We start from the raw sequence: 72,089 nt of genomic DNA, 5'->3' as shown, positions 1-72,089 counted from the left end.
ACTCGAGTGAGGTTGGTGCGAGGCCTGCCGGGGGCTCCAGGGTCATGGAGTGCTCCCGGGCTCCACGTGTCATGTCACACAAAAGTGTGAATATGCGCTGCCAGTGGTCACAAGTGTCTCTTGTCAACCGTACTCACTCACCACATCCCGTCCTGACCCAGTGTCCCCAGAGACCCTGGCCAGGCAGGATGGAATTCCTGGAGTCAGCAGAAAGCGGGCGCCCTCTAGACCTGACATCCCCTTATCCCATTGGGAATTTCCGACCTGCCTTCCTTTGGTTCTAACATCTGATTCATTTCATGGGCGACCCAACTGAACTTTTCTCTTTCCCATGTTTCCTTCCTCCCTGCCGTGGGTCTTTCTATTACCCTGGAATCCAAACCCTAACACTCTCCCAAATGCCGCCTCCTCCACACAACCGTCCGTAGCTTTCCCAGCTGGGAGGGATGGCGCCTGTTTCAGTAGCTACATCTCTTTGCTCTTGCTCTGCATGTAGTTTGAATCATAAATTGTGTCATTTGGGTGGACTCCTCTCACCAGTGGACAGACAACTTCCCAAGAGCAAAGTAGTTTCTTTGCACAATGCCTAAGAGAAAATTGTCCCTGACTGTGTGTTCAGGGTACAATGATCTTTTTTCCTCCCTTAAAACATTTTATGCTTGTTGTTCTCTATAGGGCTCCTTTTGTGGATTTTCACAGCTGACTTTAACTCGCCATGTTTTTGTGACCTCCAGGGCTCAGAGGAATGAAGGAGATGAAAGGAAGGAGCTTATACTAAATATCTGCTTTGAGCTAGGTTCCAATGTGATCTCAGTGTCTCAATCACTTTCCAAGAGAAGCCTAAGCAATCTTACCATTTTGTATATTCATATTCCATAGAACCTATTTTTTATATTGACAGTCTTTGCAACCTTTTAAGCATCCAATTTTATACATTATCTGATGAACAAACATTTGTAGCTATCATGTTGAGGTCACAGCCATCAGCCAAAGGTCCTTGAGCTGAGAGTAGGCAGCTTTAAGGGTCTGGAAGTTGCCTCCCTTCCCTTGGGTTCTACCTTAGTTACCACATGGCCTCCACAGGGCAGGACCCTTCCAGAATAAGAGATAGCTCCAGACATCCCATAGGACCCAGATGCTCTGACAAGAAAGGAGTCCTGGAGAAAAAGAAGCCAATGAAAGGAAGGCAAACAGTCAAACCCAAGAGAATATGACGGGAGGCTGGACATTTTCAAGCTCACTGGATTTACAAGGAAAGGCCCATAACCAGTTGTGACCTGGGCTCTGATTGTCATCAGCTCGCTCCTTCTTCCCCAAGATTAGCAGGTGGGGGAGGCAGGTAGCTTTGAAGGGTGCTACCAAGACAACATGGCTCACGAAGGCCTTGAAAATCCCTGTCTCTTCCCCTCCCGCATCCTGTTTATTCCCCTAGAACTCTCTTATCCCTTCGCTCTTGTCTTGGCTGTTCTTCTTTCTAGAAAGTTCTTCCCCTTTCCACTCCCCCACTTGCCGTCACCTTTGCCAGGTTAACTTGCCCCTGTGCGTCCCTGCTCAGCTGAGATCCCATTTCTCCAGAGAGCCCATTGTTCTTCTCCCCATGTTGACAGCAGGGAGAGCCTTTGCACGTTCCATGAGCCTGCCTCCTTACTTCTGTCTCTGAATCTGCTCCTCCAGCTCGTTGGGAGTGGCTGCTGTCTCATGTACCACTTACCTGTAACCTGGCACGCTGTTTGTATACAGAAGGCCCTCAAGTAGTCATTGAATGAATGGAGTGAATGAACAAATGAATTCCTGAGTCCTCTTGCGTACTCTAGGGGGATGGTTTGCCGTTATTTGGAACATTATTTGGAGATCGGCATGAACACACTTTAACATCTTGATGGCGCTCACAACATGAAAAAGAGTTAAATTTCCCCAAGTTTACTGGCAAAATTCCTAGGACCTCAGGACTTAGGGTGAACGGACTTTTTGTTTTCCAATGAGATTCTGCAAAGCGTCACTAGGTGGGACCCTGACTGACAGATATGTGGCCCTCCTTGGGCATGTTGATTACAAATAGGGTTATTGCTCTCTGCATGCAAGTGTGTCCTGAGCCCCAAATATGTGGGCACTCGTGGTCACATGAAGTTGGTATGTATATAGCTGATGGTATATATAGAGTTGGTATGTGTGTAGCCCATATAGCTGATGGGTGCAAAGTTGTACTAGACAACACCTATGGGAGTGAGGCTGACAGGGACTGGATTCTAGTTTACAGGTTTGGTGACCCCCTCCTGGATGTTGGTTTACAGGATTCTGCTTTACAGGCATTGTTACCTCCCTTGAGGTCCTAAGAGGTAGGGCATGAGCCTCCGCTGGCTTCTCACCCAAATGAGGAGAGCAGTATGCTCCCAGCTACATTGCCCCCTTGTGGGAGGCCAGGCTCAGGCATGGGGTGGCCGAGTGAGGCCGGAATCTGTCCTCCAAGTTCTTCAATGGGAGAAAAAGTGTCAAGAGCAAGCTGTTGTTTCATTTCAAGATGGATCCCCCAAATTTCAGGAGCTTCTTTGAGAAGCCTCCTGGGCCTATGAATGGCAAAGGTGCTGACACTTTCATTTTCTCATATTTTGCATTCGTTTCATTTGAAAACCCCACTGAATACATTTGGCAATTAGAGAATCCCCCACTCCCCTCCCCCAGTGCTCTAAATCCTCATAAAAGCAACACTGCTAATGCATTGACTTCTATTTTTAACAAGTAGATATTTTAGCATAACTGTAATTAGGGAATAATAATTTCTTATCTCCCTTTTTACTCCTAATGTTATCAGCATTAAAATAGCATAATTTTAAAAGCCATAATTTTAAAAATGCTTCATTTTTTCATGATAAACTTAGTGTACACTTATATTAAACAGTGATTAAGGGGAAAAGGGCAAAATTTAAGAGCCCTGCAAACACAAAATGCCTACATTTTGTGGTGTTTTTTTCAGGTGTTTCTAGGGCATCAAATTTTAAAAATACAGAGTAATTAAGTTCTAGATGCAATACTGTGTCATTGTTTTCTCTTTTAGCCTCGAAAATGTTTGTTGCCGTAATGCAATAATTATCACTTGGTATTCCAAGACATAATTTGTAATGGCTATGTAATGTTCTACCGACTAAACTCTGGGCAGTTGTGGACAATCTGTCATCGTCTACATAACTACAATGAATATCTCATATTAGGATGATTCCATTCTATTGTATACAATTTAAAAGTTATGATGATGACTATTATACTTTACATTTATTCCCCTAATTCTGAGGCATCAGCTCTTTCTCGGGAGATGGGATAACTGTCCTTTGAAATAAACCTGGGCTGGAGTCAGCGGGTGTTACAGCCTTCTTAAATCTGAGGGCATTTACTCTGAAGGGCTATGGCTGTGGGATCTAATCTGCCAGGCATATATGATTATGTGCCCAGTGGAGACAGCTGCTTCTCTGTAAAGGACAGAGCCTAGCTTATGGTTCCACCGGTGACAAAGGGCAACAGTGGAGACTCAGTGCTGTACTTCCCGCGCTTATAGAGACTTAATATTCCCCAGCTCAACACCGTGAGGTTAATAAAGCCATGATCCATTTTCAAAATATTTTCAAAACTTTTAGGAGCACACTGGAACATAAATAAACAGAAAATGGTGAGTATATGGACATATCCACCTTGCTAAATCTGAGGATATCTAGCCTTTAATATGCTCACTCACTTGGTCATCTATGCCTGTATTTTTAGGCATTGCACTCTCCTGTGTTTCTTAAACTCCCCCTTTCCATTCAAATCAACGTGCTTATCTCTAAAAGCCAGTAGTCACTTTGTGTAACTGGAAAAGGTCAGTGGCTTAGAAGAGCTGCTGCTTCTGGAAAGCAGCCTAGGAAGAAAGGGGTGGCTTTAAGGGGAGTAATCTTTTATTGTCAATTAAATCTGGCAAATAGAGAAATCCCCAAATTCCTCTTTTAGTATCGACTCATTAGGGCTTCCCAGGTGGTGCTAGTGGTAAAGAACCTGCCTGCTGTTGCTGGTAGATGCGGGTTTGGTCCTTGGGTCAGGAAGATCCCCTAGAGGAGGGCATGGCAACCCACTGCAGTACTCTTGCTGGAGAATCCCATGGACAGAGGAGCCTGGTGGGCCGCAGTCCATGGGGTTGCAAAGAGTCAGATGTGACTGAAGCAACTGAGCATGCACACACGATTCCTTTAAGCAATCTCTGTTATACATTTTAGATTTTAACATGTACATCCTTCAAGCAATCTCTATTGTATGTTGTATGTTTTAACATGTACATTATAATTAAAAATCATGCTGGACTAACATCCTGTTTCCCTGTTCTTATGATATTTAATCTTTGATTTTCCACTTAAGTCTGGAGACCAATAATACTCAAAATGTGATCCCTGGACAGCAGCATCAGTATCACCTGGGGACTTGTTCAAAAGGCAAATTATGGGAGCTACCCAGATCTACTGACTCAGAAGCTCTGCAGGAGGGGCCTATTCATTTGTGGTTTAACAACCCTCCAGGTGATCCTGAGGCACCCAGTTTCAGAACGGGTGCTCTAGGCTGTTTTACTAGGTATCTCCAATGTGGTAGACATTCTTTAGACCAGTGGTCCCCAACCTCTTTGGCAACAGGGACTGGTTTTATGGAAGACAGTTTTTCCACGGACCAGGTTAGGGGGATGGTTTTAGAATAAGATAAGGGCATTACATTTATTGTGCATTTTATTTCTATTATTACATCAGCTCTACTTCAGATCATCAATCATTAGATTCTGGAAGTTGGGGACCCCTGCTTTAGACCCTTGCTAACCAAACTGTGGCCCTTAGATCAGTGGTATAGGCATAACCTAGGAGCTTACTAGGAAGGGCAGAGCCTCAGATTCTACCCCAGATATGCTGCATGCAAATTAGCATTTTAAGAGCAATATGAATCACCTGACTCCTGTTAAAACGTGTATTCCAATGAGGTAGGTACGAAGTGATGGGTGAGAGCCTATCTTACTAGTAAGCTTTAGGTCTTGAGGGTGCTATTGGTTTGTGGACCAGACTGAAAAGGCCCTACTGGGCATTTTTAAATACCTTTGAAAAGTACCTAATGAGCTTTTTAAAAAATACATATACCAGGTGCTTTATATAAGGATAAGTTATTCACTAGCAATAGCTTCCTTTTGTAGATGAGAAAAAATGAGGTCAAGAGAGGTGACTACACATGGACATCACTAGATGGCCAACACCGAAATCACATTGATTATATTCTTTGCAGCCAAAGATGGAGAAGCTCTACAGAGTCAGCAAAAACAAGACCAGGAGCTGACTGTGGCTCAGATCATAAACTCCTTATTGCTAAATTCAGACTTAAATTGAAGAAAGTGGGGAAAACCACTAGACCATTCAGGTATGACCTAAATGAAATCCCTTAAGATTATACAGAGGAAGTGAGAAATAGATTCAAGGGATTAGATCTGATAGAGTGCCTGAAGAACTATAGATGGAGGTTCATGACATTGTACAGGAGGCAGGGATCAAGGCCATCCCCAAGAAAAAGAAAAAATGCAAAAAGGCAAAATGGTTGTCTGAGGAGGCCTTACAAATAGCTGTGAAAAGAAGAGAAGTGAAAGGCAAAGGAGAAAAGGAAATATATACCCATCTGAATGCAGAGTTCCAAAGAATAGCAAGGAGAGATAAGAAAGCCTTTCTCAGTAATCAGTGCAAAGAAATAGAGGAAAACAACAGAATGGGAGAGGCTAGAGATCTCTTCAAGAAATTAGAGATACCAAGGGAACATTTCATGCAAAGATGGGCTCAATAAAAGACAGAAATCACATGGATCTAACAGAATCAGAAGATATTAAGAGGTGGCAAGAATACACAGAACTATACAAGAAAGATCTTAATGACCCAGATAATCATGATGGTATGATCACTTACCTAGAGCCAGAAGTCCTAGAATGTGAAATCAAGTGGGCCTTAGGAAGTATCACTACGAACAAAGCTAGTGGAGGTGATGGAATTCCAGTTGAGCTATTTCAAATCCTGAAAGATGATGCTGTGAAAGTGCTGCACTCAATATACCAGCAAATTTGGAAAACTCGTCGGTGGCCACAGGACTGGAAAAGGTTAATTTTCATTCCAATCCCAAAGAAAGGCAATGCCAAAGAATACTCAAACTACTGCACAATTGCCCTCATCTTACATGCTAGCAAAATAATGCTCAAAATTCTCCAAACCAGGCTTCAACAGTATGTGAACTGTGAACTTCCAGATGTTCAAGCTGGTTTTAGAAAAGGCAGAGGAACCAGAGATCAAATTGCCATCTGTTGGATCATCAAAAAAGCAAGAGAGTTCCAGAAAAAATCTACTTCTGCTTTATTGATTATGCCAAAGCCTTTGACTCTGTGGACTGCAGCAAACTGGAAAATTCTGATTCATCAAAATCTCTTGATGGGAATACCAGACCACCTGACCTGCCTCCTGAGAAATCTGTATGCAGGTCAGGAGGCAACAGTTAGAACTAGACATGAAACAACAGACTAGTTCCAAATAGGGAAAGGAGTATGTCAAGGCTGTATATAGTCACTCTGCATATTTTAACTTATATGCAGAGTACATCATGAGAAACACTGGGCTGGAAGAAGCACAAGCTGGAATCAAGATTGTCAGGAGAAATATCAATAACCTCAAATATGCAGATGACACCACCCTTATGGAAGAAAGTAAAGAAGAACTAAAGAGCCTCTTGATGAAAGTGAGAGAGGAGAGTGAAAAAATTGGCTTAAAACTCAACATCCAGAAAACTAAGATCATGGCATCTGGTCCATCACTTCATGGCAAATAGATGGGGAAAAGGTGGAAACAGTGACAGACTTTGTTGTTTTCGGCTCCAAAATCACTGCAGATGGTGACTGCAGCCAGAGACATTACTTTGCCAACAAAGGTCCGTCTAGTCAAAGCTATGGTTTTTCCAGTGGTCATGTATGGATGTGAGAGTTGGACCATAAACAAGGCTGAGCACCATAGAATTGATGCTTTTGAACTGTGGTGTTGGAGAAGACTCTTGAGAATCCCTTGGACTGCAAGGAGATCCAACCAGTCCATTCTAAAGGAAATCAGTCCTGAATATTCATTGGAAGGACTAATGGTGAAACGGAAACTCCGATACTTTGGCCACCTGATGCAAAGAACTGACTCACTGGGAAAGACCCTGATGCTGGTAAAGATTGTAGGCAGGAGGAGATGGGGACAGCAGAGAATGAGATGTTTGGATGGCATCACCAACTCAATGGACATGAATTTGAGTAAACTCCAGGAGTTGGTGAAGGACAGGGAGGCCTGGCGTGCTGCAGTCCATGGGGTCGCAAAGAGTCGGATACGACTGAGTAACTGAACTCCTAACTACTACTAAGAGAGGTGAAGTGACTTGCTCAAGGTTGCATGGCTAGTTCCTGCAGAAGCCAATTAAAAAGATACGTGACTCTTCACCTGCCTCTACTTCATAGTTTTCAGGGTTGGATAACTCTAAACACACTCAGAAGTAGTAATAATAATGAAGCAAGCACAAATCCAATTTTCTGGTGCTGTCACCTTCTAGTCAGCTAACATAACTAGCATTTGTATCTCTACATCTCTTTTTTGACCGTACCGATTTTTATACTGATCATATTCTTAAATTATGGTAACACAGGACGTTGTTATTGATGCCTACAGGTAACACTGGTAACAAATCTCACATCTCATATCATTCCTCCCAAAGACTGAGATGTTTTAGCTCTGTTTTTTGAGCTTCGGTAACATCTTATCATACAATTACCACTTTTCTTCTTAAACATGTGAATCTTAAAACTATTAGCTGCCTTATGGGACTTCACCTTGACTGTGAAATTTTTCCAGAAGACTACATTTCCAGCCTCACCCAGTGCTAATAATTTCCCATGTTACACCCCTCGAGGGGTAACAAATACACTTGAGACTGCTAATGGGCCTGGCATCTTTTGATCTGAGTCAGCTGCTCTGTTTTTATATCCTGGAAGGACAGAGTATCATTTTCTAAAGCAGGTGAGTGGAGGAAAAGGGAAGGGAAGGTGGTTTGAGCTGTTTCTTGGCGTCTCACTTTGGAGGTAGCTTAATGTGCATGTTTTTGAAGTCTTCTCTTCACTGTGAACCAGGCTTTGTGTGGAGCCCAGAGTCAGGACTCGTGAACGAGTTGGGAGATGAGCTGGAGGCAGAGGCAAAGTCTTCAAAGACCCACCTCATGGCTGCTTTCTGTCCTGCTCTCTCAGCGGACACTCATTTTCTGAAAGGAATAGGTTTCATTCCGCCCTTGTTACTGATGTGTCAGTCAAGCTGCACAAGAATCTGAAGCTATTACCAAGGGAGGGGAAAAGAAAAAAAGCCCCATTGCACTTTTAAATTACATTTCACATTAAACGATCTCATTACTTCCAAAGTAAGATGAAGTACAATATAATTCTAGCAGATGTCTCGGTAGACTCTTTCTTTCCAATAGGGTGTGTTGGCGCTTAGGGGATGATGGATAGGTGGAGGGGAAGAAACCCAGCTTGCTCCATGTCGTCAAGACCTCAGTCAGTACACAGTGATAAACAGATCACCTTACCAACCTCCGAGGCAGGTTGCTGCATTTATCCAGACTGATAGATTCACAAAACAACTAATTTAAAGATCAGGCTGAAGGGATGCAAAAGAGATTCTGTCTGGCACACTTAGCATCAAAAGGCCTGCGGCCTGTCTGTGAGAGAAGCCCCTTTCTTGGAGCCTACTGCCCAGGGAAGGCAAGTCCTCCTCCAATGGGCACTGCACACCATGTGGCTGTTCAGATTCCTGTAGTCTGTGCTTTAAAAAGAGGGTCCGTGCGACTTGTGAACATGGAATCCTGTGGTTATTCCTACAGGAATGTGCCTTTCCTAAGAATGGGTAATGACCTCTGTCCTAGCATTATACCATTTAATTACCACTTAACTCAATTTAAAATGGGCTGAGCAAGGCAGAAATTAACTATTTGCTTTTGTACATTAATTTAGACAATTTTGGTTAGTCACATTGATTTCAACCAGATGAGGAAGCCACACACTAAAGACCCATTTCAAGGAAGCTGGAAAACTGTCGTGTTTCTTTACCCCTTTGATTTATAGTCTTCAAATTCAGCTGGATTATGAGTCACTAGGGCAGTGGTCTTACGTCTTTTGGTTTCTCTGCAGTCCCGCCACACACCCACACATACACCCCACACACCCCCCAACACACACACCCCACACACTGCCTTATCCCTAGTAAGTTCTCAAGATTATTTGCTTGTTTATTTTAATTATTTTTAGCCGTGCTGGGTCTTTGTTGCTGAGCGTGCACTTTCTCTAATTGGGGAATCAGGGGGCTACTGTCCAGTTGCGTGGCTTATTGCAGAGCATGGGGTTTAGGGCATGCGGGCGCCAGTAGGTGTGGTGCATGGGCTTAGCTGCCCAGGAGCATTTGGAATCTTCCTGGACAAGGGATTGAACCCATGTTCCCTGCACTGGCAGGTAGACTCTTAACCACCAGATCACCAGGGAAGTTCAAGATTAATTATTTAAATCTTCATAGAGAGTTCTGGCCATGTTAAACATTTATTCAACAATCCTCAGTGGCCTCTCATGGTCTAAAGAACAAAGACTTGTCTCCTTAACACACCATCCTAACTCTCTGCTGTTACCTCAATCCAGTTTTTGTCACCTACTCTCTTCCTGTGTGAATGAGTCAAACCAAAGGATCAAAGTCCAAAATCCCTGTAATGTTCTTGCATGATCAGTTCAGTTTAGTTGCTCAGTGTTTTCCAGCTCTTTGCGACCCCATGGACTGCAGGACGTCGGGCCTCCCTATTCATCACCAACTCCCGGAGCTTGCTCAAACTCTTGTCCAACAAGTTGGTGATGCCATCCAACCATCTCATTACATTTCTAAAGAGAATGTTCATTCATCTATCAAAATCCTACTCGCTTTTCAAGGCCCCTTCTGATTGCTGCCTTCTGCCTGAAGCCTTTCCATAACCCCCAAACCGGAGTTCCTGTCCCCTTTACTTGTTTCCTCTGCCCCATGCAGAAGTCAGACTGTGCTGATTTAGCTGTTCTAAAGGTATCAGAGAACCACTTCAGAGTACCTGCTCTGAAGGTATCAAGAACAAATTTGTGAAAGGAAAGCAGACAAACTAAGTAGGGACTACTTTCCTGAGTGGAGATGTGAGAGTGGGAGGGCTTGATGAGTTCCCAGCCCACTATGCAAAATAGAGGAGGTCTAGAGAGTAGTACAGAGAAGGCAATGGCACCCCACTCCAGTACTCTTGCCTGGAAAATCCCATGGACGGAGGAGCCTGGAGGGCTGCAGTCCATGGGGTCATGAAGAGTCGGACACGACTGAGCGACTTCCCTTTCACTTTTCCCTTTCGTGCATTGGAGAAGGAAATGGCAACCCACTCCAGTGTTCTTGCCGGGAGAATCCTAGAGACAGGGGAGCCTGGTGGGCTGCCATCTCTGGGGTCACACAGAGTCAGACACGACTGAAGTGACTTAGCAGCAGCAGAGAGAAGTAATCTGGGCCAGGACGGAAACACAGGTCTTATCTGAGGCAGAGAGGATTTCTTCAGGGCCTTGTGTGAAGGGCTCCCGGAAGTTGCAGAGTACTCAAGAAAATAACGATAGTTTATTTTGCTTGTTTTTCAGTTTTTATGAAGTTTATTATGCAAAAGTATAAGTTATGAAACATAATCAAGTAGGCATTCATTAGTCTACTTCCCAACTTAAGAAATAGAGCATTGCAAAATGTGTTCTGACTCTCCAATATTCTCCAGTTCCATGTCCCCAGCTGCCCCTACGGCCTCCTCACCCACCCTGTCCCACCCATGAGCGTAATCACTAGTATTCTAAAGTTTTTATCCTTCCACTGCTTTCATTATAATTTTGTCAAAATGGATGTGTTTAAATAGTATCTTTATTTCATTTTTCTTGTCTTATACTTTTATAAATGGTATCCTACTATTTGCATTCTTCTCTAAATTTTCACTCAAATTATATTTCAAAGATTCATCCAAGTTTATAGTGCAGTTTTTTCCCCAAAGATTTCTTTCTTTTTTAGAAATTTTATATAGAGAATATTCGATTTATAATGTGTTAGTTTCAGGGGTACAGCAAAGTGACTTAGTTATGTATTTCCATTGCATACATATTTTCATGTTATTTTCCCATATAGGTCATTAGAGTATTGAGTGGAGTTCCTCTGTTTATATAGTAGGTCCTTATTAGTTATCTGTTTTATATAGAGTAGTATGTATGTATCAATCCCAGTATTCCAGTTTATCCCTCCTACCCCTACCCTTTTGGTGACCATAAATTTGTTTTTGAAGTCTGTCTTTTTCTTTTTGTGAATAAGTTCACTTGTAGAATTATTTTTTTTCAGATTCCACATATAAGTGATATCCTATACTTGTCTTTGTCTGATTTCGTTTAGTATGATAATCTCTAGATTCATCCATGCTGGTGGAAATGGCATTATTTCATTCACTTTTATGGCGATAACAATAAAAACTATCCAAACACTATTTCTAGCGATAGAAACTATCCAAAATGAAGAGAGAAGAATATGAAAAATAATGAAGCATCGGTGAGCTGTGGGACACTGTCAAATGGTCTAAGTACATGTAGCTAAAATACCAGAAAAGAAGAGAGAGAAAAATATTTGAAGCCATGTGAAGTTTTTTTTCCAAAATTAACAAAGACTAGAAACAGACCAAATAAAGTCCAAGGAGGTTGGGAAAGCATGTACACCCGTGGTGGATTCATGTCAATGTATGGCAAAACCAATACAGAATTGTAAAGTAAAATAAAAAATAAATTAATTAATTAAAAAAAAAAAGTCCAAGGAGGCAAAACAGAGAAAATACAAAGGAAACCGCACAGCATATCACAATCAGATGTAAAAATGTCAAATATTAGTCATAATATCTTAAAAGGAGCCCAGGTAAAAAGCCATTATACACAAATTAACAAATAAGAATAATGACAGCAACAAGGAAAGCCACAATATAGTGGAGTAACAGTATTTTAAAATATTAAAGAAAAAATACACAAAGAACTCTATAGCATTTCTTTTCAGACATAAAAACTGAAACTATTCATTGTCAGTAGACCAGCACTCCAAAAATATTAAATAAAATTCTCTGGGCATAAGGAAAATGTTACCAGATGGATATTTGTAACTACACAAGTAAGTGCAGAGGACTGAAAATGGTAAATACACAGAAAAATGCAAAATACTTTTTTCCTAATCTTAAAATTTCTAAAAATTGACTCTGAAAAAAAAATAGGGCTTTCCAAATGGTGCAGTGGTAAAGAATCTGCGTGCCAACGCAGGAGACACGAGATATGTGTTCCATCCCTGAGTTGGGAAGATCCCCTTGGAGAAGGAAACAGCAACCCACTTCAGTATCCTTGCCTGGACAACCCCATGGACAGAGGAGGCTGGCAGGCTCTATAGTCCACGGAGTGGTGAAGAGTCGGACATGACTGAGCACATACACGCTGATCAGTAGATGAAATTCAGAATATTTCAACAGCGATCTTTCACGCCCAGCCGGGGTGGTATTATTGTCCAGATATTCGGTTTCATCTTGTTAGCATTTTAAACTCCATCAGTGTTTGTTTAGATATCATGTTAACTATTTTCTTTACATTTCCAACTTTTCATTATGAAAGTACTTAAAATGCAGTGGTTGAAAGTACAGCACAAAAAGTAGTATATATATACTTTGTAATAAATTTTGTTTTCTTGCTGAACCATCTGAAAGTAAGCCACACACATCATGACAGACTTTATTCTATATAACCACAGTATCATTAGCACACTTGAACAACAACAAAAATACCAGTAACTATAATCCCATAATATCTAATATTTGGTACATATTCAAAATTCCTCAATTGCTCCCCAAATATCTTAATAGCTTATATTTCCCCCTGACTTTGTTGTTGTTCAGTCACTCTGACTCTTTGTGACCCCATGAACTGCAACATGCCAGGCTTCCTGTTCTTCATTGTCTCCTGCAGTTTGTTCAAACTCACCCCTGAGTTTAATGTCTTATTAATATAATCAGGTTCACATTATACTTGGTTGTTAAATCTCATTAGCTTAACTTGAAGCTGTCCTTTTGCTTTTATGAATCGACTTTTTAAAATCTACTTGTCTTATAAAATGTCTCATTTTCTGGATTTGCCTGGTGTCTTTTTCTTGGTGTCAGAGATGCTAAATGTAATTATATGATCAAGGTTCAGCCTCATTCTTGAAAGATTTTCTTTTCTTTAGCAGTTACACAATGGAAGATATAATCCCCCTCGCCCGTCTGCACACTTTGAAAACAGCATTCGAATGCTTGCTTGCTCCTTTTGTAGCTGTTGAGGTCTGGCATGTCTCTCTTTTTACCTTCTGCCTTTTAAAGATTCTGCTTTTGAGAACCTCCAGCTGATTTTAAGATCTTCTCCTTCTCTTTAGTGTTCTGCAGTTTGACTGTATTGTATCTAGGTGTGGAGTTCTGTTTGTTTATCCTACATTTGGTTTCCTGAATCTTATACTTTTTTTCCCTTTTAGGAAATTTAAACTGTTATCCCTTCAAATATTGCCTCTCCATTCTTTGTCTTAGCTTCCTCTGAATTCTCATTCATTGTTTGCTGGGCCTTTTAACTGAGTCTTTCATGCCTTATAATCCCACATTTCCCCACCCTTAATCAGATGCTTCCTGAAACATTTAAGGGTGAAACCATTGCAGTTTACCTTTAGATGCTTCAGCAAAAATAGAGGCAGATAAACTTACATATGCACATACTAGATTTTGGTTTTGTGCTAGTTCCAACCATTCTATACTTAAAAGTTTTCATGATAAAAAGTTGGAAATATAAAGAATGAGGATGAAATAGGATGCTTTTAAATTTTAAGAAGCAATTTTGAAATAGAATTCATTAAAGAAATATCCAAAAATATTATGCCTGATGTCTAAAAAGCAGTCCCCAAATGTACAGATCAACCTATCAGTTCACAAATAATTTCATCTTACTTTTTTATGCTCTTAAACTTTTTTTTATAGCATTTTAAAACCTAAATTAAAGTGAAAGTCACTCAGTCGTGTCTGACTCTTTGCAACCTGTAGCCCGCCGAGCTCCACTGTCCATGGAATTCTCCAGGCATTGAAGTGGGTTGCCACTCCTTTCTCCAGAGGATCTTCCTGATCCAGGGCTTGAACCCAATTTTCCTGCATTGCAGATGGATTCTTTACTGTCTGAGCCACCACACTTTATTCTGAGAAATTCCACTTTTTTCAAAACTGCTTATCCATTTTAATAGGCTTTTACTCATTTCTTAATTCTCTTTTGCTTCTTCAAATACCTTTGACATGTTTAATTAAACCACATCTGCTAAGTATATAGTCCAATGATAATTCTTTTCCAAAAAGAATCCTCCGACATAAGGGGGCAACAGAGGATGAGATGGTTGGATGACATCACTTTTGAGCAACTCTGGGAGATAGTGAAGAATAGGGAAACGTGGTGTACTGCAGTCCAAGGGGTTACAAAGAGTCAGACATGACTGAACAACCGAATAACGACTGATAATTCTAATATCTGAAGCTTTTATAAACATGGCTTGTCATTGTAGTTTTTCCTTTCTGCTTTCTCTAATCAGGATAATTTTTCATGTGTTTGGTATGTTTTTGTTTGTTTGTTTGGGAACTTATGCTTTGGGAGGATACTTTCTGCAGTCTCTCTGAAACTTGGGTTGCGTTTCTCCAAGGAGGATTTGTTTGTTTCCCCCAGGGACCTGAATTCACTCAGGTGCAGGTCAATGTTAAACAAATGTTAAACAGAACTTCCTTGAGAGGTCTTAAGCCCCAAATGAGTTGTGTGACTTCTGTCTAGGCTAGTTTATGATTATAGAAGTTTTAGAAAGGCTGTTTTCAAATTTATATTTTATTTTTTACTTTGTAACTAGAACCTGGACTTAGCAAGGTGAGGATCCACAGACACTTTGGTAACAATGACCATGCTCACTTTGGATGCCCAGGTGGTGCCAGTGGTAAAGATTACATTTCCTTCCAATGCAGGAAATGTAAGAGATACGGGTTCAGTCCCTGGGTTGGGAAGATCCCCAGGAGAAGGGAATGGCTACACACCCCATTATTCTTGCCTGAAGAATTCCAAGGAGAGAGGAGCCTGGTGGGCTTGCAAAGAGTTGGAAATGACTGAGTGACTATCACTTTCATTTTCTATGCTCACTTCTCTCCTTAGCCTCTGCTTTCTTTTTAACTCCTTTTTTCAATCTTTACCTCAAGAGATTTCTCTTTATTTTAAAATAATGGTCCATTCATTTAAAATAGTGTACGTGTACGCACACGTTGTGATCAGAGTTTCAGAACCGCTGTCATATCATCGGGGATATTAGTGTTCTACTAAGACTTGCGTTATGCTTTGTCCTTGGACCCATAGTGTGCCCTTATGTTGTTGTTGTTCAGGCATTAAATCATGTCTTGGTCTTTGCAACTCCATGAACTGCATCACGCTAGGCTTCCCTGTCCTTCACTATTTCCTGGAATTTGCTCAAACTCATGTCCATTGAGTCCAGTGATGCTGTCTAGCCATTTCATCCTTTGTTGTCCCCTTCTTCTTTTGCCTTCAATCTTTCCCAGTTTCAGCATCAGTCCTTCTAATGAATATTCATGGTTGATTTCCTTTAGGATTGACTGGTTTGATCTTCTTGCAGTCCAAGAGACTCTCAAGAATCTTCTCTAATACCACAATTTGAAAGCATTGACTCTTCAGTGCCCAGCCTTCTTTATGGTCCAAGTCTCATATCCACACATGACTTCTGGAAAAACCATACTTTTAACTCCGTGACAAAGTAAGCATACTTTATCAGTAAAATGATGTCTCTGCTTTTGAATACACTGTCTAGCTTTGTCATAGCTTTCCTTCCGAGGAACTATCGTCTTTCAATTCATGGCTGCAGGCACCATCCACAGTGATTTTGGAGGCCCCCAAAATAAAGACTCACTGTTTTCATGTTTTCTCCTTCCATTTGCCATGAAGTGATGGGACTGGATGCTCTGATCTTAGTTTATTGAATGTTGAGTTTTAAGCCAGCTTTTTCACTCCCCTCTTTCACCCTCATCAAGAGGCTCTTTAGTTCCTCTTCACTTTCTGCCATTAGAGTGGTATCATCTGCATATTTAAAGTTGTTGATATTTCTCCTGGCAATCTTGATTCCATCTTGAGAGTGTTTTAGCCTGGCATTTCACATGACGTACTCTGCATATAAGGTAACTAAGCAGGGTGACAGTATACAGCCTTGTCGTACTCTTTTCTCAATTTTGAACCAGCCTATTGTCCCATGTCTACTTTTAACTGTTGCTCCTTGACCTATATGCAGGTTTCTCAGGAGGCAGGTAAGGTGGTCTAGTATTTCCATCTCTTTAATAATTTTCCACAGTTTGTTATGATCCCCACAGTGAAAAGCTTTCATGTAGTAAAGAAGCAAAAGTAGATTTTTTAAAAAATTCCCTTGCTTTCTCTATGATCCAATAAATGTTGCTAATTTGATCTCTGGCTCCTCTGCCTTTTCTGAACCCAGCTTGTACCTCTGGAAGTTCTCAGTTCACAAACTGCTAAAGCCTAACTTGAAGGATTTTGAACATAACCTTACCAGTATGAGAAATGAATGCAATTGTATAGCAGTTTGAACATTCTTTGGCATTGCCTTTCTTTGGGATTGGAATGACTATTGTCGTTTGCCATCCTGTGGCCACTGCTGAGTTTTCCAAGTTTGCTGACATATTGAGTGCAGCACTTTAATAGCATCACCTTATAGGATTTGAAATAGCTCAGCTGGATTCCATCACCTCCACTAGCTTTGTTTGTTGTGATGTTTCCTAAGGCCCGCTTGACTTCGCACTCCAGGATGTCTGGCTCTAGGTGAGTGGTCACATCATTGTGGTTATCTGGGTCATTAAGATCTTTTTTGTACAGTTCTTCTGTGTATTCTTGCCACCTCTTAATATCTTCTGCTTCTGTTAGGTCCATACCATTTCTGTCCTTTATTGTGCCCATCTTTGCATGAAATGTTCCCTTGGTATCTCTAATTTTCTTGAAGAGATCTCCAGTCTTTCCCATTCTGTTGTTTTCCCTTCAGTTCAGTTGCTCAGTTGTGTACAACTCTTTGTGACCCCATGAGTCGCAGCACGCCAGGCCTCCCTGTCCATCACCAACTCCCAGAGTTCACTCAGATTCACGTCCGTCGAGTCAGTGATGCCATCCAGCCATCTCATCCTCTGTCGTCCCCTTCTCCTCCTGCCCCCAATCCCTCCCAGCATCAGAGTCTTTTCCAATGAGTCAACTCTTCGCATGAGGTGGCCAAAGTACTGGAGTTTCAGCTTTAGCATCATTCCTTCCAAAGAAATCCCAGGGCTGATCTCCTTCAGAATGGACTGGTTGGATCTACTTGCAGTCCAAGGGACTCTTACTTCTTTGCATTTAAGAAGGCCTTCATGTCTCTTCTTGCTATTTGTAAAGCCTCCTTGACAAACAACTTTGCCTTCTTGCATTTCTTTTTCGTTGGGATGATTTTGGTCACGTCCTTCTTCAGGCACTCTGTCTACCATATCTAACTTCTTGAATCTATTTGTCACTTCCTCTGTATAATAAGGGATTTGATTTAGGTGATAGCTGAATAGCCTAGTGGTTTTCCCTACTTTCTTCACTTTAAGACTGAATTTTGCATTAAGGAGCTCATGATCTGAGCCACAGTCAGCTCCCAGTCTTGTTTTTGCTGACTGTATAGAGCTTCTTCACCTTTGGATGCAAAGAATATAATCAGTCTGATTTTGGTATTGACCATTTGGTGATGTTCACGTGTAGAGTCGGCTCTTGTGTTGTTGCCAAAGGGTCTTTGCTATAGTGAGTTCTCTTGACAAAACTGTATTAGCCTTTGTCCTGCTTCATTTTGCACTCCAAGGCCAAACTTGCCTGTTACTCCAGGTACCTCTTGACTACCTACTTCTACTTTTGCCTTCCAATCCCCTATGATGAAAAGGACATCTTATTCTGGTGGTAGTTCTAGACAGCCTTGTTGTGGTGAGGTGGCCTGCATAACTCAATGAAGATATGAGCCATGCTGTGCAAGGCCACTCAAGATGGATGAATCATTGTGAGTTCTGACAAAATGTAGTCCATGGGAGGAGGGAAGGGCAAACCACTCCAGTATTCTAGCTGAGAGAATCCCATAAGCATTCTGTAAAGGCAAAAAGATATTTCACTGGAAGATGAGCCCTCCCATGTCAGAAGGTGTCCAATATACCCCTGGAGAAGAGTGGAGGGCAATTACTAATAGCTCCAAAAAGAATGATACAGGCCAAAGCAGAAATGATGCTGTTGTGGATATGTCTGGTGGCAAAAGTAAGATCTGATGCTGTCAAGAACAATATTGCATAGGAACCTGGAATGTTAGGTCCATGAATCAAGGTAAATTGCATACGGTCAAGCAGGAGATGGCAAGAGTGAACATCAACATCTTAGGAATCAGTGAACTGAAATGGATGGGAAAAGGCAAATTTAATTCAGATGACCGTTATATCTACTACTGTGGGCAAGAACCCTTTAGAAGCAATAGAGTAGCCCTCACAGTCACCAAAAAAGTTCAAAATGCACTACTTGGGTGCAGTCTCAAAAATGACAGAAGGATTTCAGTTCATTTCCAAGGCAAAGCATTCAACATCATAGTAATCCCAGTCTATGCCCCAACCACTGAAGTCAAAGAAACGGAAATTGACTGGTTCTACAAAGGCCTACAATACTTTCTAGAACTAACACCAAAAAAGATGTCCTTTCGTCACAAAGGATTGTGTTCTTATAGGACACACAGTCAGAAGTTTTTTTGTGACTATCTCTTTTAATGCAGTGCTGCTGTGCACTAAGATTTTTGCATTGTAATTTAACATATGAATGTTAGCCTAGATAATGGTGCCTTGTGTTTTCAGCATTGTTGTACTTGTCTAATCCCCCAACAAGGAATCAAGTTCCTGGGGACTTGGAATGCATTTCACTCATGACTATGTTTCCAGTGGAGTGCTGTTAAAACAGGCTCCCTGAATGTAAAATGCCCTGATTTGTAGGTTGCAGGGTAAATACTCTGACCACAGCCAATTTCAAACTACCAGTGGTCTAACAACATGATCAAAAAATTCCAGAAATTTTAAGTATCAGCTCTTGCCAGTTGACAGGGCTGGTTTCAGCATAGTACTGCCACAGCTCTACACATGCATGTAACACACAGGATGTTCAACAGATACTTGTTAAAGTGCAAAATGACTTTTTAGTAGCTTGTGCAGTGCTAACAATAGTAATTCCTCTCATTTTTCAGATTTTCAAAGTGGCTCCTCAAGTAAAATTTTCTCTCTAAACCTCCTGTCATTTTATTTTTCAAGTTCAGGCAATGAAATGACTAAATGCCTTTGTTCTTTAATGTCATCTGTTAATTTCCTGAAGTCTATAAGATAAAATGACTAGAATAGGAATGATAGCTTCGGCATGATGTGGAAAACAAAGTTTGTCACAAGTAAGTTTCAATGTATTTAGTGCCTCTATAGGTAATAAAAAATGAAGAGTTGGCTGCAATACCAAAAGCAAATTTTTTGTGTTGCAAAAATGGAAGAAAAGTAAAACCCCAGGTCAGAGTGAATTCTTCACAAAGTGAGATAATTGGTTTTATGGTTATAATGTGTATAGCATTCCTAACTGATTTAATTGGCCCAGTTAAATTGACTATTGAATAAAGGTATCCAGTAAATCCCTAAAAGCATGTAAGCTTAGAGAAGGCAGAACTGCTTCCAGCTTTAGTGATAAAAACAGGCTTCATGAAAGAAATAACATTTGAGTTGAGCCTCAAAAGATGTGCAAAATTTATCTGTGCCAAGTTGGGAACAGTTCCAGAAATAGAGGCAACATATAAAAACCATAGCAACTGTCTGCCTTTCTCCAAATTTACATGCATACCTGAGGACTGTAAATGAGGTAACAATTTATACATTCATGTCCATGAAGGTGTCTTAAGGATAGATAACTTCCTCTTTAAAAAGATGGGAAGAATTAAACTATGAAAGTCTCTATTTCTCTTTTTAATTTAGGTTTTACTTTCAAAGGGACCAAGATTTAACTGAATTGGGCCCCTCCACTAGCTGCCCTACCCACAAGTGGACCACTAATAGTCCCAGGCCATGCCCACCAGCAGGCAACACCAATTCCAGACTGCCATAGCCCTGCTCAACAGCAGGCAGGCACTGGGACCAGAATCCTGCAGCCCCGCGACCAGTGAACCTGTGACCTGGCCCCTCCCACCAGCAGGCAGGCACTGGGACTGGGGCATCCTGAGTTGTGCATCCAGCCACACTGGGATCTGACCCAGCCCACCAGTGACTGGCAGCCTCCTTGCTAGTCAGGGTCTGGCAACTAAATGCACAAGAGGCCAGCCATGCCTGTCAGCATCCCTAAGACACTTGGCCCCATCACAACAGGAGCCACATGGGCCCCATAAAGGGCACCCCTAAAGAATATAGCTCTGGTGACCAGAGGAGAGACTGCCACTGTGCCCTATAGGATATCTCGTATATAAGGTCACTTCTCCAAGACTGGGGAACAAACCCGACCTACCTAGTAAATAGGAAAAAAAATAAAGAATTAGGCCAAATGAGGCAACAGAAAAACCCCAGAACAACAACTAAGTGAGATGGAGATAGGCCATCTACCTGATGAAGAGTTTAGAGCCATGATCCCAGAGATGCTTAAAGAACTGGGGCTCAGAATGAATGAACACAGTGACAAGTTTAGCAAAGAGATAGAATACATAAAGAAGAAACAAACAGAACTAAAGAATATAGTAACTCGAATGAAAATGCACTGGGAGGAATCAACAGTAGATTAGGTAACAGAGGAACGAAAAGATGTGATATATATACATATTGTGTATGGATACTTTCTGGAGAAGGCAATGGCAACCCACTCCAGTATTCTTGCCTGGAGAATCCCAGGGACAGGGGAGCCTGGTGGGCTGCCGTCTATGTGGTCACACAGAATCGGACACGACTGAAGCGACTTAGCAAGCATACGTGGATACATTGCCATAGAAACAAATAAGACCTTGCCATTTGTAGAACATGGATGGACCTAGAGTATGTAATGCTAAGTGAAATAAGTCAGACAAAGACAAACAACTGTATGATTTCATTTATGTGTAGAATCTTAAAAAAATGAACAAACACAACAAAAACAGAACAAAAAGGTGGTTGCCAGAGGAGAAGAAGAGAGAAATGAGAAATTTTGGTGAGAAAATTGAGAATGAGAAAAATAGGTGAAGATTCGCAAGTACAAATTTCCAGTTACAAAATAAGTAATGGGTATGAAACATACAGTGAAGGGAATATATTAAATAATTTTGTAATATCTTTGTGATGGATGAAAACTAGACTTACTGTGATCATTTTGGAATGTGTAGAAACATTGAATTAGTATATTATTATGCACCAGGAACTAAATAGTATTGTAGTCAGTTATACTTCAGTGATGAACAAACAAATTCATAGAAAAAGATAAAATTTGTGGTTATTAAAGATGGAAAGTGGACAGAGGAGAAACTGGATGAAGGAAGTCAGAAGTTATAAACTTTCTGTTATAAGATAAATGAGTACTAGGGATGTAGTGCCCAATATTAATTAGCATAGTGCCCAATATTAATTAATTAGCACTGCTGTATGTTATATAAAGAGTAAATCCTTAGAGTTCTTTCACAAGGAAACAGTTCTATTTTATTTTGTATTTATATGAGATCTTCACTAAGCATATTGTGGTAATCATTTATGATATAAATCAAATCATGCTATACACCTTAAATTTATACAGTGCTTTATGTCAATTATACCTCAATTAAAACTGGAAGAAAATACATCCAAAGGTTTTAAGGATGAGGTTTGATAAGATTGATTCCAAAGTTTGCTTAGAACCTTATGGAATTTATTGTATGTTTTGTTGGGGGAGGGTATTGTTGAAAGTTGAGCAAAGATCTGACAGATTCTGAGTTTTTTGAATCTCTAAGTTTCAGTGTCAAACATTTTGAAAGTCTGTGGTAAAACGATAATAATCTGTCATCCCCGTTGTCTAAAGTCAGAAAATTGGAACTTAAATTCCTTTTTCTCACCTGTCTCCAATCAATCACCAATCTTATTCATCATACCTCATTAATATTTCCCAAATCTGTCCACTGGCCTCCATCTCCTTTTTTTTACTGAGTGTAATCTACCAGCTCTCTTTATGCAGAAACCTGTCAGGGCATCTCTTTACTTCTAGCTTTGTTTTTCCTCCTTACCAGTTGTGATTAGTTTCTGCTGCCTATAACATAAGACACAAATCACAGCAACTAAAACAAAATAATTGTGTATTTTTCTCTCGAACAAAGAGTTCTGCAGTTAAGCCAACTTCTAGGGCTGGTATTTGAAAAGACCCTGATGCTGGGAAAGACTGAAGGCAGGAGGAGAAGGGGACGACAGAGGATGAGATGGTTGGACGGCATCACCAACTCGATGGACATGAGTCTGAGTAAGCTCCGGGAGTTGGTGATGGACGGGCTGGCCTGGTGTGCTGCAGTCCATGGGGTCACAAAGAGCTGGACATGACTGAGCGACTGAACTGAGGACTTGTTGGCAGAGAACTAACTCTCTGTTCCTGCTTTGCCATTTTCAGCATATGGTTTCCAACCTCAAAGCTACCTTGTGAAGGATGGACATGATCACTTCTGCTATTACATCCACATTCTAGATAGCAGCAAGGAGGAAGATAGCAAGGGCAAAAGAATTTGCCTTCTAGTCAATCTCCTTTAAAAAGAACAGTTGGGGACCTAGGCAAAGGAATAAGAATAATCAACGGGACAGTGAAATGACTCATCAGAATTGACTCTTTTATGCTCCAGATTCCATTGTTTAAAAATAAATTTGATGGAAAACTACAAAGTAAAGATGTGAAACATGTTTTGCATGGCCACCAGAAAATAAATGCATATCATCGATTATCCAAGTAGAATTCAAGTTTAATGATGAGTTATGAGGGCTGCCTGGCAGTCTTTGACCTGAACAAGGCCTGTGTGCTGATCTCTTTACCTGAACATACTTGTCACACATAAATGATAATTGTGCTAATAATGTTAAATAAACCATTGATTTCTTATGGAGCATATTATAGAGGCAATACCATTTTTCCTATTAATTTTGATAAATTATGCTATCAGAGTCCAGTCTTTGTTCAAGACTAAGGAGATCAGCCCTGGGTGTTCTTTGGAAGGAATGATGCTAAGGCTGAAACTCCAGTACTTTGGCCACCTCATGCGAAGACTTGACTCATTGGAAAAGACTCTGCTGCTAGGAGGGATTGGGGGCAGGAGGAGAAGGGGACGACAGAGGATGAGATGGCTGGATGCATCACTGACTTGATGGCCATGAGTTTGAGTGAACTCCAGGAGTTGGTGATGGACAGGGAGGCCTGGCATGCTGCGATTCATGGGGTCACAAAGAGTCGGACATGACTGAGTGAACTGAACTGAACTGAACTGAAGGAGTCTGTGGAAGGTAGGTTACTGCCATTCTCTGAAATCACGGGCCTGTGTCAGGACAAAGGGTGTGAAAGTGGAAGTGTTAGCTGCTCAGTCCTGTCCTCCTCTTTGTAGCCCCACGGACTGTAGCCTGCTAGGCTCCTGTGTCAATGGAATTCTCCAGGCAAGAATTCTGGAGTGGGGAGCCATTTCCTTCTCTAGGGCACCTTCCCAATCCAGGGATTGAAATTGCGTCTCCTGCACTACAGGCAGATTCTTTACAGTCTGATCCAAGACTCTTATACTTTCAAAGCAGGGTGTGTGGGTTAGGTCCCTGGTTGCAGAACTAAGATGCTGTATGGCATGATAAAAAAGAAAAAAAAAAAAACCATCTCATTGGTATTACAAAACTATTCATTTCTCCAGTCAATGAGTATGTTTTTAACTTTTGCTTTATGCCAGACACAGGGCGTGGCTCTGAAACAAGGAATGCCCAGCACCATTGCCTTTCTGAGATATCCAGTTCAGTTCAGTCACTCAGTCGTGTCTGACTCTTTGCGACCCCATGAATCACAGCACGCCAGGCCTCCCTGTCCATAACCAACTCCGGGAGTTCACCCAGATTCATGTCCATCGAGTCAGTGATGCATCCAGCCATCTCATCCTCTGTTGTCCCCTTCTCCTCCTGCCCCCAACCCCTCCCAGCATCAGGGTCTTTTCCAATGAGTCAACTCTTCTCATGAGGTGGCCAAAGTACTGGAGTTTCAGCTTTACCATCATTCACTCCAAAGAAATCCCAGGGCTGATATCCTTCAGAATGGACTGGTTGGATCTCCTTGCAGTCCAAGGGACTCTCAAGAGTCTTCTCCAATACCACAGTTCAAAAGCATCAATTCTTCAGCGCTCAGCCTTCTTCACAGTCCAACTCTCACATCCATACATGACTACTGGAAAAACCATAGCCTTGACTAGATGGACCTTTGTTGGCAAAGTAATATCTCTGCTTTTTAATGTGCTATCTAGGTTGGTCATACCTTTCCTTCCAAGGAGTAAGCGTCTTTTAATTTCATGGCTACAATCACCATCTGCAGTGATTTTGGAGCCCCCAAAATAAAGTCTGACACTCTTTCCACTGTTTCCCCATCTGTTTCCCATGAAGTCATGAGACCAGATACCATGATCTTCATTTTCTGAATGTTGAGCTTTAAGCCAATTTTTTCACTCTCCTCTTTTACTTTCATCAAGAGGCTTTTTAGTTCCTCTTCACTTTCTGCCATAAGGGTGGTGTCATCTGCATATCTGAGGTTATTGATATTTCTCCCAGCAATCTTGATTCCAGCTTGTGCTTCTTCCAGCCCAGCGTTTCTCATGATGTACTCTGCATAGAAGTTAAATAAGCAGGGTGACAATATACAGCCTTGATGTACTCCTTTTCCTATTTGGAACCAGTCTGTTGTAACTGTTGCTTCCTGACCTGCATATAGGTTTCTCAAGAGGCAGGTCAGGTGGTCTGGTATTCCCATCTCTTTCAGAATTTTCCACAGTTTATTGTGATCCACACAGTCAAAGGCTTTGGCACAGTCAATAAAGCAGAAATAGATATTTTTCTGGAATTCTCTTGGTTTTTCAATGATCCAACGAATGTTGGCAATTTGATCTCTGGTTCCTCTTCCTTTTCTAAAACCAGCTTGAACATCTGCAAGTTCACGTTTCATGTACTTCTGAAGCCTTGCTTGGAGAATTTTGAGCATTACTTGACTAGTGTGTGAGATGAGTGCAATTGTGCAGTAGTTTGAGCATTCTTTGGCATTGCCTTTCTTTGGGATTGGAATGAAAACTGACCTTTTCCAGGCCTGTGGCCACTGCTGAGTTTTCCAAATTTGCTGGCATACTGAGTGCAGCACTTCCACAGCATCATCTTTCAGGATTTGAAATAGCTCAACTGGAATTCCATCACCTCCACTAGCTTTGTTCATAGTGATGCTTTCTAAGGCCCACCTGACTTCACATTCCAGGATGTCTGGCTCTAGGTGAGTGATCACACCATCGTGATTATCTGGGTCATTAAGATCTTCTTTGTACAGTTCTTCTGTGTATTCTTGCCAGCTCTTCTTAATATCTTCTGCTTCTGTTAGGTCCATACCATTTCTGTCCTTTATCGAGCCCATCTTTGCATGAAATGTTCCCTTGGTATCTCTAAGTTTCTTGAAGAGATCTCTAGTCTTTCCCATTCTGTTGTTTTCCTCTATTTCTTTGCATTGATCGCTGAGGAAGGCTTTCTTATATCTCTCCTTCCTATTCTTTGGGATACTGCATTCAGATGCTTGTATCTTTTCTTTTCTCCTTTGCTTTTCGCCTCTCTTCTTTTCACAGCTATTTGTAAGGCCTCTTCAGACAGCCATTTTGCTTTTTTGCATTTCTTTTCCACAGGGATGGTCTTGATCCCTGTCTCCTGTACAATGTCACAAACCTCCATCCATAGTTCATCAGGCACTCTGTCTATCAGATCTAGTCCCTTAAATCTATTTCTCACTTCCACTGTATAATCATAAGAGATTTGATTTAGGTCATACCTGAATGGTCTAGTGGTTTTCCCTACTTTCTTCAATTTAAGTATGAATTTGGCAATAAGGAGTTCATGATCTGAGCCACAGTCAGCTCCTGGTCTTGTTTTTGCTGACTGTATAGAGCTTCTCCATCTTTGGCTGCAAAGAATATAATCAATTTGATTTCGGTGTTGACCATCTGGTGATGTCCATGTGTAGAGTCTTCTCTTGTGTTGTTGGAAGAGGGTGTTTGCTATGACCAGTGTATTTTCTTGGCAAAATTCTATTCGTCTTTGCCCTGCTTCATTCCATACTCCAAGGTGAAATTTGCTTGTTACTCCAGGTGTTTCTTGACTTCCTACCTTTGCACTGCAGTCCCCTATAATGAAAAGGACATCTATTTTGGATGTTAATTCTAAAAGGTCTTGTAGGTCTTCATAGAACCGTTCAACTTCAGCTTCTTTAGTGTTACTGGTTGGGGCAGAGGCTTGGATTACCATGATACTGAATGGTTTGCCTTGGAAACAGAGATCATTCTGTCGTTTTTGAGATTGCATCCAAGTACTGTATTTCGGACTCTTTTGCTGACCATGATGGCTACTCCATTTCTTCTAAGGGATTCCTTCCCACAGTAGTAGACATCATGGTCATCTGAGTTAAATTCACCCATTCCTGTCCATTTTAGTTCACTGATTCCTAGAATGTTGACGTCCACTCTTGCCATCTCCTGTTTGACCACTTCCAATTTGATTCATGGACCTGACATTCCAGGTTTCTATGCAATATTGCTCTTTACAGTATCAGACCTTGCTTCTATCAACAGTCACATCCAAGACTGGATATTGTTTTTGCTTTGGCTCCATCCCTTCATTCTTTCTGGAGTTATTTCTCCACTGATCTCCAGTAGTATATGGGGAATCTACCAACCTGGGGAGCTCATCTTTCAGTGTCCTATCATTTTGCCTTTTCATACGGTTCATGGGGTTCTCAAGGCAAGAATACGGAAGTGGTTTGCCATTCCCTTCTCCAGTAGACCACATTCTGTCAGACCTTTCCACCATGACTCATCTGTCCTGGGTGCCCCATGGGCATGGCTTAGTTTCATTGAGTTAGACAAGGCTGTGTCCGTGTGATCAGATTAGCTAGTTTTCTGTGATTGTGGTTTCAGTTTGTCTGCCCTCTGATGCCCTCTCGCAACACCTACCATGTTACTTGGGTTTCTCTTACCTTGGACGTCGGGTATCTCTTCATGGCTGCTCCAGCAAAGTGCAACTGCTGCTCTTTACCTTGGACAAGGTTGCCCCTCCTGTGATATTAGTGGGTTTTTAAATCCCATGTCATTCAATAGTTATAGCTGTTCCTTTTCCTTTTATCTTCAGTAGAAATAACTAAAACTCAAATATTAAATGACTCCAAGGAAGGAACCCATAATGCTTCTCCTATTATTATTAATAATACTTTATAATTGTTATTATTATTAATCTTGTTATAGATAATAAGTCTAGTTAATATCAGTCACCATATACAGTTACAAATTATTTTTCTAGTTATGAGGGCTTTCAAGATCTACTGTCTCAACAACTTTCAAACATGCAGTATAGTATTAGTAACTATAGTTGCCATGTTTTATATCCCCATGACATATTCATTTTACAAGTAGAAGTTTGTACTTTACATTCAACATACAAGTGAGATCATATAGTATTTGTCTCTGTATGACTACCTTCAATTAACAAAATACCCTTGAGGTCCATCCATTTGGTCACAAATATCAGGATTTTCTTTTTTTATGGCTAAACATATTCTAGTATAGATACACCACAGCTTCCTTGTCTTTTGTCTGTGCGTATTTTTTACTATGTAAGTTTCAGCTGTATAGCACTATCATTCAACATCTGTATATACTACAAAATGGTCGCCACAGGAAGTCTAGTTATCATCCATCACTATACATTTGATTCTAGTCCCTCATTTTGCTCACTTCCAACCACCTTCCCCTCTGGTAACAATTACTAATCTCATCTTTGTATCTATGACTTTGTTTTTTTTTCTTTTTTTAAGCTTTTACATATGAGTGAAATCGTGTGGTATTTCTTTCTCCATCTGCCTTATTTCACTTATCATAATACCTCCAAAGCCCATCCATGTTGTTGCAAATGGTGGAATTTCTCTCTTTTTTATTGGCTGAGTAGTATTTATATATATCTATATCTATTACATCTTCTTTATCCACTTCAGTTCAGTTCAGTCACTCAGTCGTGTCCGACTCTTTGTGACCCCATGAATCGCAGCATGCCAGGCCTCCCTGTCCATCACCAACTCCCGGAGTTCACTCAGACTCATGTCCATCGAGTCAGTGATGCCATCCAGCCATCTCACCCTCTGTCGTCCCTTTTTCCTCCTGCCCTCAATCCCTCCCAGCATCAGAGTCTTTTCCAATGAGTCAACTCTTCTCATGAGGTGGCCAAAGTACTGGAGTTTCAGCTTTAGCATCATTCCTCCCAAAGAACACCCAGGGCTGATTGCCTTTAGAATGGACTGGTTGGACTCCTTGCAGTCCAAGGGACTCTCAAGAGTCTTCTCCAACACCACAGTTCAAAAGCATCAATTCTTCGGCACTCAGCTTTCTTCACAGTCCAGCTCTCACATCCATACATGACTGCTGGTTGTTTCTATATCTTGGCTATTGTAAATAACACTACAATGAACATAGAGGTTCATATATCTTTCTGAATTAGTATTTTAGTGGTTTTCAGATAAACACCCAGAAGCAGAACAACTGGGTCATAGGGTAGTCCTGCTGTTAAATTTTGAGGAATCTCTGTACTACTTTTCAATGGTTGCACCAATTTACATTCCCCTAACAGTGCACAAGGGTTCCATTTTCTCCACACCCTCTCCAACATTTGTTGTATCTTGTCTTTTCAGTAATAGCCACTCCAACAAGTGTGTCCTGATAGCCTTATGGGGTTCTCTTATAAGTATCAAGTTGTTTTCCTCTTGCTGCTTTTAAAATTCTCTGTTTATCCTTAACTTTTACCATTTTAATTATAATGTGTCTTAGTGTTTTTCACTTTGGAATTGCCTTCTTTGGAACTTTCTGGGCTTCCTGGACGTGCGTGTCTGCTTCCTACCCCAGATTAGGGACGTTTTCAGTCCCTATTTCTTTAAATATTTTTTCCAGTGCATTCTTTCTCTCCCTGCCTTCTGAAACCTCTATAATGTGAATGTTATTATACTTGATGTTTCCCAAAAGGTCCTTTAAGTTTTCTTCATGTAAAAAACATTTTTTTTTTCATTTTGTTCCTTATCAGGGTTTGGGATCAATATAATATTGACCTTAACGAGTCTGGAAGTAATTTTTCCTTTTCTACTTTTTTGAAGCATTTGAGGAAGATTGATATTAATTCATATTTGAATATTTGGTAGAATGCAGTAGCAAAGTCATCTGGTTCTGGATTATTTTGTTAGGTTTTATATGTGTGTGTGTGTTTCAGATTACTTTCCATTTTAGATTATTATAAAACAACTGTGTATTACTGTTATACAGTAAATCTTTGTTGCTTAAATATTTTATATATAATAGTTTGTATCTGTTAATGCCATACTCCTATTTTACCCCTCCCCTGCTCCCGTTTCCCCTTTGGTAACTGGAAATTTTTTTCCCCATATCTGTGAATCTGTTTCTGTTTTGTATATATATTCACTGTATTATTTTCTAGATTTTATATATAAATGATAGCATATAATATTTGTCTTTCTCTGCCTGACTTACTTCATTTAGTATGATATTCTCTAGTTCTATCCACATTGCTACAAATGGCAATATTCCATTCTTTTTATGGTTGAATAATATTCCATAAATATATATACTTATGTGTGTATGTGTATATATACCCATACATACACACCACATCTTAAACCAGTCATATGCTGATGGGTACTTGGATTATTTTAAAATATTGGCTAATGTAAATAGTCCTGCAGTAGAATTTGGGGTGCATGTATCTTTTTGAATTAAAGTGTTTGTCTTTTCTAGATATATGTCCAGGAATCAGATCCCTTGGTAGCTATACTTTTAGTTGTATTTTTTTAGAGGAAACTCCATACTGTTTTCCACAGTGGTTGCACCAATTTACACTTCTAACAAAATTGTAGGAAGATTTCCATTTCTTCACACCTTCTCCAGCATTTATATTTGGTAGACATTTTGATAGCCATTCTAACCAGTGCAAGGTAATCCTCATTGTGGCTTTGATTTGAATTCCTCTAATAATTAGTAAAGGATGTTGAACATCTTTTCTTGTGCCTGTTGGCCATCTGTATGTCTTTTTTGGGAAGAAATGTCTATTTAAGTCTTCTTCCTAGTTTTTTATTGGAGGGTTTTGTTGATTTGTATGAGCTTTCATATATTTTGGATATTAAAACCTTCTCAGTCACATCACTAGCAAATATTCTGTCCCATTCTGTAGGCTGGCTTTTCATTTTGCTAATGGTTTCGTTTGCTGGGTTAAAGCTTTTAAGGTTGATTAGGTCCCATTATTTATTTTTGCTTTTATTTCTTTTGCTTTGGGAGGCTGACCTAAGAAAATATTGCTGCAACTTATATCTGAGAATGTTTTGCTTGTGTTCTCTTTAGGAGTTTTATGGTGTCATGTCTAATATTTATCTTTGAATAATTGTGAGTCAATTTTTCTATGTCATGTGAGGCAATATTCTACTTTCATTTATTTACATGTAGTTATCCAGCTTTCCTAATACCACTTGTTGAGGAAACTGTCTTTTCTCTATTGTATATTCTTGCCTCCTTAGTCAAAGGTTAATTGGTCATGGGGTGTGGGTTTATTTCTGGGCTCTCTGTTTTGTCCCATTGATCTATGTGTGTGTGTTCTTATCCTAACATCACACTGATTTGATTACTATAGGTTTGTTGTATTGTCTGAAGTCTGGAAGGATTATGCCGCCAACTTTGTTCTTTTTCCTTAGGATTGATTTGGCAATTGTGGGTCCTTTGTGGACTTCCCTGGTGGCTCAGATGGTAAAGCGTCTGTCTACAATGCGGGAGACCCGGGTTCGATCCCTGGGTTGGGAAGATCCCCTGGAGAAGGAAATGGCAATCCACTCCAGGACTACTGCCTGGAAAATCCCATGGACAGAGGAGCCTGGTACGCTACAGCCCATGGACTCACAAAGAGTTGGACACGACTGAACAACTTCACTTGTGGTTCCATATAAATTTTAGGATTATTTGTTCTATTTCTGTGGGAAAACATTGTGGGTATTTTGACAGGGGTTGAACTAAATCTGTAGTTAGCTTTGGGTAATATAGACACTTTAACAATATTAATTCCTCCAATCCAAGAGCATGAAATATCTTTCCATCTCTTTAAACCATCTTCAGTTTCTCTTAAAATGTTTTATACTTTTCAGCATATAGATCTTTCACCACTTTGTTTAAATTTATTCCTATTTTGTTTTTTGATGAAATTTTAAATGGGATTAAAAATTTTTTTCTTTCTGATATTTCATTGTTTATATAAACAAATCAACATTTCTGTACATTAACCTTGTATCCTGCTACCTTACTAATTAATTTGAATAGTTTTTGTGTGGAGTCTTTAGGGCTTTCTACATAGAGTATCATGTCATCTGTACAAAATGACAATTTTACCTCTTAATTTCCAATTTGGATACTTTTATTTCTTTTTCTTGTCCAGTTGCTGTGGCTATGATTTCTAATACTGTGTTAAATAGAAGTGGTGAGAGTGGGCATCCTTGTCTTGTTTTAGATTTTAGTGGGAAGGCTTTTAGCTCTTCACCATTGAGTATTATATTGGGTGTGAGTTTGTCATAAATGGCTTTTATTGTGTTGTACACTGACTTTGGTGAGAGCTTTTTTTTTTTTTAAATCAAGAGTGGATGTTTAATTTTGTCAAATACTTTTTCTGCATCTATTGAGATAATTATGATTATGTGATTTTTATATTTGCTTTTGTGAATATGGTACACCACTTTAGTTTAGATATGTTGAAACATCCTTGCAACCCTGAAATGAATCTGGTGTGATCATGGTGTATGATCCTTTCTATGTATTGTTGGATTTGATTGGCTAAAACTTTGTTGAGAATTTTTGCCTCTATACTCTTCATAGACACTGGCCTGTAACTTTCTTTTGTGTATCTTTATCTGGTTCTGCTATCAGCGTGGTTTCATAGAATGACATTGGAGATGTGCTCCTCTCCTCAATTCTGTTGGAAGAGTTTGAGAAGGATCAGTGTAGGTTCTTTCCTATGTTTGGTGGAACTCCCCAGTGAAGCCAATGAGTTCTGGACTTTTATTTCCAGGGAGTTTTAAGTTACAGGTTCTATTTCACTTCTACTTGATTGGGCTGTTCAAACTATTTCTTCCTTTTTAAATTAAATTTTTATTTTATCTTAGAGTGTAGTTAATTTACATGTTGAATTACTTCCAGGTATACAGCAAAGAGATTCAGTTATATCTATTTTTCAGAATCTTTCCCCATATATCTTAATAGAGCATACTGAGTAGAGTTCTCTGTGCTATACTTTAGGTCCTTGTTGGTTACCTGTCTTGTAAATAGTAGTGTGTGCATGCTAATCCCAAGCTCCTGATCTATCTCTCCGCCTACCTTTCCCCTTTGGTAACCATAAGTTTGCTGTCAAAGACTGTGGGTCTGTTTTTGTTTTGTAAACAAGTTCATTTGGATCATTTTTAGGTTCATATATAAGCAATGTCTGTTGTTGTTCAGTTAGTAAGTCGTGTCTGACTCTTTGTTACCCTAAAGGATTGCAGTATGCCAGTCTTCCCTGTCCTTCACTATCTCCCAGAATTTGCTGAGATTCATGTCCTTTGAGTCAGTGATGAAATCTAACCATCTTGTCTTCTGCCATCCTCTTCTCCTTTTGCCTTTAATCTTTCCCAGCATCAGGGTCTTTTCCAATGAGTCAACTCTTCATATTAGGTGGCCAAAGTATTGGAGCGTCAGCATCAGTCCTTTCAATGAATATTCAGGGTTGATTTCATTTTGGATTGACTGGTTTGATCTCCTTGCAGTTCAAAAGACTCTCAAGAGTTTTCTCCAGCACCACAATTCAAAAGCATCAATTCTTTGGCATTCAGCCTTCTTTCTGGTCCAACTATTACATGCATACAACACTACTGGAAAAACCATAGCTTTAACTTTACAGAACTTTGTTGGCAAAGTGATGTCTCTGCTTCTGAATACACTGTCTAGATTTGTCATAGCTTTCCTTTCAAGGAGCAAGCATCTTATAATTTCATGGCTGAAGTCACTGTCCATAGTGATTTTGGAGGCCAAGAAAATAAAATCTGTCACTGATTCCACTTTTCCCCCCTTCTTTTTGCCATGAAGTGATGAGACTGGATGCCATGATCTTAGTTTTTTGAGTGTTGACTTTTAAGACATTTTTTTCACTTTCCTCTTTCACCCTCATCAAGAAGCTCTTTGGTTCCTCTTTTCTTTCTGCCTTTAGGGTACTATCATCTGCATACCTAAGGTTGTTGATATTTCTCCTGGCAATCTTGATTCCAGCTTGTGATTCATCCAGCCTAGCATTTCACATAATGTACTCTGTATATAAGTTAAATAAGCAGGGTAATAATATATAACCTTGTCATATTCCTTTCCCAATTTTGAATTAGTCCATTGTTCCATGTAAGTTTCTAACTGTTGCTTCTTGTCCTGCATACAGGTTTCTCAGAAGGCAGGTAAGGTGCTCTGGTACTCCTGTCTCCTTAAGAACTTTGCTCAATTTATTGTGATCCAGACAGTCAAGGGCTTTCATGAAGTCAATGAAGCAGAAGTAGATGTTTTTCTGGAATTTCCTTGCTTTCTCTATGATACAACAATTGTTGCTAATTTTCTCTCTGGTTCCTCTGCCTTTTCTAAATTCAGCTTGTACCTCTGGAAGTTCTCAGTTCATGTACTGCTGAAGCATAGATTGAAGGATTTTGAACATAACCTTACTGGCATGCAAAATGAGCACAGTTATATAGTGGTTTGTACATTCATTGGCACTGCCTTTTGGGATTGGAATGAAAACTGACCTTTTCCAGTCCTGTGGCCACTGCTGAGTTTTCCAAATTTGCTGGCATATTGAGTGCAGCACTTTAACAGCATCATCTTTTATGATTTGAAATAGCTCAGCTGGAATTCCATCACCTTCACTAGCTTTGTCTGCCGTAGTGCTTCCTAAGGCCTACTTAACTTCACACTCCAGGATGTCTGGCTCTAGGCAAGTGACCACATCGTTATGGTTATCCAGGTCATTAAGACTTTTTTTTTTTTTGGTATAATTCTGTGTATTCTTTCCACCTCTTCTTAATCTCCTCTGCCTCTGTTAGTTCCTTTCAGTTTCTATCCTTTATCATGCCCATTCTTGCATGAAATGTTCCCTTGATATCTCCAATTTTCTTGAGATTTCTAGTCTTTCCCATTCTATTGTGTTCCTCTACTTCTTTGCACTGTTCATTTAATAAGGCCTTCTCTCTCCTTGCTGTTCTCTGAAACTCTGCATTCAGTTGGGTATATCTTTCCCTTTCTCCCTTGCTTTTTGCTTCTCTTCTTTCCTCATGTATTTGTAAAGCCTCCTCAGACAGTTACTTTAACTTCTTGCATTTCTGTTTCTTGGGATGATTTTGGTCACTGCCTCCTGTACGAAAGTATGAACCTCTGTGCATAGTTCTTCATGCATTCTGTTTACCAGATCTAATCCTTTGAATCTATTCACCTCCACTGTATAATCATAAAGGATTTGGTTTAGGTCATCCCTGAATGCCCTCATGGTTTTCTCTACTTACTTCAATTTAAGCCTGAATTTTGCAATAAGGAGCTCATGATCTGAGCCACAGTCAACTTCAGGTCTTGTTTTTGCTGCCTGTATAGACCTTCGTCATTTTCAGCTGCAAGTAATATAATCAATCTGATTTCAGTATTGGTCATTTGGTGATGTCTATTTGTAGCGTTGTCTCGTGTTGTTAAAAAAAAAAAAAAAGGTGTTTGCTATGACCAGTGTGTTCTCTTGACCAAACTCTGTTAGCCTTTGCCCTGCTTAATTATATATTATTAAGCAAGGCCAAACTTGCTTGCTACTCCAGGTATCTCTTGACTACCTATTTTGCATTCCAATCTCCTATGATGAAAAGGACATCTTTTTTTTGGTGTTATTTCTAGAATGTGTTGTAGGTCTTCATAGAACCATTCAACTTCACCTTCTTCAGCATCAGTATTTGGGGCATAAACTTGGATTACCCTGATGTTGAGTGGTTTGCCTTGGAAATGAACCAAGACCATTTTGTCATTTTTGAGATTTGCACCCAAGTACTGCATTTCAGATTTTTTGACCATGAGGGCTACTCCATTTCTTCTAAGGGCTTCTTGCCCACCATAGTAGATATAATGGTCATCTGATTTAAATTCGCCCATTCCCATCCACTTTAGTTCACTGATTCCTATGATATTGATGTTCACTCTTGTCATCTCCTGCTTGTCTCTCCAGTTTGCCTTGATTCATGGACCTAACACTCCAGGTTTCTATGCAATATTGTTCTTACAGCATCAGATTTTACTTTCACTACCAGCCACATCCACAACTGAGCATCATTTCTGTTTGTCCCAGCCACATATCATTCTTTCTGGAGCTATTCGTAATTGCCCTCCACTCTGCCAGTAGCATATTGGAGACCTTCCAACCTGGGGGTTTCCCCTTCTGGTATCATATCATTTTGCCCTATCATACTGTTTATGGGCTTTTGCAGCAAGAATACTGGGGCAGTTTGCCACTCCCTCCTCCAGTGGACCACGTTTTGTCAGAACTCTTCACTAGGACCCATCCATCTTGGGTGGCCCTGCATGGCATGGCTCATAGCTTCACTGAGTTATGCAGCCCCTTTGCCACAACAAGGCTGTGATCCACACAGGAGATGTAAACAATATCATATGATATTTCTCTTTTTCTGACTTGTTTCAGTTAATATGATAATCCATTCATGTTACTGTAAAGGTTAATATTTTGGCCTTTTTTATAGATGAGTAATATTCCATTGTGTATATGTACCACAACTTGCTTATCCATTCATCTGTTGATGGACATCTAGATTGCTTCCATGTCCTAGTTATTGAAAATAGTGCTGCAGTGAACACTGGGGCATATGTCTTTTTCAGTAATTGTTTCTTCAGGGTCTGTGCCCAGTAACAGGATCATTGGGTCATATGGTAGTTTTAATCCTAGTTTTTTAAAGAATCTCCATACTGTTCTCCATAGTGGCTATTTCAATTTACGTTCCCACCAACAGTGCAAGAGGATTCCCTTTTTTCCACACCTTCTCCGGTATTTATTTTTTGTAGATATTTTGATGGTCATTCTGACCAATGTGAGGTGATATCGCACTGTAGTTTTGATTTGCATTTCTCTAATAATGAATGATGTTGAGTATCTTTTCATGTGTTTATTAGCCATCTGCAAGTTTACTTTAGAGAAATGTCTGTGTCATATATATCAATAATTACCTTAAATGTAAATGGGCTAAATGCTCCAACCAAAAGACATGGATTGGCTGAATGATCAACCAAAGCAGGACTTCTATACATTCTGTCTACAAGAGACCCACCTCAGACCTAGGGGCACATACAGACTGAAAGTGAGGGGCTGGAAAATGGCATTCCATGCAAATAGAAATCAAAAGAAAGCAGGTGTAGCAATACTCATATCAGTTAAAATAGACTAACAGACCATTACAAGAGACAAAGAAGGACACTACATGATGATCAAGGGGTCAATTGAAGAAGTTGTGATGATTATAAATATATAGGCACCCTGCATAGGAGCACCTCAATACATAAGGCAAATGCTGTGTGTGAAGGTCACTCAGTCATGTCCAACTCTCTGACCCCATGGGCTGTAGTCCACTAGGCTCTTCTGTCCATGGAATTCTCTAGGCAAGAATACTGGAGTTGCGGGTAGCCATTCCCTTCTCCAGGGATCTTCCCAACCCAGGGATTGAACCCAGGTCTCCTGCAGTGTAGGCAGAATCTTTACCATCTGAGCCATCAGGAAAGCCCTACAACTATTAAAGAGGAAATCAACAGTAACACAATAATAGTGGGGAGATTTTAATACCCCACTCACACCAATGGACAGATCATCCAGGCAGAAAATAAGGAAACACAAGCTTTGAATGATAGACTGGACCAGTTGGACTTAATTGATACTGACAGGGCATTTCATCCAAAGAGAGTAGATTTTTTTCTCAGGTGCACATGGGACATTCTCCAGGTTAGATCACATCTTGGATCACAAATTAAGCCTTGGCAAATTTTTAAAAAATTGAAATTATTTTGAGCATCTTTTCTGACCACAACGCTATAAGATTATACATCAACTACAGGAAAAAGAACTATATTAAAAAAAAAAAAAAACAGAAAAATGTGGAGGCTACTGTGTTTGTGTCTTTTACATGTTTCTGAATAACCAGCAGATCACTGAAGAAATAAAAAAGAAAGTCAAAATAAACCTAGAAACAAGTGACAATGAAGCATGACAACTCAAACCTATGGGACGCACTAAAAGCAGTGCTGAGGAGGAAGCTTATTGCAATACAAGCCTACCTTGAGAAACAAGAAAGACATCGAATAAACAACCTAACGTTCCACCGAAGAGCAACTAGAAAAAGAAGGAAAAACCCTAAGGTAGTAGAAAGTGCTCCTGTATTGAGTGTGTATATATTAACAAGGGTAATATCCTCTTCTTGTATTGATCCCTTTATCACTATATAGTGCCCTTCTTTATCTTTCTTTATGGACTTCTGTAGAATCTATTTTGTTTCAGGCAAGTGCTGCTACCCCCTGTTTCTTTGTGTTTCTATTTGCATAAAATAACTTTTTCATCCCCTCACTTTCAATGTATGTGTGTCTTTTGCCCTAAAGTGAGTCTTCCAAAGGCCACATACTGGAGGTTTCTTTTTATCCATAAACCACTCTGTACTTTGATTATAGCATTTAGTCCATTAACATTGAATATAAGCATTGATAAGCATGTATTTATTGCCACTTTAATCCTTGTTTTCTAGTAGATTTTGTAGTTCTTTTTATTCCTTTCTGTTCTTTTTTTTTTTTCCTCTTGGAATTTGATGGTTTTCCTTTGTATTATGCTTGAGTTTCTTTTTGTCAATTTACTGTATATTTTTGACTTTTGGTATCCCTGGTTTTCAAGTATGTTAACCCAAAACTATGTCTACTTGCTCTAGATGGACAGTCATGTAAGTTCAAGCTACTCTAAAATGTCTAATTTTTTTATTCCCCTCCCTCACATTCTCTGATTTTGATGTCCTAGATTACATGTTCATGTTTATCCTTTTGCTATTCATAACCGTTCCTTTTACAAAAATTTGTTTTTAATCCATATACCAGCTTATGTAAATGATCTTCAATCCTTTTTATATATTTGTCTTTCCTATTGTGATTTTCCCTTTTTTTAAAAATAGATTCTTGCTACTTTTCTATAGAGATGTTTCACTATTTCTTTTAGGTTAGATATAATATTGCAGTATTTTCACTTTTGCTTGTCTAAAAATTCTTTATCTTTCGTTCCATTCTAAATGATAATCTTGCAGAGTAGAGTATCCTAGGTTGCAGGCTTTTCCCTTTCAGGACTTTATGTACGTCATGGCACTCTCTCCTGTCCTGCACAGTTTCTGTGGAGAAATCAACTGATAGTCTTGCTGGGGTTCCCTTATAACAGAGTCTTGCTATCTTTAGAAACCTCTCTAACTTTTGCCATTTTAATTATGATATGATGTCTTGGTGTGGGTCTGTTTAGTTTCGTCCTTGCTTGGGCACCCTCTGGGCTTCCTTTACCTGTATATCTGTCTCCTCCTTTCAGTTGGGGGAGTTTTCAGCCATAGTTTCTTCAAATATGTTTTTGATCCCCATCTCTCTTCTCTTTCTGGAACTCCTATTATGCATAGGTTGTCATGCTTTACATTAGCCCATAGATCTTGCATGTTGCTTTTATTTTTTCCCCCCATTTGTCTGTCTGCTGTTCTGATCGTGTGATTTCCATTATTCTATCTTCCAGAGCACTTATTCATTCTTCTGCGTCATTTAATCTGTTCATTGCTTTCAGGCTGGTTTTCATTTTGGCAATTGAGCTGTCTAATTTTGATTTATTCCTCTTTATGATTTATAGTTCCTTGTTACAGTGATCTGCATTTCTATCAATAATCTTTCTTAATTCCTTTAGCATTTTTATTACTTCTTTTTGAACTTGGGGTTTAGTTAGATTGGAGAGGTCTGTTTCATTGCTCTTTCAGGGGATTTCTCTTGTTCTTTTAATTGGGAGTAGTTCCTCTGCTTTTTCATTTTATTTATATTTCTCTGTCTCTGAATTTAGGAGAAATGTTTACTATGATCTAAGAGCTGGATGTTGGGAGATTTTTGAACACTGATTGGATCTTTTACTAGTAACTGGTCTGTTCAAATTGGTTACTGTTTCTTTGTTGGACTTTTTATTTTGTTCATGCAATATTTTTCTAATTTAATTGTCTCCATGTTCTTGTAGTTCACTAAACTTCTTTTAGAGACTTACTCTGAATGTCTTGTCTGACAGCTCATTGATATCCATTTCTTTATAGTGGATGTATTAGTTTGAAGTTTTATTAGTTTCCTTTGGTGGTATCACGTTTATCTGATTCTTTGTGATCTTTGATGCCTTGCATTGATATGTCTTGCACATTTGAATAAGTGGTCTCCTCTTTCAGACTTTATAGATTTGTTTCAGCAGGTTAATAGCTTTAGCAGAGAGCTCAACTCAGGGTATCAGATGATGGTGTCTGTGGGCAGGTGTGTCTTGATGGGTGAAACCACTGCCCATGCTCTCAGGTCAGGATGTGCTGCTGGCTGAGCTCCCTGGTTGGATGGTAGCTGGCTGGGCTCTACACTCAAGTGAGGCCACTGGGCAATCTTCTGGTTTGGCAGTGCTGCTGAATGTATTCTGTGCTCAGGGGATGCCACTAGCTGGGCCCCACCTCTGTTCAGGCAGGGTCTCAGGCTGAGTCCCTGTGTTCCATGGCAGGGTGGTGCCATCGGTTTGATTCCTGTTTGTCAGAATTACAAGGTCATGCTCTGCAATTGCTCCTGTTTGAGTGGGGCCTGCCTGGATGGTGTCACTCCATATTGAGGTGGGACTTCAGGCTGGGCTTTGCAATCAGGTGGGCATTAGCTGCAGAGAAGGTGATGGCACCCCACTCCTTGCCTGGAAAATCCCATGGACAGAGGAGCCTGGTAGGCTGCAGTCCATGGGGTCGCGAAGAGTTGGACACGACCAAGCGACTTCCCTTTCACTTTTCACTTTCATGCATTGGAGAAGGAAATGGCAACCCACTCCAGTGTTCTTGCCTGGAGAATCCCAGGGATGAGGGAGCCTGGTGGGCTGCCGTCTATGGGGTCACACAGAGTCGGACGTGACTGAAGTGACTTAGCAGCAGCAGCAGGCATTAGCTGTGCCCCATTATTGCATGAGGTTGCTAATTGGGCTCTCTCATCTGGCCAGGCCTTCAGTTGACCCCACAGTTGGGTGAGGCTGGGTATTGTGCTCTGAGGTCATGTGAAACTGCTGTCTAGTGTTCTGGTCAGGAGGGCCCCAGGCTCTGCTGCACAACTGGGCAGGATCGCATGCCGGCATCTCTGACAAGCCATAGCTATGTTCAGTAATCGTATGGGTCATCTGGGCTCCATGGCTAGGCATGGCCATAGGCTTTTCTCTTTGGCTGCTCAGGGCCACTGTTTGGTCTATCTGACTTTGTGGGGCCAGAGGCTGTGCTCAACAGGTTGGACAGGGTGGAACCTTTCCCAAATAAAAGTGAATTCTTCCTGTTTGAAAAGCCTTCAGATTTGAACACGGTCTTTTACCTGACGGGACTGGAGATGGAACTTTGGCTTTTCCTGGGTCTTTAGCATGTCAGACTTCCAGCTGCACCTACACCACTGGCTCTCCTGGGTCCCCACTTGACTCACCCTGCAGATCTCGTAATTTTTCAGCCTCCATAATTGAGTCAATTCTTCATAGTGTCTCTTTTTGTCCCCTCTTTTCTTTCTCTTCCCCTCTCCTTTATCCCCTCTTTCCTTGCCCCTTCTCTCTCCTTCTCTCTTTCCTTGCTACTGCTGCTGCTGCTGCTAAGTTGCTTCAGTCGTGTCTGACTCTGTGTGACCCCATAGACGGCAGCCCACCAGGCTTCTCTGTCCATGGGATTCTCTAGGCAAGAATACTGGACTGGGTTGCTGTTTCCTTCTCCAAGACACTAGCATACACGTGGCTTGAGAAATCACCGAGAGAGAAATCTCTCTCTCCTTACTCCCATTCTATCTATCTGTCTCCAATTTGCTGTTTCTCTGAAGAACTCCGAGCATGTCTCATACTATCCAGAAGTCCCTCCAGGTTTCTTGTTCTGTAATGTTTTTCCTTTCTTATTTCAATACTATCACACAATAGATGCTTTCCTTATTTTTTTATTTCCTTGGTCATTCTAATCAGTTTCTAGAAGGGAGGTGAGATAACCACATGCACTCAAATCTCCATTTTGAAACCCAAAGTCTACCAAAGTTTACGAAGCAGCAAGGAAATTTCCTTGTTTTTTAACCTTGTACGTTTCTTTTCCTTTTCCATGCTACTACACCTCACTACAACCCGCTAATCCTTTCCTCCTAAATCATGACACATTTTCTCTCCATTCTCTTTCCTCACAGTCTGTATCTAAAAAATACCTCCATTTCTGTGCTTTTTGGTAGTTAAATGCCATCCATATGTGTCCTCAAAAGCTGTCATTTTCCTTTTTATTCCACTCACTGACCCTGTAAATGACATTTGATGCACAAGAGCTGGAATAGTCATTAAAGTGTTTTTTTTTTTTTTAAGGAAAAAATCTCTCACTGCTCTAAATCATATAAAAAAGAATTAAAGAAAAAAGGCACCCAGCAGTAAACCCTTTCAACATCCATACTTGGCCCTGCTAGGGATTGATTGCACAAAAAAACAGAGGAGCATTCATTAATGTGACTATGAGCAGGGTTATCTGAATTACTGAATGTACCTGCAACCCTAAGGGAGGCCCCTAGGAGCAACTTTTTTTCTCTTTTCTATAAAGATAATCTTAATCCTTCCTCTGAACTTTCAAAAATCAAGCTTCTATAGAGTTCTGGTTTATTCAGTTTAAGCAGTGCCCTTTTGGAATCCAACATAAGGGAATGTCTAGTTGAAGCCGCATGTCTACTGGAATGACTTCGGTTGCATCTTGGCATTATCATGAACTGAATAGAGTAGGGAAGGTTTCATACAGCCTGGAGCCAGAATACTTAGTTAAATACTCATATTGTATGACGCAACAGGGTGATGGCAATATGATTAGATAACCCTATTTCGTGTTGGGTTTTCCTGGTGGCTCAATGGTAAAGAATTTGCCGACCAATGCAGGAGACATAAGTTCAACCGCTGGGTCAGGAAGATCCCCTGGAGAAGGAAATGGCCACCCATTCCAGTACTGTTGCTTGGGAAATCCCATAGACAGAGGAGCCCGGTGGTCTACAATCCATGGGGACACAAAAAATTTGGACATGACTTAGTGACTAAACAACAACAACAATTTCCTGTTCAGGTTATTTCAACTTGCAGGACATAATAACATCTGCAAGTTAAAGAATCCTAAATAGATTGCCATATGGAAGAGGGCTATCCAACCCTCTCTGTCCATATTTGGGCTATACTAACAAGCCCCATTCAATTTCTAGATTATCTTCCTTGAACCTGCCTCCTACTCCTTTGGAGACCAAGAGGTTGCATAGAGTTCATGAGGTCCTAGAGAATTTCTCAGAAGAGGGTTTATATGACAACAAAACTACCATCAAGTCGCAAGGTGACCCCCACACTAGTGATCTAAGGCATATATAATGTTTCATTGAGAAGAACTTAAGAGTAGGAATGTACACAGCACATGATACCTGCTCAGTTGCAGTGTTATTCCTTGGATGCACTTAGATTGCAGAGCTGGATGTAAAATCCAATTGAAGAAATGTCCCCCTACCACTCCTTTACATATTTACAGCCTACATTAAGGCAGGGAATACCTAGTATTCTGTGATACAGACAGACTTCCTGGCCCAGAAAGCAGCCTTATTACTCAGGTGTTTAGTGAAGGACTATGAATACAAATGAAACAATTGGCTGTCTTTATTATGAGCTGACTCAGACCAGCTGAACCAACTCACGCCCTATCCATTAGAAAGGGCCGCTGCAGCCTGTGGCCATCAGAGAACAAAGGTTTGTCTTCTCTCAGTGTCTCCTGACCTTTGGGACTCATTAAGTTTCCCCATCAGGAAAACTGATAGACTTTAAATGGAGATTTCAAAGCTTGCCGACACTGTCAGAGGAGCCTCTGTCTGATGGGAGAGGTCTCAAAACATACGATAAAGCAGGTGTCCCAACCTCCAGGATCTAATGCTTGATAAGCTGAAGTGTGGAGCTGATGTAATAATAATAATAGAAATAAAGTGCACAATAAAAGTAATGCACTTGAATCATTCTGAAACCACCACCACCACCCCAACCTCAGTCTGTGGAAAAAATGTCTTCCACAAAATTGGTCCCTGGTGCCAAAAGGTTGGGGACTGCTGCTATAAAACTCATCACAGGGATCTGACGGGCTCTCCATCCAAACAGCATAGAGACCAGGCTAAGCCACATGGAGAAACCCCAAGGTACAGACTGAGAAAGATCCAGAACTGCACAGTCTGCTCCTGAGACAGTGCTCAAATTACTCACTGGGGTTGAGGGTAAGAGATATTTCCCGTCATATGTACTTCTCCCAGGGCTACATGCTTAGCCACATGACCTCAAAACAGGAGTCAAGGCTGTTCTCTTCAGGACTGAGATTCTGGTTGGCTCTGGGAAATATCATTTAGGGTAGCCAGTTGGTTGCTGAACATATCTTGGTCATAGAGGTGCATATCTAAGTCTGGAATGTTCGCATAAACTGATCAAAATCTCTTGGCTGTCCACGTAGAAAAACAAGTCCTGTGATTGGATACACAAATGGTACCATTTACAGATTCAGGGCACATTCCATAGACAGTTAGTAATGACAGTCGTCCACAGGAGAAGATGACTGGGTGCTTTTAGGGCATGGTGATGGGTGGACTGGACCTGGCTGTAGTGCTTGGGTAGAGAAGAGCATTGCCAGTCCATTAGAGATTGTTTCCAAGATGACTGGGGAATGAGATGGCAAAATCAGAGCATCACTGCATGCCTGATAGGATGGAGAGAGCTGAACTGATGAGCATGGCTAACTGGAAGAGACTAAAGAGGGTTAACAGGGGCTCTGGATTCTGTCAGCCATGCCTGATTTCCTCGGCATTCTCTGGGAATAGGAGGCATGTTAACCAAAACTGGATCCGATTGGAAAAGACAAATTCAGCACCAAAGTTAAGTTTTTACTGTAACCTACTACCTAGGACAGTTAATGTAAGACTATTCAGGAAACTCTGTCTATATAGTCATACACCATTTCCTTTTTCTCTGCTGCCTCTGTATATACCTTTGACTTTCATGTGTCTGCTAATCTCCTTAAATATCTTTCATTGTTTTGCAATTATGGCCCCTGTTCAATTTCTGTTTTATTTTAGTCCCTATATTCATGAGTCATTGGAGAAGGAAATGACAACCCACTTCAGTATTCTTGCCTGGAGAATCCCATGGACAGAACAGCCTGGTGGGCTCCTGTCCATAGGGTCGCACAGAGTCGGACACGATTGAAGCGACTTGGCGTATTCATGAGTCATACTTATATATCTTTGTGGATGGCCTCTAATACCTCCTGATGTTTGCTCCTTTTGTGTAGTCCCTGTCTACACGGAATCCTTTGCCTCTTTTAAAAGAAAATTGAGTGGGAGTGATAGTATATGACTTCAACACTAGGTCAGAAAGTCCTTGTGGCTTCCACCTGATTCCTTCTTAGACTGGTTACTCTAGGGGAAGTCGAAGAATGCAAGCACTGCCGTGAAGAAGAGCACATAAAAAGGAATTGCGCTATCTGACCATTGTTCAACTTGCGGCCAGATGAGTAAGCTACCTTAGAAGTGGTTTCCCGGGTTAGTTAAGCCTAACTAACTAACCTGGCTACATCCATAGCCAATATTAGACTGCAGCTTTACCTTGAGCCAGAACCATCCAGATGCTCCTGAATTCCTGACTGCAAGAAATAGAGATAAAACTAATTATTGTTTTAAGACACTAAATTTGGAGATGATTTGTAATGTGACAATAGTTAACTAACAAGAAAGATGATAAGGGCATGTAGAAAAGGCCTAAGAGCCAAGGTGAAGCATTCCGGGGCAGCAGGACTGAAATCTAAGGGAGGAGCTGGGAATGTGGGCTTGCCTAGATTTCCAAATTGCTATGGACCAGTGACTTCCATGCACCTCCCATTTCCTCCTCTTGGTGGAAAAGTGGTTATCCTATTGGTGAACGGGGGGCACAAAACTGGCCTCTTTGGCTTATAGATGTTTAATTCAAGGGATGTTGTACTTAAGGAACTACATCTGAAGGTTTTCATTCAGACTTAAACACAATTATGATGAGCCTGGCCCTGCTATAATAAGTGAAACCCATGAGGGATCTTGGGAGAATTTGCATGTATTTTGCATACGGGGGAAATGTAGATACTTTGAGGCTAATGGACAGATGCTGGTGGCTTTAAAACATATCCACAAATTCTCTGACTTCTCCCGCAGAAATTGGAATCTGACTCCCCCACCTTTGGACCTGTCACTTAGGTGGCTCACTCAGTCGTGTCTGGACTTTTGCTTCTAATGAATAGAATGCAGTGGAAATAACACTGTATGACTTATTAAGCTAAATTAGAAAAGAGGATTAGAATTCCCATCTGGCTCTCACTATACTTTTCCCCTCGAAGTCCTTGAAGCCTAGTCACCATGCTGTGAGGAAGCCCAGGCCACATGGAGAAACCACATGTGTTTTTCTGGATAGTAACTGTAGCTGAGGTTCTAGTCAATAGCCAGCAGCAGCTTCCAGACACACGAGTGAGGAGCTTCCAGATGATTCCAGCCTCCAACTCTTAGCTCTCACAGTTGGTATGAGGTGGAGCAGAAACTGAGCTGTCCCCACAAAGCCCTGCTCACATTGTGCATTTAGAGAAAAACAGATGTTGCCATTACTGTAAACACTCAGTTTAGGAGTCCTATGTTACAAGGACTGATGCTGAAGCCCCAACACTGACCACCTGATGTGAAGAGCGGAATCATTGGAAAAGACCCTGATGCTGGGAAAGACTGAAGGCAGAAGAAGGGGACAACAGAGGATGAGATGGTTGGATGGCATCACTGACTCGATGGACATGAGTTTGAGCAAGCTCTGGGAGATGGTGAAGGACAGGGAGGCCTGGCATGCTGCAGTCCAGGGGGTCACGAGGAGTCAGACATGACTGAGTGACTGAACAACAGCAACGACTGGGCCAGGGTCCTCTGTCTTTCCTTTCTTGATTTCCCTGTTTTTTCTTTCCTCAGTAGAAACTCAAGACACATTCGGAGACCCATTTTCATTTATTTTTCTCCTTTAAGTAGGGTAATATCAGTTTCCCCCAGTGAAAAGAGCAAATACAAAGACATTGCCCACTTGTGAAGAACATGCCTGTATTATCTTGTATTTTGGCATCAAGGGTATACTGTTAGCTATCCACCCCTGTTGCCCCATTCTCATATAACCATGTTAATACAGCATCTATCTCAAAGTGGCAATTGCCTTGGTGAGGTGATCCAGTTTCTACTTAATCTCAGGGCTATCACCCAACAAGCGTATGTATTTCCAAATCCACTATTTTCTTGATCAGGAACTGGACAGCAATAGCCTTCCCTAACATTGTTAATAAACCCATGCAATTAATTCTTGAGCCAGAGGTTGTATGTTATTTATCTTACTGCTTATCATACAACTTTACTCAATAAAACTAATATCCTGTTTTCATGCCTAAGAGCATCTTAATTGTTGAAAGGACTCTCTGCATGCTGATGATAATACTCCTGAAGTGTGATAGCTCTCATATATAACCTACACCTCCTTGCGATCATGGGCCCCCTCAGTCCTCAGTACAATGTGCCATACGCTAATTGGTTTTTCAACTGCCTCCATGGCTGCAATAACAGCAAGTCTTGTTTCCCTTCTGGGAAAAACTTCTTTTGTTTCTGAAGCAGCATGTGACTGTCCCGTTGGCAACACTGGAGGTGATGAATAAGGTCCTTGCCCATCCCATCTCCAGGGAATGTGACTGGCTCCAGCAGTTGGCCTGGATGGATGAGAGGGTCCTTCCTGTTTTCTTCCTTTTCCTGAGGGCTCAAAATACTTCCAAATGCAGAGAAACCAGCAGCACTAGTTTGAGTACCATGCTGTCTCCCTCCATAGCTCCCTCATAGAAGTAAAACTGAGACCCTACAATGCACTACAAGGTAAAACATTATTTTAAAATAGTTATTTTTCTGATAATGCAAGTAGTATCATTCTTAATGGAAAAATGCCAGAAGATTTAGGAAAATTTTTAAATATTCAAAAATAGAACAACAAAATCTAGTCTGGCAGTCTTAATGGTTGTATTTCTTTGTAGTCACACAATACTATATATCCATATACAAATAATCCTAACCTTCTTAAAATTATACATATATATTGATGTATATATTGTCAGTATCATACTATGTATAGTTTTCTGTCCTCTTTTTTTAACTTAGCGTTGCAGCAGAAGTATTGCCCATATCATTCCAAATGCTTCATAAATATTTTTAATGGCTCAATTGTGTATTAAGTTTGCTTCCAGTGTCCTGGTATTAAAATAATGTCATGATGAACTTCTTTACATGTAAATCTTGGTCTTCATTTTTGATTACTTCCTTAGGACCCATTCAGAGGAGTAAGATTACTGACTTAAAGAGGATGAAAATTTTTATAGCTTATGACATTTACAAATCATGTTCTGTAGGGCTTTAACAAATTACATTGCCAGCAATAGTTGATGAGAATGTATGTCTTACTGAACCCTCACAAATACTGGGTACTGTTACTTTAAAAATCCTTGCCAGTGCTGAATTGCAGAGTAGTATTTCCCTGATATTTTATTTTTCATTTATTTGCTTCATACTGGGCCTGAACTTTTCCCCACTTGTTTATGTGCTATTTGCATTTTGCTTTTTATGATGTGCTTGGCAATATTTTTTCTTCTTTCTACTTGTTATAATTTTTGGTTTTCCAATGTGACTGTACCATTTTGCATTCCCAACAACAAAGTGTGAACGCTCCAATTGTTTTACATCCTTTTTGGTGCTTGATATTTTCAATTAAAAAAATATAGACATTCCAAAAGGCATATAGTGGTATTTCATGGTGGTTTAGTTTGCATTTCCCTAATGACTAACGATGTTCAGTAGTTTTTAAGTGTTTATTTCCCATCTGTTTTTGTTGATGTCTTTTGTCCATTTTTATTGGGTTGGTTATTTGCCTATTATTTTGTTGTGCAGCTTTGCCATTTATTCTGGATGCAGGTTCCTCAATATGTGACATGCAAATATTTTCTCCCAGTTTGTGTCTTGCATTGTCATTCTCTCAACAGCGTGTGTTGCAGAGTAGAAGTTATTTAATGTTGTAGAAATAATGATTTATTGTGTTTTTATTTAATGAGTTATACATTTGGGGCTGCACCTAAGAACTCTGATACAACATCACAGTGATTATCTCATTTGGTTTTGTCTAGAGATTTTATAGTTGTAAGTTGTACACTTAAATCCATAATTCGAGTCAAGTTTTTAACATATTTAGTTTTAGAATTTTTTTTTTCTGCATATGGCCATCCACTTGTTCTAGTGTGATTTGAAAACATCAGCCTTTCTCCACTGAGTTGCTTTCTGCCTTTGATTAAAAAAATCAGTTGACCATATCTGTGAGGCTCTATTTATGGACTCTTTATTCTCTTTTGTTCCTCTATGCGGCTTTTTAACACTGCTGTACTCTTGTGATTATTGTGGCCTTAAAAGAGTCTTAAAACCAGGTGGTATAACTCTTCTGACTTTGTTTTTCAAAATTATTTTGAATATCCTAGTTCTTTTGCCTTTTCTATGTAAGTAATAGATTATTTTTGAAATATTGATCTAAAAATCCTGTTTGGATTTTGATAGCGATGGCATTAAATCTGCGATCAATTTAGGGAGAATCAATATTTTAAATGAGCTTCCCAGGTGACTCAGTGGTAAAGAATCCACCTAATGTGAGAGACACAGGAGATACAGGTTCAATCCCTGGGTCAGGAGGATCTGCTGGAGAAGGAAATGGCAACCCACTCCAGTATTCACGCCTGGAGAATCCCACGGACAGAGGAGCCTGGTGGCCTACAGTGCAGGGGGTGGCTGAGAGTCAGACACAGCTGAGCACATGTGCACACAATGTCTTAAACACTTGTATTTCTTTAACCCTTGAACACAATGTGTGTGCTCGGTCGCTTGAGTCATGTCAGACTCTTGGCGACATTATGGCCTGTAGCCCGCCAGGCTGCTCTGTCCATGGGATTCTCCAGGCAAAAATACTGGAGTGGGGTGCCATGCCCTCCTCCGGGGGATCTTCCCAATCCAAGGATTGAGCCCATGTCTCCTTCGTTTCCTGTGTTGCAGGTGGATTCTTTACTGCTGAGCCACTGGGGAAGCCCCTGAACATAGCATAACCATTTATTCATATCTTTGATTTCTTTTATTAGTGATCTTTGATTTCTTTTATTAGTGATCTTTGATTTCTTTTATTAGTGTTGTGTAGCTTCCCAAACACAAACCTACACATATTTTGTTATACCTAAGTATTTTGTGTATTTTTGTGTAAGTGATACTTTAATTTTTAAAAGATTGTTCATTACTGGTATATAGAAATACGATTTTTTATTCATCTTGTATCTTGAGACTTGTTAGTTCTAGAAACTTCTTTGTAGATTCTTTAAATTTTTCTATAATTTTGTTGTCTGTGAACAAACAATTACATTTCTTCCTTTCGAATCTATAGTCCTTCAGTTTCTTTTTCTTGCTTTATTGCACTGAGTAGAAACTCCAGCACAATGTTGGACAGAAGTAATAATAGTGACCATCCTTTCTTTGTTCCTGATCTTAGAGGGGAAGCATAGAGTCTTCTACCAGCAAGTATGATGTTTGCTACAGATATTTTGGAAATGTACTTTATCAGGTTGAAGAAGTTCTCTTCTTCTATTGCCAGTTTTCTGAGACATTATTTTATGGTAATAAAAAGTGGATTTTGAAATTTGTCAGTTTTTAAACTTATCTATTGATATGATCATATGATTTTTCTTTTTAGTAATATTAGAACTTAGACTGGTTTTCAGATGTTAAATCCATCTTGTCGTCACAGAGTAAGCTACAATTAATTACAAGGTCTTCTTTTCATATACTGATGGATTTGATTTGCTGGTGTTTTGTTGAGTCTTGTGTTTATATTCTTGGGAGATACTGATTTGAAGTTTTATTCTTTATATTTTTTGTTGTTTAGTTTTCATGTCAGGATAATGCTGCCTTCATGCAATGCACTGGGACATGGTCTCTGCTTGTCTGTTTTCTGTAAGATACTGTGTAGTGTTGGTATTTTTTTCCCTTTAAATTTTGGTAAAGTTACTGGTGAAGTAATTTGGGGCCTCAAGTTTGTTTTGCTGCAAAGTTTTAAATTACAAATTTATTTTCTATAATAGATACTATTTAGGCTTTTTTGTTTCTGGAATGTTTTGATAGTTTGTGTCCTTCAATAAATTGGTCATTTTTATCCATGCTATCAAATTTGTGAGTATAGAGTTGATCATAGTATTCCTTTATTATCTTTTTACTGCTTGTAGTGTTTGTGGTAACTTTCTTTCAATACTGATGCTGGAAATTTGTATTTTCCTTCTTTTTATTGTTCAGCGTGGTTAGAGGCTAATTAATTTTATTGATCTTTTCAAAGAATCAGCTTTTGGTTTTGTTGATTTTTCTCTATATTCTAATAATAATTTTATTGATTTGCTCTTTATTATTTTCATCATTCTCCTTGCTTTGTATTTAGCTTATTTTCTGAATGCTTTCCGTTGGAGCTTATATTATTGTTTTTATACTTTTTTAACAAGCATTTTTTGCTATAAATTTTCTATACACATTTATTTAGCTGCATCCTGAAAAATTTGATATGTTGAAATTTTACTTTCAGCTCAAAATATTTCCTTTTTTTTTTCTTGAGACTTTCTTTTTTATCCATGGGCTATTTCAAAGTGTACTGTTTTATTTCTAGATATTTGTGAATTTTCCAGATAAATTTCTGCTATTGCCATTCTAATTTAATTTTATTGTTGTTCAGGGAAGATACTTTATGTGGTTTTAGTTCTTTAAAATTTTCTAACATTTGATTACTGGCCCAGGATATGGTCTGTCTTAATGCAGGTTTCATGGGCACATCAAGAATTTATATATTTTGCTGTCTATAGTTGGCTGGGATGGTTTCTCCATGTCTTTAGGCCAAGATGATTGATAGTGTTGTTTAGTTTATCTACATCATTGCTAATTTTCTGTCTACTTGTTTTTATTAGTTACTGAACTGGTTTGTTGAAATCTCCAAGTTCAACTGTGGATTAAAACATGTCTATACTTTTAGAGGTCGATCAATTTTTGCTTTATGAATCTTGAAGCACCTTTGTCTGGTACACATACATTTAGAGTAGATAATTCTTCTTGATGAAATTACACATGTTAGTTTGTGAGGACTCCAGGAACAAAATACCACAGAATGAAAGGCTTACACAACATTTATTTTCTCATAGTGCTGAGTGTTAGAAGTCTGAGTGCATGATACCATTAGAGTTGGTTTCTGTAGGAGCCTTTCTTCTGTCTTATAGGTGGCTGCTTTCTTGATGTGTCCGCATATGCACTTTCTTATGTGAGTACCTTGCATTCAGTGTCGTTATTACTATAGTTGGATTAACTTTATTATGATTTATTTTCTGTCGGTCCCTTTTGGACTTTGTTCCTCTCTTTCCCCTTTCCTTATTTTGAATGATTGGAACATTTCTTACTGTTTCACTGTAATTTATCTACTGGTTTTAGGCTATTTCGTTGTGCGTTTTTGCCACTGCTGCTGTTATCATTGCTGTTATTGCTCTAAGGATTTAATATGCACACCAAACTTTGCAAAATCTCCTTCACCATTGCAGGTAAAATGTAGAAGCCTTCTAAGTAAATACATTTTTTTACCCTCTTTTCTGTGTGATATATTTTGCTTTCATGCAATAAAGGAATTTAGGATGGCCTTTTATATCTTCCCAGATTTCTGTTTTAAGCAAACGTGGAAAGTTTTGTTCATTATTTCTTCAAATATTATTTTCTGCACAGATCTTTTTCTCTACCCTTTTGGGGACTCCAATTACATGGATGTTAGACTTTGTCATTATCCTACAGGTCCCCTCAGATCATGCTTACTTTTTTCTTTTTTTTTTCCAGTTTGATTAAGACATGATTGACACACAGTACTGTGTAAGTTTAAGGTAAGCAATCATAATGATTTGACTAACATACATCGTAAAATGATTATAAAATTAAGTTTCTTGAACATTCATCATCTTATATAGACATGAAATTTAAAGAAAAAATTTTCTTTGTGATGAGAAATCTTAAGATTTACTCTCAACAACTTTCATCTATAACATATCGGTATTAATTATATTTATCACATTGTACATTACATGCCTAGTATTTTTTATCTTATAACTAGAAGTTTGTAGATTTTGACTGCTTTATCCATTTCCCCCTAGTAAACACAAATCTAATCTCTTTTTCCTGTTGGTTTTTTAAAAAATTTATCCTTTAATTGGAGGAAAGTTGCTTTATAATGTTGTGATGGTTTCTGCTGTACAACAACACACTCTTTAAGTTTGTCCATTTTTGAAGTATAATTGACACTATCCTAGTTTCAGCTATGCTGCATGGTGATGTGATTTGAATACATTTCAAGATGATCCCCATGACAAATCTAATCATGATATATCACCATACAGAGATACATAGTTACCGACGACATTCCCCACACTGCATTTTATAACTGGAAGTGTGTGTCCCTTAATTCCCCTCGTCTGCTTCTTTCTCCCCCCTGCCCAGCCCACAGGCCATCAGCTGTTTATTCAGCATTTCTACGCTAGTGTGTTTGGCCATTTGCTTTTTTAGAGTCCAAATACAGGCAAAATAATGCAGTATTTGTCTCTTTCTAACTTATTTCTATTAGAGCTATACATTCTACATCCACATACATGTGGTTGCAAGTGGGAATATTTGATTGTTTTTTACTCATGAGTTTATATAAATATAACTTATCACATCTTTATCTATTTGTGCTTTGGTGATGGGTACTTAGGTTGCTGTCAAATCTTGGCTACTGTTCAGTTCAGTTCAGTCACTCAGTCATGTCCGACTCTTTACGACCCCATGAATTGTAGCACGCCAGGCCTCCCTGTCCATAACCATCTCCCGGAGTTCACTCAGACTCACGTCCATCGAGTCCGTGATGCCATCCAGCCATCTCATCCTCTGTCGTCCCCTTCTCCTCCTGCCCCCAATGCCTCCCAGCATCAGAGTCTTTTCCAATGAGTCAACTCTTCACATGAGGTGGCCAAAGTACTGGAGTTTCAGCTTTAGCATCATTCCTTCCAAAGAAATCCCAGGGCTGATCGCCTTCAGAATGGACTGGTTGGATCTCCTTGCAGTCCAAGGGACTCTCAAGAGTCTTCTCCAACACCACAGTTCAAATGCATCAATTTTTTGGCACTCAGCCTTCTTCACAGTCCAACTCTCACATCCATACATGACCACAGGAAAAACCATAGCCTTGACTAGACGGACCTTAGTTGGCAAAGTAATGTCTCTGCTTTTGAATATACTTTCTAGGTTGGTCATAACTTTTCTTCCAAGGAGTAAGCGTCTTTTAATTTCATGGCTACAGTCACCATCTGCAGTGATTTTGGAGCCCCAAAAATAAAGTCTGACACTGTTTCCACTGTTTCCCCATCTATTTCCGAGGAAGTCATGGGACCAGATGCCATGGTCTTCATTTTCTGAATGTTGAGTTTTAAGCCAACTTTTTCGCTCTCCTCTTTCACTTTCATCAAGAGGCTTTTTAGCTCCTGAATTCACTTTCTGCCATAAGAGTGGTGTCATCTGCATATCTGAGGTTATTGATATTTCTCCTGGCAACCTTGATTCCAGCTTGTGTTTCTTCCAGTCCAGAGTTTCTCATGATGTACTCTGCATAGAAGTTAAATAAGCAGGGTGACAATATACAGCCTTGACGTACTCCTTTTCCTATTTGGAACCAGTCTGTTGTTCCATGTCCAGTTCTAACTGTTGCTTCCTGACCTGCATACAAATTTCTCAAGAGGCAGGTCAGGTGGTCTGGTATTCCCATCTCTTTCAGAATTTTCCACAGTTTTTTGTGATCCACACAGTCAAAGGCTTTGGCATCGTCAATAAAGCAGAAATAGATGTTTTTCTGGAACTCTCTTGCTTTTTCCATGATCCAGCAGATGTTGGCAATTTGATCTCTAGTTCCTCTGCCTTTTCTAAAACCAGCTTGAACATCAGGGAGTTCACGGTTCACGTATTGCTGAAGCCTGGCTTGGAGAATTTTGAGCATTACTTTACTAGCATGTGAGATGAGTGCAATTGTGCAGTAGTTTGAGCATTCTTTGGCATTGCCTTTCTTTGGAATTGAATGAAAACTGACCTTTTCCAGGCCTGTGGCTACTGCTGAGTTTTCCAAATTTGCTGGCATATTGAGTGCAGCACTTTCACAGCATCATCTTTCAGGATTTGAAACAGCTCACTGTAAATAATGCAATAGTGAACAACAGGGTGCACATGTCTTTTGAATTAGTGGTTTCATTTTTTTTTGATATTTTTTCAGGTTTTCACTTTTAGAAAGAGATTTTACTTTTTGGAACAGTTTTAGATTTACAGAAAAATCAAAAAGGTAGTAGAGCAAGTTCTCAAATATCTTGCACCGTTTTCCATTTAATATCTCACATTAGTGTGGCACATTTATTACAATTAATGAACTAATATTGACACATTATTATTAACTAAAGGCCATATTCTCTTTAGATTTCCTTATTTTTTACCTAAAGAGGTGGCATTCCATTTTCATCACATCATGTCACGAGTACAAGCTGTCACCTACTCACTGTTGATGATGATCACCTAACTAAGGTAGTGTCGGTAGGTTCATCTACTGTAAAGTCACTCTCCCATCCCTCCTCGTTCCCTGTAGTCTTTGGGGAAAAGCCACTGTGCTCAGCCCACATTAAGCATGGAGAGTTATGCTCCCCCTTCTTAAGAGAGTAGTTTCTACTTAATTACTTGGAATTGTTCAGGGGGGATGCATTTACTATCCTCTCTTAAAACATTCATTCATTTGCTCTCTCGCATAGAGGGTCATCATTGCCATCTTTCTAAATTCCATATATATGTGTCAGTATACTGTATTGGTGTTTTTCTTTCTGGCTTACTTCACTCTGTATAATCGGCTCCAGTTTCATCCACCTCATTAGAACTGATTCAAATGTATTCTTTTTAATACACTCCATTGTGTATATGTATCACAGCTTTCTGAAACATTCATCTGCTGATGGACACCTAGGTTGTTTCCATGTCCTGGCTATTGTAAACAGTGCTGCGATGAACACTGGGGTACATGTGTCTCTTTCAATTCTGGTTTCCTTGGTGTGTATGCCAGCAGTGGGATTGCTGGTTCATAAGGCGATAAAACTGGAAAAAACTATTTCCAGTTTTTTAAGGAATCTCCACACTGTTCTCCATAGTGGCTGTACTAGTTTGCATTCCCACCAACAGTGTAAGAGGGTTCCCTTTTCTCCACACCCTCTCCAGCATTTATTGCTTGTAGACTTCTGGATTGTAGCCATTCTGACTGGTGTGAAGTGGTGCCTCATTTTGGTTTTGATTTGCATTTCTCTGATAATGAGTGATGTTGAGCATCTTTTCATGTGTTTGTTAGCCATCTGTATGTCTTCTTTGGAGAAATGTCTATTTAGTTCTTTGGTCCATTTTTTGATTGGGTCGTTTATCTTTCTGGAATTGAGCTGCAGGAGTTGCTTGTATATTTTTGAGATTAGTTGTTTGTCAGTTGCTTCGTTTGCTATTATTTTCTCCCATTCGGAAGGCTTTCTTTTCACCTTGCTTATAGTTTCCTTTGTTGTGCAGAAGCTTTTAAGTTTAATTAGGTCTCATTTGTTTATTTTTGCTTTTCTTTCCAATATTCTGGGAGGTGGGTCATAGAGGATCCTGCTGTGATATATGTCGGAGAGTGTTTTGCCTATGTTCTCCTCTAGGAGTTTTATAGTTTCTGGTCTTATGTTTCGATCTTTAATCCATTTTGAGTTTATTTTTGTGTAAGGTATTAGAAAGTATTCTAGTTTCATTCTTTTACCAGTGGTTGACCATTTTTCCCAGCACCACTTATTAAAGAGATTGTCTTTCCTCCATTGTATATTCTTGCCTCCTTTGTCAAAGATAAGGTGTCCATAGGTGTGTGGATTTATCTCTGGGCTTTCTATTTTGTTCCATTGATCTATATTTCTGTCTTTGTGCCAGTACCATACTGTCTTGATGACTGTGGCAGATGTATAGCACAGTCTTTTGGACTCTGTGGGAGAGGGAGAGGTTGGGATGATTTGGCAGAATGGCATTGAAACATGTATAATATCATATAAGAAATGAATTGCCCGTCCAGGTTTGATACAGGATGCTCGTGGCTGGTGCACTGGGATGACCCAGAGGGATGGTACGGGGAGGGAGGTTGGAGGGGGGTTCAGGATGGGGGACATGTGTACACCCGTGGTGGATTCATGTTGATGTATGGCAAAACCAATACAATATTGTAAAGTAATTAGCCTCCAATTAAAACTAAAAAATTTAAATAAAAAAACCCAAAACATTCATTCACTTCCTTTTATCAGTATGGAATTCTGTTTCTTTCTTTTCTTTTTTTTTATTGTATTTTGGGTTATAATTCACTACTGCTTTGTATATTTTATTGTTCACAAAAGTGTTGTCCACTGGGACTTGGTTCCTGTGTCTTTTTAAAAAAGACACTCATTTACTTATCTGGCTGCAGCAGGTCTCAGCTGCAGCACTCGGGACCTGCACTGCATCACGCAGCATCTTTTCTCATGGCAGATGGACTCTCTAGTTGTGGCACCTGGGCTGCAGAGTGCACGGGATTCAGCAGTTGCAGCACTCAGGTGCTCTAGTTGTGATGCGTCTGTGGGCTTAGTTCCTCTGCGACACGTGCGATCTTAGCTCCCCAACCAGGGATTGAACCGGTGTCCCCAGCACTGCAAGGTAGATTCTTAACCACTAGACCACAAGGAAGTCCTGGTTCCTGTGTGTTTTTGACATAGCCCCATTAATGCGTGGTTTGAGTACTCCTCATTTTCAAGCACTACAAAATACTCTGACTTCATTATGTATATTTACAGCTCCAGATCTGCAATCAGCCATTTCTTCAAAGAGTCTTGGCCTCTTTTTACTGTAGAATGATATTAGAAACCAAGGTCTGGGAAGTATTTGTGGTTGGTGCTTGAGTGGTGTTATAGCCTTGAGGCCTTCTCAGCCAGTAAGGGGAGAATATATATGTGTATATATTACCTCATGTGTGCATGGATGATTTCTATAGGCAGCCATGTGTGTCCATATTGATTAAACACGAGTTCATATAGCTATCTCCAACTCTAATCCATTACCACAAGGATCATTCTAGCCCTCCTCCCCTCGATTAGCTCTACATTCCCACTCCAACAGTGAGAAGCATGGCTTCCACAATATGTTCTCCACTTAATTATTCAGTTCCAATATATATAAGAATTATCAAAATTAACTGCTACCCAAGTAAGAACTGAAGTGCAGTGCTTGTGTGCAGTCCTGCCTTTAGCTTTACTGACTCAGATCATTTCCAGAGCCACTTCGGCCAGCACATTTTATCCTCATCTCCTGTAGTCAAGTTGTCTCATACACTGATGATACATCTTGTCATAGTCTGCCTTCTTTCCTAGGATTCTCCAACCTCCTAAAGACTTTTTAAAATTTAGATATATTAAGGTTCACCTTTGTGCTTTAATGTTTGATGGGTTTTGACAAATGCATAATTTTATGACCAACATTACAATATTATACAGAATATTATCACTACCAAAAAAATTCCCTGAGTCTCAACTATTAAGTCTTCTTTTCCTCAAAAACCCTAGAAACCACAGATCTTTTTTTTTGTTTGTGTAGTTTTGCGTTTTCCAGAAGGTTGTATAATTTGAATCATATAGTATATAGCTTTTTCAGACTGACTTCTTTCACTGAAAAATATGCATTTTAAAGGTCCATCCATGTTTTTTCATGGCCTGACAGTGCACTTCTATTTTATTGCTGAATAATCTTCTGTTGTATGGATTAATCATAGTCTGTTTAACTATTCACCTATTGAAAGGACATCCTAGTTAAATGTAGTTTTTGATGATTATGAATAAAGCTGCTATAAATATTTGTATGCATATTTTTACGTAGACAAAAATTTTCAGCTACTTTGGGTAGATACCCAGGAGAGTGATTACTAAATCATATGGTAAGTATTTTGCAAAAATCTGCTGTTTTAATTTTCCTTTAATAAATACTCAGCAGTGGAATTGCTGGATCATATAATAGTTCTATTTTTAATTTTTGTATTTGATATTTATTTAATTGTAAGTTTATAGAATTTAACTTTAATAGTGGCTATATTTAGTAATTGTCATGCAAAACTCTTGGATTTCCCAGATGGCTCAGACAGTAAAGAATCTGCCTGCAGTGCAGGAGACCTGGGTTCAATCCTTTGATCAGGAAGATCCCCTGCAGAAGGAAATGGCAACCACATCAGTATTCTTGTATGGAAACTCTTATGAACAGAGGAGCCTGGTGGGCTACAGTCTATGAGGTAGCAAAGAGTCAGACATGACTGAGTGACTAATACTTACTTTCATGCAAAACTCTTAAAAATTGGGCCCCATGAGTTGGGTACAACTAGACTCGACTGTATCACTGCCTGTTTGCTTTTTCTCTTCTTTGTGAATCTGGAGATTTTCAGCATTCAAAAAGAGTTATTGAGTACTTATATGTGATAGATGCTGAGGATTCAGTGCTAGAGTCCCTGTTCTATTGTAGTTTACAGTCTTATTGAAAAACAAATAAATGGAGCAGTGATTTAGAGCAGTTTCCTAAGTGTGTGTTTGTTTTTTAATTATGAGAGAGAAAAATTCTGTTTGGTGTTCAAGTGCATATTTGCCAGTGCATTCTAGGCCTGGCTCTTTTTGTTGTTTTTCTACAATATTTTGCCTAAAAATTCTTTCTCTTCTTTTGTTTTCTGAGGTATATTTGTACAACATTATATAAGTTAGAGATGTACAACAGTGATTCACAGTTTTTAAAGATTATACTCCATTTAGAGTTTTTATAAAATATTAGCTATATTCCTTATATTTTTCAATATATCATTGTAGCTTATTTATTTTATACATAGTAGTTTGTACCTCTTAATCCCCTATCCCTAGATTTCCCCACTTTCCTCTTTCCACTGGTAACTACTAGTTTGTCATCTATATCTGTGTATCTCATTCTTTTTTTGTTATATTCACTAGTTTATTTTTAAAATTTCACATATCAGTTGTATCATATAGTGTTTGTGCTTCTCTGACTTATTTCATATAGCATAATGCCCTCCAAATCCATCCATGCTGATGAAATTGGTAAAATTCCATTCTTTTTTTATGGCTAAGCAGTTTTCCATTGTGGTGTACATACACACCATATCTTATCCATTCAGGCTTCCCTGGTGGCTCAGAGGTTAAAGTCTGCCTCTAATGCAGGAGACCTGGATTTGATCTCTGGATCAGGAGGATCCCCTGGAGAAGGAAATGGCAATCCACTCCAGTATTCTTGCCTGGAAAATCCCATGGACAGAGGAGTCTGGTAGGCTACAGTCCACGGGGTCGCAAAGAGTCGGACACAACTGAGCGACTTCACTTTTCACTTTTCTTATCCATTCATCTGTTGATGGACACTTAGATTGTTTCCATATAGCAATGGCACCCCACTCCAGTACTCTTGCCTGGAAAATCCCATGGGTGGAGGAGCCTTGGTAGGCTTGCAGTCCATGGGGGTCACTAAGAGTCGGACAAGACCGAGTGACGTCACTGTCACTGGCAGTTGTAAATAATCCTGCCATGAACATTGGGGTACACGTAGCTTTTCAATTAGTGTTTTTCTTTTCTTTTGTTTTTTCAGATATATGCCTAGGAGTGGAATAGTTGGGTTATATAGTAGTTTTGTCTTTCATTTTTGAGAAATCTCCATAATATTTTCCATAGTGGATGAACTAATTTACATTCCTACCAACATTTTTTATGAGATTTCCCTTTTCACCACATCATCGCCAACATTCTTATCTGTGTTCTTTTTAATGAGAGTCATTCTTATAGGTGTAAAGTGATAGATAATGTAGGTTTAATTTGCATTTCTCTCATGACTGATGCTAAGCACCTTTTCCTGTGCCTGATCCAAGAAAAATATCACTACAATTTATGTCAAAGGGTGTTGTAAGTTGTCGTCTTGGAGTTTTATGCATATAGTCTTACATTTAAGGTCTTTAATCTCTTTTTGGTTTATATTTATGTATAGTATGATAAAATATTCTAATTTCATTCTTTTACAAGTAGCTGTCCAGTTTTCCCAGTGTCACTTTATTGAAGAGACTGTATTTTTCCATTATATAGCCTTGCCTCCTTTTTCATAGATTAATGGGTTCTTTGGGGCCTCTGTTTTCTGTTTCATTGATCTATGTGTGTGTGTGTTTTTTAATGTCAGTACCATACTGTTTTGATGACTGTAGCTTTGTGGTGTTGTCTGAAGTCAAGAAGCGTGATTCCTCCAGCTGTTTTTCTTTCTCAAGATTGTTTTGACTATTTCAGATCTTTTGTGTTTCCATACAAATTTTGAAATTATTTGAGTTTTGTGCAAGATACCCTTGGTTTTTTTTTTTTTTTTTTTAGAGATTGAACTGAATCTTGATTATCTTGGGTAGTATGGTCATTTTAATAATATTAGCTTTTTCTAACCTAAGAACACAGTACATCTTTCTGTGAAAGGGAGAGTGAGAGCTGCTCAGTAGTGTCCAGCTCCCTCCCTGTATATATTCCTACACAGTCCATGGAATTCTCTAGGCCAGATTACTGGAGTGGGTAGACTTTTCCTTCTCCAGGGGATCTTCCCAACCCAGGGATTGAACCCAGGCCTCTCACATTGTGGGCAGATTCTTTACCAGCTGAGCCACAAGGGAAGCCCAAGAATACTGGAGTGGGTAGCCTGTCCCTTCTCCAGAGGATCTTTCTGACCCAGGAATTGAAACAGGGTCTCTGGCATTACAGATGAATTCTTTACCAACTGAGTTAGCATTTGTCTAATTCTCTTATCCTAGAAGTTTGGTGGCATATATTTGTTCAGAAAAGCCTCTTTTGTCCTTTCTTTTCCTGTGGTACCCATTGTAATAGTTCTTTCATTTTTTATTTTGTTGATTATTTTTTCCTTTGGTTGGTCTAGTCAAAGGTTTATTGACTTTTCAAAGAAAAATCTGTTGATCTTTTCTGTAGTTTCCCACAGAATAAATTTCTTTTATTTCTGACCTAAATAAATGAATAAATTTCATTTATTTCTGATCTAATTTTATTATTTACTTCCTTCTGCTAACATTGGGCTCAGTTTGTTGTTCTTTCCTTAGTTCCTTTAGGTGAAGAGTTAGGTTGTTTGAGATCTTTCTTGTTCTTAATGTAAACCTTTTTTTTTCTTTTTTAGCTATGAATGTCCCTCTGAGAACTGCTTTTGCTATATCTCATAAGTTTTGGTATGTTATGTTTTCATTTTTTTCCTCAAGATATGTTTTTTATTTCTCATTTAATTTATTCTTTAATCCATTACTTGTTTAGGAGAGTGTTGCTTAATTCCTATGTATTCATGAGTTATCTGGTTTTCCTCCTGTTATTAATTCCTAGTTTTATACCATTGTAGTCAGAGGAGATATTTGGTATGATTTTAGTCTTATTGAACATGATAAAATTTGCTTTGTGGCCTAATATATGGTCTATCCTAGAAGAAGGTTCCATGTGATTTTGAAAGGAATGTTTATTTTGTTGCTGTTGGGTATAACATTGTGATATGTCCGTGCACTTGATCTATAGGGTTGTTCAAGTATACTGTATCCTTATTGATTCTCCATCTAGATAATCTATCCATTGTTGAGAGTGGGGTTTTCAAGACTCCAAGTGATAATATATTACTTTGTATTGCTCCTTTTAGCTCTGTTAGTTTTTACTTTGTCTGTTTAGGTGCTCCACTGTTGGGTGTGTAAATATTTACAATTATTATACCTTCTTGATAGATTCACCCCCTCCTTTATCATTATATAACAACTTTCTTTGTATCTTTTTATCATTTTTAAAGTCTATTTTATTTGATATGAGTAGCTATCCCTCTTTTTGTTGTTGTTGTTACCACTTGCTTGAAATATCTTTTTGCATCTCTTTACTCTCAGTATATGTGTGTCTCTAAGGCTAAAGTTAATATCTTATAGGCAACATATGGTTGGATCTAGTTTTTTTTTTAATCCTTTCCACCATTCTATGTCTTTTGATTAGGAATTTAATTCATTTACATTTAAATTAACTATTGACAAGTAAGAACTTACTATTGGTTTTTTGTTTTCTGGTTATTTTGTAGATCTAATGTTTTTTCTTATTCTTTCCTCTTTTAAAATATATCTTTTGGTATTTGGTATGCTTTTTCTTCTTTATTATTTGTGTGTGTGTATACATGCATGAGTGTGTATATTTATTGCAGATTTTTTTCCTGTGGTTACCATGAGGTTTATATTAAATATCTTAAAATTGTAGCATCCTAGTTGAAATTGATAATAAATTAATTTCAATAGCATTTCTGCATTCTACACATTTACTTTCTCTTCTCCTCACATTTTAGGTTACTGGTGTACTTTACATATTTTTATATTGTATATCTAATAACAGATCATTCTAGTCATGATTTTTTACTGTGTATGTTTTTTAACCTTTATGTTAAGTGTTGTAAGTGAATTATGAACCACTACCATTACTGCATTGCAGAATCTAACTTTGACTATTTACCATTACTAGTAAGTTTTATACTACCTTCTTATATTTTTATTATGTTAACTGGCATCCTTTTACTTCCACTCAAAGATCTTCCTTTAATATTTCTTCTAGGTCAAGATTAGTGGTAATGAAATATCTCAGATGTTTTTTGTTTGGAAAAGTCTTTAATCTCTTCTCCATTTCTGAAGAAGAGTTTTGGCAGGATTAGAATTTTTTTAAAAAAGTATTTTGGCTGTGCCAGGTCTGAATTACAGATGTGGGATCTTTAGCTGTGGCACGTGGGTTCTAATTCTGTGACCAGGGATCGAATCAGGTCCTCTATTTTGAGAGTGTGAAGTCTTAGCCACAGGACCATAAGGGAAGTGCCAGGCATATAAGTCTTGATTGACATTTTCTTCTTTTTATATTTTGAATATATTACTCTATTCTCTACTGGCTTGAAGTTTCTTATGGGAGGCATCCTTAATATAACTTCCCACTTTTTTCCTATTGCTTTCAAATATGACTTTTTGACAATTTAATTATAATGTATCTCAGTGTAGCCCTATTTGGGGTCCTTTAGACCTCATGGATGTTTATATCCATTTTTCTCTTCAGGTTTGGGAAGTTTTCAGCTATTGTTGCTTTCTATATACTTTATGTCCCTTTCTCTTCTGCTTCTGGAATTCCATGATATGGATATCAATTCTTTTAATTGTGTCCAATAAGTCTTGTGGGCTTTCTTCATTCTTTTTCATTCTTTTTGTTTTTGTTCCTCTGACTGGATAATTTTAAATGTCCTCATTTCTAGATAGCTGATTCATCTGTATAGTTTAGTCTGATTTTAAAGTTATCAAATTCTTCAGTTTACTTGTATTTTTAAGCTATAGAATGTCTGTTTTCATTTTGTTTTCTTTTCTTTATGGTTTCTATTTCTTTGTTGAGCTTATTTTGTTCATGCATTTCCTCCCTATTTTGTTTAGTTGTTTGTGTGTTCTTATAGTTCAGTACACTTAAGAGAATTATTCTGAATTCTTTTTCTGACAACTCATAAATCTCTACCTCTTTAGGGTCAGTTTTATTTGTTCAGTCACTCAGTCATGTCTGACTCTTTGCAACCCCATGGGCACCAGGCTTCCCTGTCCTCACTGTCTCTTGGAGCTTGCTCAAACTCATGTCCATTGAGTTGGTGATGACATCCAACCACCTCATCCTCTGTCATCTCCTTCTGCCTTCAATCTTTCCTAGCATCAGGGTCTTTTCTAATGAGTCAGCACTTTGCATCAGGTGGCCAAAGTATTAGAACTTTAGCATCAGTCCTTCCAATGATTATTCAGGGTTGATTTCCTTAAGGATGGACTGCTTTGATCTCCTTGCTGTCCAATGGGCTCTCAAGAGTCTTCTCCAACACCACAGTTCAAAAGCATCAATTCTTTGATACTCAGTCTTCTTTATGGTCCAACTCTCACATCCACATGACTACTGAAAAAAACAAGCTTTGACCAGATGGACCTTTGTTGGTAAGATAATGCCTCTACTTTTTAATACACTGTCTAATTTGTTATAGCTTTTCTTCCACGGAGCAAGTGTCTTTTAATTTCATGGCTGCAATCACCATCTGTGGTGATTTTGGAGCCCCAGAAAATAAAATCTGTCAGTGTTTCCATGGTTTCCCCTTCTATTTGCCATGAAGTGATGGGACCAGATACCATGATCTTTGTTTTTTGAATGTTGGGTTTCAAGCCATCTTTTTCACTTTCCTTGTTTACCTGCATCAAGAGGCTCTTTAGTTCCTCTTCACTTTTCTTCCATAAGAGTGGTGTTATCTGCATATCTGAGGTTATTGATATTTCTCCTGGTGATCTTGATTCCAGCTTGTGCTTTATCCAATCTGGCATTTCACATGATGTACTCTACATATAAGTTAAATAAGCAGGGTGACAATATACAACCTTGACATACTCCTTTCCCTATTTGGAACCAGTCCATTGTTCCATGTCCGATTTTAACTGTTGCTTCTTGACCTGCATACAGATTTCACAGCAAGCAGGTAAGGTGGTCTGGTATTCCCATCTCTTGAAGAATTTTCTACAATTTGCTGTGATCCACATAGTCAAAGGCTTTAGCGTAGTCAATTTCGGGTCAGTATTGAAGTTTTATTTGTTTTCTTTGTTGGTATCATGTTTATCTGGGTTTCTTTTTTTTTTTTTTTTCAGATCCTTGATTTCTTACCTTGATGTCTGAGCATTTCAGTAAGTAAGCTCCCCTTTGATGCCTTATAGGTTCACTTTGACAAAGATAGTTCTTCACTTGTCAGTTCTGTTTGGGTTTCCAGACAAGTCTATTGGTAATATCCTTTGGCTGGTGGGGTTTGCTTTCAGGGTCTATTTTTGGTAAAGGCCACTGCCTGAGCTCTGAAGTTAGATAATTGTGCCACTGGCTGAGAACAGTTAGATAGGACTGCTGGGTTGGTTCCCCGCCCAAGCAAGGGTATAGGATGAACCCAGTAGTTGCCTGAATTCCCTGGTCAGGGTTTCTAGACAGTTGGGACTGGGTTCTATACTCGTCTGGGGCAACGAATTGGCTTCCCTGGCCTCGTGGGGGGCAGCATGATGGGCCTGCATGGTTTTGTTTGGGGGCTGAATAAGGCAAGACTGTGCACTGAATTTCCCAGCCAGATGAAGCCACTGATTTTACCCTGCAGTTGGAAAAAGCTACAAACTCTGCATGCTGTTCAATTGTGATTATAAGCAGGGTTGTTGGATAGCAATGCAGTTTTCTGTGTGTTCTGGGTAGGTTCCCTGGTTGGGCAGGCTGAAGGCTGTTTTCAGAATTGGGTGAGGCTATAAATTTGTTTCCCTGCCTTAGCAAAACAGAAGACCCAACTCAAGTCTGGCAAGGCTTTTTGCTTGTGGTCTTGACTCAAGTTGACCCTTGCCCCAAGTTTCCTGGCCAAATCGGGCCATTGGCTTTGCTCTGCAGATGGTTAGCTCTGCCTGCTGTACTGTCTACTGAAGCATCTCTGGGCTATGCAGCTCTCCAGGTGCTCTGGTCTGCATGTCAGGTTACATGGAGTTGGGAGGTGCACTCAGCATAGCGTGGGGCTATGAATTAGCTTGCCTGCCTGAGTGGAGTCAAGGGGCCAGCTCCAAGAAGGCTCTCAGGTGTTCCTGATCTCGGGTTTTCCCTGGTCTGGAGGGGCAGAGAACTAAATTCAGCAGTAGGTAGAACTACGAATTAGCTCACCTGCCTGGGAAGTGGTAGCTCAGGCTCCCGGGCCAGCAGGGAGCCTAAGGACCTGAGGACACAGGTCAGGTAGACTCACATTCTGCTGAGTTCTCTGGTCAGATCATGCCACTGGTTTGATGCTGCTGATAAGCAGTTGCTGGTTGAGAATTCTGCTTGGGTGCTACAGGTAGAAATTGCATCTGCCTGGATCTCAGAACTGGTTGTTGCAAGCCCCTTCTCCCTTATCAGTCACAATCAGATTCATAATGGGCAAGCTTCACAGATTCCCCCATAATACTGTGGGATGAGACTGGAGTGGGGACACTCAAGAAGCACCCCACAATGCTTATAAGATCTCAGTGTTCAACCTGGCTTTCCTTTCCCACTAGAGGAACCAGAGGCTCAGGAGAGACCCCTTGGTGTGTTGCTGCACCAGCCTGGGGGAGAAACAAGCCAGCCATTGTGTAGCTGCTCTTCTTACATGTCTAATGCAGTCTGTTTGATCTCTGTGGTGCCATGGGTCCTTTGGCACACTTTTGTATTCTAGGATTTTTCTTGGAAGGTATCTTGCCCATGAATAGTTGCTAGTTGTTCTCGTGAAGGAGATTTAAGTTAGAAACAACCCATGGTATCTTAGTGGGGTCACTCCTACCACTTAAAAAAAATCTGGTCATCTGTCAATGGACTTTGGGGTTGCCTTTTTTCACCTTTTGGCTATTGTGAATAATGCTGCTATGAACATGGGTGTACAAATATCTGTTTGAGTCCTGCTTTTACTTCGTTTAAGTGTATTCCCAGAAGTGGAATTGCTGGATCATATGATAATTCTATATTTAATTTTTTGAGGTACTGCCATACTATTTTCCATAGTGGCTAAACAATTTTATATTACCACTGCGGTGCACAAGTGTTTCATTTCTAAATCTTTGTCAGTTTTCCATCCTTCCTTTCTTTCTATAATGGCTATCCTAATGGGTGTGGGGTTGTATCTCATTATTGCTTTGATTTGCATTTCCCTAATGATCAATGTGATGTTGAATACCTTTTCATGTGCTTTTTGATCATTCATGTATCTTGTATGCAGGAATGTCTATTCAAGTACTCTGTCCATTTTAAAACTGAGTTTTTTTGTTGATGAGTTGTAGGGGTTCTTTATATATTCTGGATCTTAACCATTCTTCAGGTATATGATTTGCAAATATTTTCTCCCATTCCTTAGATTGTCTTCTTTATTATGTTCTTCAATGGACAAAGTTTTAAATTTTGATGTAGTTCAATTTATCTGTATTTTCTTTTGTCTGTAATTGATGTCATATTCAAGAAATCTTTGCAAAATCTGGTGCCATGAAGATCCCCTCTGTGTTTTCTTCTAAGTTTCAGAGTTTCAGCTCTTATATTTAGCTCTTTGATCCATTTTGAGTTAATTTTATTATATAGTATAAGATAATAGTCCAACTTCATTCTTATACAGGCATATATCCAGTTTTTCCAACACTATTTTTTGGAAAGACTGTCCTTTCCCCATGAAATGTCTTGACCTTTGTCAAAAATCATTTGACCATATACACAAGTGTAAGTGTTTTTTCTGGGTTGTATATTCTATTGCTTTAGTTTGTGTGGATAGTATTATCATCTGAACAATATTAAGTCTTCCAGTTCATCAACATGAGATGCCCATTTATTTGTGTTCTAAATTTCTATTAGCAACATGCATTGAGTTTTTATAGCAACTTTATTCATAATGGTAGAAAACTAGAAATCACCCAGATGTTCTTCAAGAAGATAGTGGATAAACAATCTGTGGTACATTCACACAAACGAATATCACTCAGCAATAAAAAGAATGAACTATTGATATACTCAACAGCCCAGATGAATATTCAGAGAGCTGTGCCAAGAAAAGCCAATCTGAATGTTACATATTATATGATTCCATTATACAACTTTCTTGAGATGAGAAAAATGGCTTCCCAGGTGGCGCTAGTGGTAAAGAACCTGCCCGCCAATGCAGGAGTCATAAGAGGTGGGGTTTTATCCCTGGGTTGGCAAGACCCCCTGCAGGAGGAAATGGCAACCCACTCCAGTACTCTTGCCTGGAGAATCCCATGGACAGGGGAGCCTGGTAGGCTACCGTCCATGGAGTCACAAAGAGTCAGACAGGACTGAAGTGACGGCATGTACACACAGGGAGGGAATGGGAGTGGGAGGGTGGTGAGTGTGTTTACCAAAGGTTAGGAAGAGCGGTCCTTGCAGTCATGGAAATGTTCTGTATCTTGACTGCATCCACATCAGTATCCTGGTTGTGATACTATACTCGAGTTTTGTGAGATGTTATAAGTGAGAGAAAGTGGGTAAAGTTTACATGGTATCTCTCTCACAGCTGCACCTGAACTTATAATTATTTCAAAATAAAAAGTCTAATGGAAAGAAAACAGCATGGAAATGTGCAATATCTTTTAGAAAGATTTCCATGAAATATTGTTAACAATAAAAGGAAAGTTAATGCTATTTGGGAAGTGATTGGCTATAATGATTCACTTCTTACAGTCTCTTGAGAACCAAGGGTTTTGCTTTGCTTGTTTTAATGATGATGAAAATATTTTTGCTACTGTCCCAACTCTAGGTGTTTTAGGAAAACTTGCTATTAGAAATCAATTGTCACCAAAGATAAGATGAAGCATCTGTCTAGTAGAGAATGTGACTTTTTATGTAAGACACAACCCTGGCAGCATTACTAAATGGCCCTGAGCAGGTGAACAGATTGGCATCTTGCTTGCAGTCTGTACTTAGATGACCCCAGAATGACTTCTTCCTTAAAAGTTGAACCCTAGGCACTTCCCTTGCTGATCTTAGTCCTGGCCCTTCTTATAGCCTTAAAAATGTAGACAACCTGAACAAAACAGTTTCTCAGATGTAAAATGGATGAGCAATTCAAAATTGCCCCTAGAGTTTTCTAAGATTAATAATAATAATAGCTACTGAGCATGGACTTCTGTTTTAACATTAGGCATCTTATCTATTAACTTATTTAGGAGACTCGCTCACTCGCTCGGTGAGCTGTGTCTGACTTTGCAGCTCTGTGGACTGTAGCCACAAGCTCTGTGCATGGGATTTTTTAGGCAAAAATACTGGAGTGGGGTTGCCATTTTCTCCTCTAGGGGATCTTCCCAAGCCAGGGATTGAACCCACGTCTCCAGTGTCTCCTGTCCTGGCAAGGCAGATTCTTTACTTCTGAGCCATCAGGGAAGCCTAATTCCACCAAAACTTTTTGGGGAACATCTTATTATCATTCTCATTTTACAAATAAGAAAACTGAGTGTCAGAAAAGCAACAGAGGAGAGTAAGAGGATGAGGAAGCTGGGAAGAGAGTGACAAATCATCCCAGTTTGCCCAAGACTGAAGGTTCTCCCTAGATGGGGGACTTTCCGCACTAAACCTGGTCAAGATCCGGGCAAAATGAGATGGGAGACCAGTCCTAAATTCCCTTAACTCCAGAGTCTGTGTTCCTTTGGCTGTACCACACTACCTCTCAGTTTCTTAGAGACCCCTTAAGGATTGTAACTATTAAAGCAAGCGGGACAAAACGTGTCTTTTCAAGAGGAAGTGGGAATCAAGATGCTGCCTGGAAGAACAGGAGAAAGCGGTAGGCAAGGAAACCTATATTTATATTCAGTTTCAAAAATAATTGGTGAATAGAAATAATGGCAGACAAGCAATTAAACTTGAGATATATTAAAATGAGAAAATAAAGGAAAGGAGCATGGAATTTATATATATTTTAAATATCTTTTAGAAGTTTTAATAAATAATGTATGCTCCTTAGAAACAAATGCTAATAAATCTAGGAGGATGATTTTCAGTAGGATTTGGGATCAACAGATGCAGAACATTAATCCAGAGATTGGCAGAGTTAATGGCCCCACACGCAAAAGAGCTTGCTGTCTCAGAATTGCAGCTTGCACAGATTTAACCTCCTTCTCTCCATAACCCTGCTTTTTGAATAAGCATTCCTTTGCTGAAAAAGTGTGATGCCTTCCTCGGGGAAGCAGAGTAGCTCATCAGGCAAAATACACAACGAACAACAGCTTGGAGGATGCCAAACCCAGTGACCGCTGGAGCAGAGTTGGGTAGCAGATGTTGTGTCACCATGGCAACCGGTGGGCGGCTCCAAATGAAGAAGGGACTCAATTTCCAAGGCCTGAGACCTGAGGGAGACTTTAACCCTGCCTTTCTCCAGAGCTCTGTGTCTTTGGACATTTGGGGAGCAAAGGAAGAAATAAAGGAGGGGCTCCCACAGTTTTCTGTCCTCGCTGCTATTGTACTGTTGGCAAGAGAGAAAGACACTTAAAGATATGTATCAATCTTAGACGGGAAACATTTTACCAGCTGTGAATTAATGAGCTGCCTTGCCTCCAGGAGACTTGATAATCCCCCCTTCCGGTTGAACTGGTGGCTCCGCCCCCAGTCTTCTTTCACGTTCCTCTGCTCCCTGGCTAAATACTTCCGCAGAATAACTGCGTGTAGACAAAAAGGCAGCTCACAGGCTGCTTCCCTCCCTGCTCTCTGGCTCTCATGCTCTGCCCTGAAGCACAGGTGTCTACCGGTCCATCAGTGCAGACGCCCAGCGTCCATTCAGTGTGACTCACACACTCACCAGGGCCTCAGCCCCCATCACCAAGCGCGACTGTGCACACACCCGCGAAGACACTGAACTGAATGGGGATGTTAAGACGCCCACCTCGAATTGTTCTCCATAACCATTCCACTGCCTCCCTGTGCTCTCAATTCATTTTCCCCAGAAAAACTCCAATTATCTTGTAAATAACAAAATGATATTGCATTCTCTTTTTTCATGTCACAAAGTCTTAATTTTTTTTCAAATGTAAACAAAAATTATTTCTTGACATTTTAACCCTGTTTAAGCATTTCTTTCTTTTCAGTACTACATTGTAAGCATAAAAAAATGATAGCAGTGCTCCCTGGCCTTCCTCAACTTCTAGGAGGCCCTGGAATCTGTATTCCATGCTAGGAAGAGCAAAGGCTCTGTGAGTGGGCAGGATCTATAGCCTCTCTTAACCTCAGCATCTGCTTCTAGGGCAGGGGTCTCCAAAAGCAAATCTAGTATTTTTCATCTCACCCTAAAAAATCCAATTTCTGTATTTGTGTTATAGTGTATATAATGTTAAAGCAATGGTGTATAGGTGTGCCTGTGGGTATAAATTTAAATTTAGTAAATGTTTATGGAAGTTGTATCCAGTCATTTTTAAACAGCGTTAAATCCCATATCACACAATTCATCCATTTCAGGTATACAATTCAGTAA

This window comes from Oryx dammah, unplaced genomic scaffold, assembly GCF_014754425.2.
Source record: "Oryx dammah isolate SB20612 unplaced genomic scaffold, SCBI_Odam_1.1 HiC_scaffold_16, whole genome shotgun sequence".
Lineage (NCBI taxonomy): Eukaryota > Metazoa > Chordata > Mammalia > Artiodactyla > Bovidae > Oryx > Oryx dammah.
Note: the sequence above shows the minus strand (reverse complement) of the source record.